This window comes from Narcine bancroftii, chromosome 1 (assembly GCF_036971445.1).
Source record: "Narcine bancroftii isolate sNarBan1 chromosome 1, sNarBan1.hap1, whole genome shotgun sequence".
NCBI classification, from domain to species: domain Eukaryota; kingdom Metazoa; phylum Chordata; class Chondrichthyes; order Torpediniformes; family Narcinidae; genus Narcine; species Narcine bancroftii.
Window position 1 is genome coordinate 274,440,388 of NC_091469.1, and position 72,089 is coordinate 274,512,476.

Consider the following 72,089-nt stretch of genomic DNA (forward strand, 5'->3'; position numbering starts at 1 on the left):
TAGAACGCTTCCACCAGCGTTGTCTCCGCTCCATCCTCAACATCCATTGGAGCGCTTACACCCCTAACGTCGAAGTACTCGAGATGGCAGAGGTCGACAGCATCGAGTCCACGCTGCTGAAAATCCAGCTGTGCTGGATGGGTCACGTCTCCAGAATGGAGGACCATCGCCTTCCCAACATCGTGTTATATGGCGAGCTCTCCACTGGCCACCGTGACAGAGGTGCACCAAAGAAAAGGTACAAGGACTGCCTAAAGAAATCTCTTGGTGCCTGCCACATTGACCACCGCCAGTGGGCTGATAACGCCTCAAACCGTGCATCTTGGCGCCTCACAGTTTGGCGGGCAGCAACCTCCTTTGAAGAAGACCGCAGAGCCCACCTCACTGACAAAAGGCAAAGGAGGAAAAACCCAACACCCAACCCCAACCAACCAATTTTCCCTTGCAACCGCTGCAATCGTGTCTGCCTGTCCCGCATCGGACTTGTCAGCCACAAACGAGCCTGCAGCTGACGTGGACTTTTTACCCCCTCCATAAATCTTCGTCCGCGAAGCCAAGCCAAAGAAGACATCCTACCAGTTGAGAGTTTAAAGCTGCTGTCTTGGCTCCCTTAAACTCCTGGATTTGGCCTTGAGTCTTCATTTTCTGTCCTTATCCTTTGAATCAGATGTCAATTCAACATGATAATTGACCTCAATTTGAAAGTCTCACTATTGCAGAGTACCTATGTCCACTTTTGCAACACTGCCTGTGCTTGTCTTTGCCTCAGCTCATTTGCAGTTGAAATCCTTTTCCATTTTTTGTCATTCCAGATTTATATTATCCACGATTCCCCTGTTTAACCCATGCCCTCTGCAAATCTTAATCAACCAAAACTCTGCTATGATAATTTCCTTAATATTTTCTTATGTTGCTCAGTGTTAGATTTTGTCTGCTAACTTTCCTGCCACGTACATAGGGAAATTTTACTACACTAAATGAAGATACATCTGCTGTGACTTGCAGTGGAATCAACTCTGGTACAAATGTGGCCTGAGTAACTCAGTTATGCATCACAGATTATATACGGTTATCTAATGTGTGGTTAGCGTTTGATTACCCATTTTCCCAAAAACAACACAGTCAAAAATGACAATGCATGAAACCGAATATTTATAGGATGTTACCTCATGTACAGCTAATGCTTACTGGAAAATTTACAGGTTGGATTAGGATCAATCAGATGGCAATGCTGATATTTTTGCTTGCATTACAACTTCAGAGCTCATGTCAGAGTTATCACACCCTTTCTATCACTCACTATTTGTGTAAAGAATTTTTTAACTATTGTTGCATTAGTTGTTAATTAATTTTTGGCTGCTTTTATTCTCCCAAACATGTTTGGTGTTTTCTGAAGTTCCTCAAAGTAACAAATGTTTGCAGAGGGTGTATAATTCTGTAACCCCAGCACTAAGGTTGGCACTAGCTTCTCTTTACTCTTTGAGATTTCACACAGACTTTCAGCAGAAGTGAAAGTAATCTGGTTCAGACCAACATAATAAGAAAACGGCTGGAGCAATCGTACAAATATGATTCAATCAGTAATAATAGCATTCAACTGTACTATTAAGAAATTTAAAAGCAGTTTATCTTCTTTGTTCAAAGAATCACATACCAGAAGTATCTTTTTCTGTAAAACTTTTCTACCACAAGCACCCAGCCATTAAAGCAGAAGACAAGTTTAACCATTCACAACATTGTTTCCCTGCTGAACCTTGCAACAAATTGAATAGTGCGACAACCATTCAAATGAGCAGGCAGTATAGTTTCAAACGGGAATTAATTAATTATTCCAAATATCATGATACCACAGTGATTTTTGGAGATTGTAACCATTATTTGTTAGACCATGTCAGAGAAAATATTAGTTCAATAAATGAACTTTCCAAGAGGTGGGAGAAAGCGAAGTGATTGAAAGGGGAAATCTGAAGCCGTTCAATTCATTTTCTTGAAAATTATGTGACAGGTAGTAACAATTAAATTGACTACAGATACCCTCTGGGACCTAATCTGTATTTAAAAACGTTGCTGCCAAAAAATCAATGAAATGAATTTTGAAGGCAAAATTATACAGGCTAACATGAACGCATGGCACTAATGGGGGATTAATTGCAAGGCAACTAAGTTGTATGTTTATCATCAAAGTTTTGTGCTATCTAAAATGGGTTTATGCAACTAGTTCTGAGCAGCATGTTCCTATGTTCCTGTCTCAAAGCTGATTTCCCAGGAGACAGGAATGACTCATGTTACATTCTTCATCCTTCTGTCTCCATTCCCTTCCCCCATCAAAGGGTTCCATGTGCAATGGGGGGAGGGTAAAATCTTCTGCTGGCATCTAAATCCACCAATGAAATCACTGAAGATAAGAAGAATGCTATCTTTGTCAAAGAGACAATATTTTTTGGAAAAACTCAAAATGATTTTTACCCAAAGATTTAGGAAGATCAGTTTACCCTTCAGTAGCATATGAAAAATTACATAAATAAATTATTCAATATTTTTTTCTCTAAACTACTCCTATTCTTTGTTTTCCCTCTTCTTTTGAGATGGTTCTTATTACACTTTCTAATATTATCAATGTTTGCAAAATGTTAAACTTTGTTTGATGAAATGCCTTGGAACTTCTCACCATATTATTTCAAAAAATAGGGAGCCATGGTTGATGTAGCGGTTAGCACAACGCTGTTACAGCGCCACTGATCGGAATCAGGGTTCCGTGCTGTCTGTAAGGAGTTTGTGCATTTTCCCCATGTCCATGTAGTTTCCTCTGGATACTCCAGTTTCCTCCCTCAGTTCAAAACATGCTGGGGGTTGTTGGTCAATTGGGTGTAATTGGACGGCACAGACTCGTGGGCCAGGAGGGCCTGTTACCATGCTGTATGTCTAAATTTAAATTTATGTTAGAGCTACCAGATAAATAAGGTTAATTCCTTTGCCCCTCCATTGCTCCCTCCTCTATCTCAGTCCAACTAATTTGTTTTATGAATTCCTCTTCTATAATGCAGTCCTGCAAGTTCTATAAATGCTGGCATTGACATTGTGTAAGTATCTCCAGAGAAAAAGGGTTGCCAGGGAAAGAGTGAGTTCCCTTAGGGACCAAAGGCATGATCCCTATGGGAGCCAGGGGTTATGGATGAGATCCTAAATGAAGACCTCTTACCTATATTTACCCAGGAAAGGGACATGGAATGTAGTGAGCTCACAGAGGGTAACATTGATAGTCTAGAGCAAGTCAGCATTAATAGGCAGAAGTTTCACGGAAAGAATGTGTTGAGAAGTTTTCAGAGCTATCCCAAGTTGGCAGGGGAGCAAGGGAGTTAATAGCTGGAACCCTGAAAGACAATTTGCATCTTCCTCTTCCCAATATTCTTATTGAGTTTTAAATATATGTATTCTCATACATAAGTAATAACAAAAATATATATCCAACAGAGTAAACGTATATTAACAAATGGCCATAAACAACCTATGAAAGAGACAATAAAAGAATATAAAACAAAAACTATTCTAATAATCTAACCCCATGAAAAGTTATGATGAAACATACATGTTCCATTAATGCATGAAAGAAAGGACAATCAAACCATAAAATGGGATCCAATAGTCTTATAAATTCTGAAAATAATGAAGGAAAGAACCCGATAATTTGCATCTTCCTTAGCCACCAGTGAGGTATCTTATTTATATCACTCCATTCCCTGCCTGTTCATGTGTCCGAATGGAGGAGTGATATACCCCCATTTGCAGGCAGATGGGATTGGTTTCAGTTGGCATCATTATTGACACAAATATTGCAGGCCTTATCCTGAGCTGTTCAGGCACAGAAGGAACAAATTTCAAGGTATGAGCCCCACCTAATTGTTCCAGTCGCCATGAAGTTTAAAAAAAAATCATCTACAACATGGTAGAAGCTGATTCCAACCACAGTACCTTTTGTCACCCAATTAAACTACCAACTCCATTCATTTTTGGAGGCTGGGAGGATCCCGGTGCATCTGTAGAAAACCCACATAGACCATGGGCAGAATGTACCAAAATCCTTACAGACTTTATTAGATTTGAACCCAGGTTGCTGGCACTGTAATAGCCTCATGCTAACAACTGCGGTAAAAGTTGGGTGCTAACAGCAGGAACCTCCTTGAATACCAATGCCTGGAGATAACATCACAACAGTCTGAACTTACACAGAGTTACCATTATCTTCTGATGAAACCATTGAAAATAATGGTATCTTCACATCTGATCCTTCTCTCATCACTTACCCTGCCTAATCTCGCCTGGTTTATACATGGCAGATGATGTATGAATGTGATCCTTGCCTTCTGTTCATTCCTTACCACAACCTAATTTCTTTCCTAAGAGCTGCAAGTGGAGGACCCAGAAAACAATGAAGATAAGGACACGCAGTCACATGGTTTCAGATCTGCAACAATCAGTTCAGATAATTATACTGCACAAATCTTAGAATGCCGATTTCAGGTAGAATTTGTGCAAGTTAAGTAACCAGCTGCAAGGGTATTGTCATCCAGGAGGGAACAAGGGGCTCAAAGGCAAGGCTGTACTTCAGAAGACTCATCTGGGCCAAGGCATGGAAGAACGATGGAGTAAAATTAAACAAAATGCTTGCTTCATCGAGGGACCTGCCAGAAAATGCAATGTTGAATGTCAAGGCCTGTCCAAAGTGTAGCACCAGCAGAGGAACAAAGCATTGCATAGATCATGCTTTTAAGCAGGGAAATACTAGTGGAGTCAAGCACCATTTAATATCTATACCATTGAACATCTGACAGTATTTAATGTCTGACAGTTTACGTTTCAGATTCTATTGCAGCAAAAGTGGAAGTTCATACTGTTGTCCAGCCTCTTGTCAGCATCAGTATTCAAGGAGGTTTCAATAAGAAGTTCAGTTGTCTTCCTCCAGTAAGTAACAAGTTGAGGCCCAATATTAGCTCTGTATAACAGGTGTGCCATTGTCTTTCAATGTGATGGCATCCATATCAGTCTGAAGCTGGGTGTTCTTTCACCAGAGCACTACAAGGCCATCAGCTCAGGCCGTCTGCAGTCTCCTTCACCAAAACCAATAGGCTACACCAGTTGTGCATCATCCTCCAGAGAGCATGGTGTAGCGTGACAGACTTCAAGATTGAACACATCTAACAAGTAAAGCTTGTATGCAGTTTGGCAAAAGTTAATTCATAAATCTGGTTTGGAATGTCATATTTTGAATCATCTTTCATTTTCGGATTGTGGCCAGGATAATACAGGTACATGATCCTTTATCCGGACATCTAAAATCCGGAAAGCTCCAAAATCCGGCAAGAGGGGACCGGCGGTCGGGGGAGGCGGTCGATGGGCCGGCGGTCAGGGGAGACGGCCGGAGTAGACTGCCAGGCGGCCGAGGAATGCGGTTGGGGGAGAATGTCGGCGGCCAAGGGACTGCGGTCGGGGGAGACGGCCAGGGTAGACTGCCGGGCGGCTGAGGAACGCGGTTGGAGGACACTGCTGGGTGGCCGAGGAACCGGTGGTTGGGGGAGACGGCTGAGGGACCGCAGTTGGGGGAGACGTCCGGGCGGCCGAGGGACTGTGGTCGGGGGGGCGGAAGGACTGCGGTTGGGGGAGACGTCCAGGTGGTGAGGGACCAGCGGTCGGGGGAGACGGCCGGGTGACTGGAAAGGGGTGGGTGTGGATATGGCAGCACAATTCGGGTGGGCTTTCCGAAATCCAGAAAAATCTGAAATTCAGAACAGACTGTCCCCCAAGGGTTCTGGATAAAGGATTGTGTACCCGTAATTTAATGATTAGCATCAGAAGGAAGCTGGTGAACTAGAATCTGGGTTTGAAATTACCTAACCAACATCACACTGATTAACTATTTCAAATACAACCCAGGGAAAGAAAGACTGTAGATTTCACCTTCCATCCTCTGCCTTCTCTTCTCCTTCCTTTCTGTCCTCAAACTCTTCTATTTTCTAATTTACTGTCCTGGTCAAAGTGACCTCTGCTTGTTCTCCAGGTCACACTTGAATATAGGGACTGCTACAGTAGTCATTTATGGAATAACTGGTTGGCAGAGAAGCCCTTTAAGTCACAGACGCTGTCTGTAAAGAGTTTGTACATTCTCTCCACGACTTGTCTGAGTTTTCTCCTAGTGCTCTGGTTTCCTCCAATCTTCCAAAACATTCGGAGCTGGTGGAATTGGGCTGCATGGGTTTCCTGGGCAGGAAGGACGCTCCACCGTATTGTATAATTAAAATTAAAACAAATCTCTTTGCGCACTTCTGAAAAGTTGAAACAAAAACAAAAACATATTGAATTATAGCAAAACTGCCATCTGCCCCTTATCATTGAGGGAACCTTTATTTAAAGGTGGGCCAGGGTGTGGGGAGAGTGGAGACTTCTTCATGTTGCTTGTTCATGTGTGGGTACAGTTGAGCAGACACAAGTGGCTGTGTCAGGTGGAGCATGAAGCTTACTCTCTTTCAGAAATGAAGCCAGCTGAAATTAGTCCAATTCCCTATAACAATGATTGCAGACCCAGGGAATGGTGCTCAAAGGTCTTTGTATTTTGCTTCTATATTTGATATTTCAGTGCATGTCCCTATCTCAGAGTGAACTCTTTGCATTGGCTCATCAGTCTCCCTTATCCCGCCAGCTGACTCGTTGACCCTGATTTTTTATGGACTCTCGATTCTCCTGCTGAAATGTGATAGTAAGTGAAAACACAGGAAGACGCAGCACTGGTGCTACTCCCTCGTCAAGTGAGCTGGAAAAGCACCATAAATACAACTTCAGTTGTAAATAACAAGGCAGTGATAGCAATTTGGAATAGACTAAGCCACAAGGGCTTTTGATGCACTTATTCAAGAATCCAGCACTATCTGTCTATACAACTGCGATTCTGTGGAAGACGGATACAGCATTGGCCAAGCCAACTTTGATCATTTAGCCCGCAACTTAACGTGTTTAGATTATTTTACTGGCTGTATTAACATCTAAAAAGGATTCCAATTAAAAGACTTCCTCGAAATCGATGTCCGTCACAAAATGATCAAATCCATGGGCTATTTTTAATGCAACATTGGATGCACAGCAATCTATCTCTTTGTAACGCTGCAGCTCTTCACTGAACGTCCGATGTGCTTTGGACAGTGGCGGGGCACGGCCTCTTTAAAAGTGATGAGTGTTGTTTTGTCGGAAGCAGTCCCTTGGCGACGCTTCAAAGCTGCGGCTTTAACACGAATTTCCGTGTATTGTCCGAACCGTGATGAGGAAAAGGAAACGTGTGATCTGGGGCTGAGCTCGCTATAAAAAAGACGGCGGCCTTGCCGAGCTGCTGTGTGTAACCAAGGGGGCCAGCGACACACAGGCGGACACGGCCAGCGACCCCCGAGCAAATGTCAGCGGCAATCGAGAGGAAATCGCTGGAGAATGCGGAGTAAGTAGCCCTTCTTATTTCAGTCCTGAGCCGGGATAAAGGCTGGGGCGGTCGGAGGGATCAGGGATGTTGCCATTTCTTCAAGCAAGAGTCCGTGACGCCGGGAGCCCAATGAAATAGTCGGACACTGGCTGGAAATGTCAATCAGCTACAAACCCTCACGAATGATTAAAAAAGAAGCGAAATGCAAAGCAGAAAAGGCACCCGCTGGAGGTGAAATGCATTTATTTTCATGTCATTGCTTCGTAACTTCATTTAGGTCTGCAACAGCCAAACCCCACCACCCCCACCGTTTGCAATTTCAGATTTGATCGATTAGACGTTGTTCTTTTATTTAATCCGGGCAGCTGTTAATAACTTTCAACCTGGAACCCTTCCCTTCTTGTAGTATTTCTAAAACTGCTGCAGAGTCCAGGTATACAAAGGAGGAGGAACGAAATTCTGCGGGGGTGACATCCCCACTGTCTCATCTCTTGGACCCATGACCCAATTATTAATATTCGGTAGCCACTGTGGGGGAAATCTGAGATCTCTTAAACTGAACTTCCCCCTTCAGAAAGGTGCAAGTGCATTGAACCATTTTAACTTTTACATTCCACACATTTTTCTGATAGATCCATTGCTGCAAACATACTGAGAGGTGAACGTTGAAGTAACCGAATTTCTGGAGTGTGTATACACATTTAAGGTAGTAAGGTGGCAAATGTTAAAATTTGATCTGCCTGTTACGTTCAAGCGGAATGCTACCATTGGAATTATTCATCCTGTTACCTGTGGTGGCGTTCTGTGAATTTTACTTTGTAAATCCAAAATGGTACTGGAGGGTGGTGACTTCAGATGAACCAACTGGACAGCGTGCTAAATTAAGATTTAAACATTTTTTACTTCAACCAACGGCCAAAAAGTCACACTTTATTTATTGCAAAACTGTTAAATAATGTGCACATCTCACAAGCCACAGAAATAAAAATTTCGAATGGCCTCAGTTTGGTTTGCTTAACTTTAAAAAAAATGGATGTGTTCCATCTTACCATTATTATAATTCTGTACAGGCAGTCGTAGTCCTAAATTATATCTTTCTTTTTGGCTTGGCTTCGCGGACGAAGATTTATGGAGGGGGTAAAAAAGTCCACGTCAGCTGCAGGCTCGTTTGTGGCTGACCAGTCCGATGCGGGACAGGCAGACACGATTGCAGCGGTTGCAAGGGAAAATTGGTTGGTTGGGGTTGGGTGTTGGGTTTTTCCTCCTTTGCCTTTTGTCAGTGAGGTGGGCTCTGCGGTCTTCTTCAAAGGAGGCTGCTGCCCGCCAAACTGTGAGGCGCCAAGATGCACGGTTTGAGGCGTTATCAGCCCACTGGCGGTGGTCAATGTGGCAGGCACCAAGAGATTTCTTTAGGCAGTCCTTGTACCTTTTCTTTGGTGCACCTCTGTCACGGTGGCCAGTGGAGAGCTCGCCATATAATACGATCTTGGGAAGGCGATGGTCCTCCATTCTGGAGACGTGACCCATCCAGCGCAGCTGGATCTTCAGCAGCGTGGACTCGATGCTGTCGACCTCTGCCATCTCGAGTACCTCGACGTTAGGGGTGTGAGCGCTCCAATGGATGTTGAGGATGGAGCGGAGACAACGCTGGTGGAAGCGTTCTAGGAGCCGTAGGTGGTGCCGGTAGAGGACCCATGATTCGGAACCGAACAGGAGTGTGGGTATGACAACGGCTCTGTATACGCTTATCTTTGTGAGGTTTTTCAGTTGGTTGTTTTTCCAGACTCTTTTGTGTAGTCTTCCAAAGGCGCTATTTGCCTTGGCGAGTCTGTTGTCTATCTCATTGTCGATCCTTGCATCTGATGAAATGGTGCAGCCTAAATTATATAATGTACACTTATTGGTCCTAAGGAAAATTGATGACTTTAACTGACTATCATTTTTAAATTTAAAAGAAGTCTGATCTAAAATTAAATGTTGTACATGGCCAGACACTTAAGCTGACATAAACGTAAAACTAGTACCTGAACTGCTACCAGTTATGGAAGGCCTTTTCAATGGGAAAGAGCTGAGATTGTAATGGACAAACTGTTGTGTAATGGAGTCAAGGACATTTCCATCAAAGTCTGAATCTTGATTGAGGAAGTGAGTAAGTGCTGACTGTTTCATTTTAGATAACTTCCCTCTTTTCTAGTTGATTAGTGGTATGTCCCCAGATGCTTGGATAATAAATAGTTGTCAATGCTGAGGCCATTGGCTGGATCCCCTGTATGCTCTTTGTGCAATAGATGAAAAATGCTATCCCAGTGGAGATGATGTCAAGCAAAGCTGTGCCAAGTCATCTTCAACCTGCTCCTAACTGAAATAAAGTTAATGAATAAGACAAGTGGAAAATTGTCAACTCTTATGTCCTCCAGAAACACCAAATTCAAATAGGGTGCACAAAATGCCTGCATGTTTGAGGGCATGCTCCAAATGATCTTAATTTCCTTCAGTGACCTAAGGACAGTCCTGCCATGAAAGATCTTCACAACCAAACACTTCACAATTGGTCCTGCTGCAGAACAATTGGGATTAGATCACTTCCCATTTCTCAGGAGTCATTTGTCAGTGGGGGTGAGCATCAATGATGAAATCCACCACCACCCAAATTCACTAGTACAGCCTTTAACTAGTGCAGCCTGCAGAAAACATCACAGGAGGATGCTACTTGACCCATTGGATCCATGTCAGCACCTAGCAGAGCAATCTCATCCTTCCCATTCCCCCTCTTCTAATTTTCCCTATATCCCAACAACCTACTGATTGATATGTGCTCAGAAACACCCCTTTCATTCTTGTGCCACATATTCTAATGAAATAATGTACACCAGCCAATTACCTGCTAACACATCTTGGAGATGTGCAAGGAAACTGGAGAATTCAGTGATGGGGATAAACTACAAACATCACACAAAATTCTTCCAAAGTCTTGACCAAGCCTCGGTCCCAATAACTGAGACAGTAGCATTAGTTACCGAGTCACTGTGCCAGCTCATAGTGTAGCAAAGAGAAAGGATCCTTCTCCTGTATGCAGTGGGCACATGAAAACACCAGAGAAGTTCTGCCAATATCTCTACTAGGATAACATTCCAACATCAAGGCTCTGATCACACTCCAATGGTTCTGACTGACCACGTAGTCTGAATTCCTAACTCCAGAATTCAAGACCATGCACTATATACTGAAGACCACAACGATTTATCTTCTTATCGTAGAACAGGCAAAAAAAAATGACCAATGTCCTCAACATCCTTTCATCATGGGATTCTGGCCAAAAATGGCTCAAAATGGTGAAGAAGCATTTGGGGAGACGCTGAACACCTTGGGAGCACGTGGAAGCCAAATATAGGTAGTCTCCGCACACCCAATCAACCCATCATCTGCTCGGACAAGCTCCACTTCCTCTGTGGCCAAACCTGCAGACCTTGCACAGGACTCTGAAAGAAAATCCACAAAATGTTAGTGGAGATATCCTCAACCCTGCAAGAGAAACTGGGCGAATGGAATACTTTTTAGGTTGCCCCATGCAGAGACCATACTTTCAAATCTATCATTAATAAGAGTCTTTCATAATATAGGTTTCAGTATGCAGAGCATTGATTCCTGTGTAACTTTTAAATTCAGAAACCTATTTTTTGTGAGGTTGATGGTTTCCCTAAAGGCCCCACACTGACAAAAGTTCTGCTGACCCTTGATGCTTTCCACAAGCTCCAGTCCAAAAGGCTATCTTTCTATAATGAGAAATTCACTAATCTTACTCTTACCAGCAGTGAAGTCTCTCTCAAACCAATTTGGCCGCAATTTCTTCCCTGAAGATAAAACTTTCAAGTTTGCCTTTCATCTGCTAATGGCAACCATTGCTAATACTAGAAATTCAATTATTTAGTGCCTTTGTCTGCAGATGCTGAGATTGTTGTAAAAACACACAGAAATGCTGGCGGAACTCAGCCGGTCTGGGAGCATCCATAGGAGGTAAAGACTTATTGCCAACATTTTGGGCCTGAGCCCTTCTTCAAGGTATAAGCAAAAAGCAGATGGGCATCTTAATTAAAGACAAGAGGGAAAGAGTTAAGAATGGGAGGAGGAAGAGTTCAAATAACCAAAAGGTGTTAATTTGATATGTTAAGAGGAAAGGTGAAAATTGATTTTGGTTTTGTGAAAGGAGACTGAGCGAAGAAAGAGAGACTACTAGAGGGAAGGAGACAGGGAAGAAGAATTTGGGGGGTGGGGGAGAGGGGCATGGGTGGTTCTTAATGGAAACCAGAGAAGTCAATGCCAGAAGATGAGGTGTTGTTCCTCCAACTTGTGTATTGTCTCAGTATATTCCTTTATTTGTTGAAGAAGGGAATGATTATGAGGTGGCAATATATATTTGCTGTTGGCTGTGGGAGATCAATGGAGGCCAGAAATTTTGGTCAATTACTGATGTATCTTCTGGACTTATGCAGTGTGATGCTTCTAGAAACTCGCCATTTCTAATAACTACACAGTGGAGCCACATAATTTACAACCATTGTTGGTTCACTTGGTTGCTTCGAATCTCTGTTCCGTTTTCTTTTCAAATGGGCTCTGTTAAAGCAGGAAACCACACTTAATGGGATTTGCACACTTGCAGTTGATCCAACATCAAATAATGTGATCATACAGTCTCAATGTTCTTTGAAATAACTGGTATGCCTTGTGAGCAAAATCAGATTTACCTGTTAACCTTTACTCATTTGCATAGTGAAGCAGGGTCCAGATCAATGCAACACAACTTCTGCAGAGTACTAAACTTGGGACTTTTTAAGTAGGGATTTCAGTGGAGGGAAGGAAAAGAATTGTTGCATTTTTAATAAAAAAATTACTATTGTGTGAGTGTGTGCATGTTCATGTGTGTGCATGTTCATGTGTGTGTGTGTGTGTGTGTGTGAGTGAGCATGTGAGTGTGTGTGTGAGAGAGAGAGAGAGAAAGCAGGGGACATTAAAAGCTAAGAGTATGGATCAAGTATGTCGGACTCTGGCTTTACCCTACCCTCAATTTAGTCTATGTGTCGTCTGAGTCCAGTGTGTTCGTTAAATGAAATAATAGAAGGTATTCGGTTCAACAATCAGTTTATTACACAGCACAAGAATAAAGCATAACAGAGCTCTGGTTCAGTCGTTAGTTCATAGGTCACCTGCACAGTGAGCTATTCCCCAAGACTGACCTCTACTGTCCAGTCTCTACAGTTTATGTAGTAGCTCAACCTTATCATACAGAACAAAAGTTGGCTTTCTTTGCTAGATTTCTTGCATAAGATTTATCACAAGTAATTTCCTGCTCTGCAGATATCTGGGGTGTAGAGCTCCCATCTTAATCCTCAAGGCCAGAATATCCTGTTTTGATCAGAAATCAATTCATACCTCAGATATTTCTAATTATTTCTTTGTTCTCATCTGGCCATATTCTTCTGTTCTTCTCAACACCTCCTTCTGTCTTAGCCTTCTTACTGAGTTAGTTTCCATTCTCTTTGTTTCTGACAGTCTCTGTCAGGATTCTCTTTGTTCTTGTCTGGCCATAGTCTCCTGTGCTAATCAACACCTCCTTTTGCCTACTAAATTGTTTCATACATATCCTCTCTTTTGTATTTGGGGAGCAGACAATTCTAAACCTACTGTAATCAGCCAACTTTGCTACATACTGTGGCTGCCCCTTACTTACATTACTCTTTCCCTTCACCATGAGGTAAATATTAAATTGTTACATAGTACTGGATTCATGTCTACAAAATGAATAGTACATAGGCATATTTTCTATGATTACTTAACCCCTTGGTTCCAACAGTCCCCCTTTTGGTCTCATGAAAATGAGACCAACCAAACCACCCGTTAACTTATGGGACCTCAGGAGTTTTGGCAAAGACTGGCATCCCCGACACCTTATTAAACTTAACCTCATAAACTTGGCCATTATGAACACACTTCAGTCCAGTGGGGGCCCCAACACAGTGTTCAGGAAAGGTAGTCCGGTTCGTTATGGGCCCCCCAGGCTGACCGGAAACACTTTGCACAGTTGTTTCCTTCTCCAGACCCTTCAAGGGCTGGGAGTAACAACACCCATAGTCCCCACATAGTGTCCATCACAGCCCCCTAAATTCTGTTGACTTCAATATAGAAATATCACTTCAAATACTGAAATACAGTCACCGTAATCCAATAGTCTCTTTAAAGGGACCCGTTCAAAAAGTTCTTAGTCCGTAGTTGCTTCACAGGTTCTCAGTCATCTCCGTTCGAATCTGTTCCAGTGTCTGTGTAGGTGGGTCTGTTGCTGTTCACTGACTCCAATGATACCACGTCTCTCCTTTCCCAGTAGTTGAACCGCGTGGGACGTTCTTTCCACCACTCTGTAGGGTCCTGTCCACCTGGGCTCCGACCACTTTCTCTTGATCACCTTTAGCAGAACCCACTCCGTGGCTGATGGTATTGGGGTTTCACCTTTCCATTCGGTACTTGTAACCTGTTGTGAAAAAGCTGATACCAGAGCCGTTAGTTTATCATAATAAAGCTTACATTTCATTGGACTTACCTCTTCCTTTGTGGTATGAATCCCGGCTCCAGGTCCCGGAAACTGGTACCCTGTTTTCAGTTCATACGGAGTAAATCCTGTCACATAACTTACTGAACTCCTTATTGACATCAATGCCAGGGGCAGCGCATCCACCCAATTTAATTTGGTCCGTGCCTGTACTTTCCCGATCTTACTTTTTATTGTTTGGTTCATTCTCTCCACTTTTCCTTGGGATTGTGGATGATACACCGTTCCAAAGGCATGTTTTAACCCCAACATTGCTTCTACCTCGTGTAAATCTTCATTCTTAAAATGACTTCTGTTAGAAACAGAATTTACCTTTAAAGAAATAGCTCGAGACAAAAATTGAGAACAAAGAACATTTATTAAAACAACAATGCAAAGTTGGGTGCTTCCTCTCACCTTGGGAATACACACACATACTGGGGATCACCCAACTTTTATACAGTCAATTTCAGTATCAGAGTGCCCTCCCCCTTACATTCTTCTGCCCCGTGGATGGGTTTGGCATAGGCAATCCTTCCTGCCTACGTGCAGTTTCAGTACACTTGGAGGACCAGGGGGTATCCTGTGGGTGTCCCATCATGTCATTGTCCTTGGTATGCAGAGTTGACTCATCCTATCTAGGGTTGGCTAATTTAATATGTTTAAAAGGTTAGCTAATTAGATATGTAGGACTTGGTACTTCTATCTAGGGCTAGGAGACCCTTATCTGATCCAGACTACCTCAACTTCCTACATTCTATTGTACCTTACCATTCTTTATCTTAGTCTTATGGTGGCTCTTGTCACAAAGAAGATTCTTATGTTAATCGTGCTGACTCTGCTTTCCTGCATCCTAATCCCCAGCTCATCCTGTTTCTACTGGTTACAGCCATTAACTGATGAATTTTAGTTTCTTCCATGTTCATAATTTTAGATCAATTTTCCCATCTCTCACACTTCCATTATCTGATCTGATCTTCCTAGGAAACCCATGTATAGGAATGTACTGGTTGATTAGGAACTTAATTACCGTCTTTGCATCTTCTCTTTTGGCAGGGATTGCCTCAGGCCAACCTGTGAACACTACTAAGAGGTATTGATATCCCCTTGCCCTCTCTATCATGTCCGTGTAATCAATTACAATTTCCTGCCCTGGTAACTTAGGCAACGGAAACTGTCCTTTGTGAGGTTTCACAGTCGCCTTGACATTATATGTCATACATACCTTACACTCTCTGATATGATTCTCCACCATCGCCGGCAGGAAGGGGTGCCACCAATGTACCAAATACCTTATCATCTGTTTCTTCCCACAGTGGGTTAACCCATGCGCCTCCTCCAGGAGGGGTTTCATGAGTCCAGATGGTAATACTGGCCTACTGTCCATTGATCTCCACAGTCCTTGATCTTTGGTTGCCCCCCTTTCTTTCCATACCATCATTTCCTGGGGTGATGCCTGCGCTTGTTCCTGAATTATTACTCCTACCTCACAAGGTGGTAATAAGTCATGTGCCATTCTATCTGCCTGCATCATAATAAACTGAGGGCTGTACCCTGCTACCCTTTTTGCGGCCGTGTCCGCTTCCTGATTTCCCCGAGCTACCATTGTATCTGTTTTATCATGGCCCTTACATTTAATAACTGCTAATGTCCTTGGTTTTAGGAGGGCCTTAGCCAATTTCCTAACATCCTTCTCGTGTTTAATTGGGGTCCTGCTGCTGTTAAAAACCCACTTCTAATCCATTGACTCAGCTCAACCTGTATTGTCCCTACTGCCGAATCTGTATATATATTTACCTCCTTTCCTTCTGCCCATTCTAATGCAGCTATCATTCCCTGTAGTTCGGCCAGTTGTGCTGACTCCTTTCCTCTCACTGTCCCTGTAATAATTTCTTCAAATCCTTCTGTGGTTCTCCGTACTACTGCATAGGCGACTTTTAATCCATCCGTGGGATGTCTGTTACAACAACCATCTGTAAATAAGGTTTCATCTGGTTCTCTCAAGGGTGAAGCCTGTAAATCAGGTCTTATTTTAATATCCCTTAGAACCCTCTTTTCACAACAGTGTGGTTCTCCCTCTCTCATATTGTCTGCCATATTAATGCCTTCATGGGTAAACGTAATATTTGGAGCATTCAGGATCTTTTCCAGTCTTGTCTGCCTCAGTGACGTTATTGTAAACGCTGTCGAGCTCACAAATGCTACAATACTGTGTGTTGTTAATACCGTCAGGGCATGTCCCATCACTATGTGTGCCACCTTTTGTAAAATCTTTGCTACCCCCGCTGCATATCTCATGCATGGTGGGTGTCTGTCTTCAGTCGGATCTAGTGTTATACTCACATACATGAGCACACATCTTCCACCCCCTTTTTTCTGAAAAAGGACACCAACAATCGTGTGAGCTTTTTCAGAAACATCCAAAAAGAAAGGGTGTCTATAATTTGGAATCGCCAAATCTATAGCGGTTGTAAGAGCTTGCTTAAGTAGAATAAAACTCATCTCAGCCTGTGCAGTCCAATCAAGTGTAGCTCCCAGATTCCTCATCCCCTGCTCATTCACCAAAGTTCGCAGTGGATGTGTCAATTCACCATACGATGGGATAAACTGCCTACTATAACCCATCAAGCCCAAAAATGAAAGCATTTCCTTAACTGTCTTAGGTTTTGGATGATGTAGTATCACTGTACGATGCACAGGGGACATCCCTGTACCTTTCACTGAGACCATTCTTCCTAAAAAGGAGACCACTTGTCTACAACATTGCAACTTTAAACGAGAGACTTTAAAACCTGCCTTGAACAGCTGCACTAGCAGGAGTTTTGTGGCCTCCAAACAGGAGACAGACTCAGGTGCTGCCAATAAGATATCATCTACGTACTGGATCAGAACTACCCCACATGGCAGTACTACACCCCCCAGCTGTTCTTTCAAAACCTGATTGAAAATCCCTGGGGATAAGATAAAGCCCTGCGGGAGTCGAGTATAACGTAACTTTATACCTCTATACGTAAAGGAAAACATATATCTAAACTGTTCTGCCAGCGGCAAACAAAAGAAAGCATTCACTAAATCAATACAAGAGAACCACTTGTGGTCTGGAGTTAAAGCAGACATGGCGGAATATGGGTTCGGTACTGGAACTGTGGGTGTTCGCACAATACCATTAATGCGCCTTAAGACATAGGCCATCCAATATTTGCCCGTGTCCTGTTTTGGAACAGGTAAGATGGGTGTATTCCAACCCACGTCTGCTGGTCCCACTGACCAAAGGTCCTCAGGGATAGAATCTAACATAGGGGCAGAGTCGGGATGATCCATCCTTTCTCTACCATGAAAGCGTTCAATCGGTCTATGCTCAAGGAGGACTCGATCATTTGAAGGGTACAAAATCCTGTACGCCTGACCAGATAGAGAGAACTGCACTGTTGGTAATTGAGTGTCTGACCAGTCCCTCAAGGACATCAAGTTCTGACACATCGGTCCCAAATCTTTTGCCTGGTGATTAGTGCCAATTGCAAGAATGACATGAGGAATGGCCTCACCGGCCATCACATACCACTCCAGCTGCTCAGATGTCAGTGCCACCGTAGCGGCCACTCCCTCCTTTCCTACCACTATGTAGTCCAAATTAATCTCCCATTGCATGCCCTCTACCTCTTCATAAAAGGCATGCTGATAAATTTCATCCCCATCTCTATCTATCGTAACATGGAGGGGGTCCGAGGGAGGGGTATATGGGTGTAACGTCTGGATCCACGGCTTCCATTGATTTTAAAGCTTTAGCAGCCCTCCCTTCTGTGGGTCCTCTGGTTCCAGCAGCCCCCAGTAAATGTCGGCCCATAGTCCCTCAGACATGGATCCTTCAGCGGCTGACACCAACATCTGAGAACTGGAACAAAGCGTAGTTAATGAACAGTTCATTGAATATCCATTTGGAAAGGTGACCTCTAATCCGCTAGGTCCGCAAAGGATCGATACTCCACAACTGACCAGCAGATCTCTGCCCAAAAGATTAGTAGGGCACATTGCCGACAGAATATATTGATGTGCAAAATCTGTCCTGCCACAGAAGTGACTAGTGGTGTAGAAAACAGCAGATTTTCTGGTGTACCCGAGAACCCTATCAACTGGACACTAGAGGATGACTTTTTAGATTGAAACTCAGCGCCAGTAAGTGTTGAAAATCTGGCACCCGTATCTACTGAAAATGATACTTCCATGTCCATCACTTTAATCTGCAGGAAGGGGTCTGCCAACCTAGTCTACTCTTGGGTGCTCGGGCCCCGTCACTGTGGGTAACATTGCTCCTCCTCCGTCAGCAATGGGAATTGTCTCGTCGGAGCTAGAGCCGCATGGGGTGCCTGATGTACTGGGGGTGGCACTGACGATCTCTGGGGCTGGACCCAAGGCTCATATTGTGATGGTCCATATCCCCTTCCCCCAGTGTCCCTGACACTAGGGGGCACTCTCTCTTCCAGTGTCCTGGTTGACCACATCCAAAACATACAGCTGGCTGCACTCGTGGAACACCCCGACCTCTCCCTCTTACTCGGAATCCCCCCATTGGACCTCCGGTCCTGCCCCCATAGGTGGGACCCGGTGCCCAATTTGGGACCGGGTGCCAATTCATATTATTCCCTTGTGGTGGCTCCGGTGGCTGCTGAATCATCTGGTTTGCACCCTTTGAGGGATTCTTTTTTCCCTCATTTGCCTTTTTCCTAGCCTCTTCCAATTGAAGCTTAAGGAGTTGCACTTGTGCAGACTCCATAATTTGTTTGTCCTCCTTTTGCTTAGCTCTATAACACTTCATGTGATGGGCCAAATGTTTTTCCCATTGCTCAGTCGAGCAACCAGGAATATCAGGGTTATTCTCTAATGCCTCCCTGACTACAGCTGGCAGCCCGCTCGTTACTGCAGACCTAAATAGTGTAATCTGCAAGGGTTCTCCTGCTTTATCCGTCCAACTCTCCTTACACTGACTCAAAAAGGTCGAGATCTCCTCATCCTCCTTAATGGAAAATGTCAGGGACTGCATGACACCGGGGCGAACGGGAAACTTATCCCGCATTTCACCTCCTAGTGCCGTAGCATGTTTGGCAAATGGTTCAGCATCAGGGCACCTAGTGGTTCCTGCGACCATTTCTACCTGCTGTATTTCCCACAACCCAAGCTGTAAAGGGGGTGGAGTGATCCTCTGACATTCCTACCGAGAAGGCATTCTCAAGTGTCTGTTCTTGCTCTCTCTCATTTGTTTTTTCCATTCGCATACTAGTTTCCCTTACTTTACATACATCGTTCTGTATTTCCTTCGTTAACTCCTTCATATCCTCCACCCTTTCCCGCATAACTCTCTTAAGTCTCTCCTTCGCCTCCTGGAGTTCGTGACCTGCTAATTCAGTGACATTCACTATTCCCTCATTTATCTGCATCACTGGCATCTGGGGAATCGGATAAGGTGGTGGCAACGTCTCTGGTAACTTTGGATCTAGCGGGGCTGATGGCTTAACCTCCCCTGTCATCTCCTCTCCCGTTTTCTCCTTTATGATAGGGGATGCCTTTTTAGTAGCATGCTGAAGGTTTGTTTCCACAGCCATGCAAGCCAATGTCATATGTAAATATGCTCTCCTCTGCTCCTTCGCTTTCTTCTGTTGTTTAAATTTTCTTCTATCCAAGATAGACCCTTGTCCCTCTTTCTCATGTTCCTGTACCTCCTTTTTCGCCTCCCTTTCAGCTTCTCCTAAGTGCAATGCAAGCCTGATTTTTGCTAATCCTAGCAGCACCTTCCCCTGACTCTTCAGCTCTTTCCATATCTGATCGTACCGTTTCATAGCCTTTACTTCCTCTCCCTTCGGTAGTCCGCCCATTAACTGACTCCTTGTTTTTTCCCACTGCTGGTTTACAGATGGAGGAATCCATTCACATCCCCCATACTCCTGACATTCCCCTAATTCTCCTTCCATCTTTCGTTCTTATCTTTTTCCTTCAGACCTCGTAATTCAATGAGTCTCTCACCTGATAGAATTTCGCCACCCGTCAATTTACCTTGAACCTTCACACTTTCCTACAAACACAAAAGGAAAACTTATCACAATACTAAAACAAGTAACTATTATACAATATTGAACAAGGAAAACTTAGCACACTACTAAAAAACATAACTATTATACAATTCTTTGGCTTGGCTTCGCGGACGAAGATTTATGGAGGGGGTAAAAAGTCCACGTCAGCTGCAGGCTCGTTTGTGGCTGACAAGTCCGATGCGGGACAGGCAGACACGATTGCAGCGGTTGCAGGGGAAAATTGGTTGGTTGGGGTTGGGTGTTGGGTTTTTCCTCCTTTGCCTTAAGGAAAACAGCACACTACTAAAAAACGTCACTATTATACAATATTGAACAAGGAAAACTTAGCACACTACTAAAAATGTAACTATTATACAATATTGAACAAGGAAAACAGCACACTACTAAAAAACGTAACTATTATACAATATTGAACAAGGAAAACTTAGCACACTACTAAAAACTGTAACTATTATACAGTATGTTCACTAAATCTATTTGGCCAAGAACTCTAACTTTTATATCTATGTCTCTACTAGGGGACTCAAACCCCTGTTTCTCTAGGGGGCCTCTAACCCCCGTTTTCTCCAGGGGACTCTAACCCCTGTCTTTTTTTAGGGGGGCCTCTAACCCCCGTTTTCTCCAGGAGACTCTAACCCCTGGGTTTTTCAGGGGACTCTAACCCCTGTTTCGCCAGGGGACTCTAACCCCTGGTTTTTTAAGCTTTATTCCTTAGCTTCTACTTGGACTTTCGCAGAGTAGTGACAACACACAATTTTATCATTGCCAAAAGCAGACCTTCGTTTAAACAGGCGTCTGCTTACCTCCTTTTGTTGAGTGGCCACTTGTTATCACCACACCACAATTAACCGTTGTTTCATCTCTTTCTGTTCCGTCACTTCTCCATCTTCATCACGTCGGGGTCATCAAATTGTCGGACTCTGGCTTTACCCTACCCTCAATTTAGTCTATGTGTCGTCTGAGTCCAGCGTGTTCGTTAAATGAAGTGATAGAAGAAGGTATTCGGTTCAACAATCAGTTTATTGCACAGCACAAGAATAAAGCTTAACAGAGCTCTGGTTCAGTCGTTAGTTCATAGGTCACCTGCACAGTGAACTATTCCCCAAGACTGACCTCTACTGTCCAGTCTCTACAGTTTATATAGTAGTTCAACCTTATCATACAGAACAAAAGTTAGCTTTCTTTGCTAGATTTCTTGCATAAGATTTATCACAAGTAATTTCCTGCTCTGCAGATATCTGGGGTGTAGAGCTCCCATCTTAATGTTTTGATCAGAAATCAATTCATACCCCAGATATTTCTAATTATTTCTTTGTTCTCATCTGGCCATATTCTTCTGTTCTACTCAACACCTCCTTCTGTCTTAGCCTTCTTACTGAGTTAGTTTCCATTCTCTTTGTTTCTGACAGTCTCTGTCAGGATTCTCTGTTCTTGTCTGGCCATCGTCTCCTGTGCTATTCAACACCTCCTTTTGCCTTAACATTCCTACTAAATTGTTTCATACATATCCTCTCTTTTGTATTTGGGGAGCAGACAATTCTAAACCTACTGTAATCAGCCAACTTTGCTACATACTGTGGCTGCCCCTTACTTACATTACTCTTTCCCTTCACCATGAGGTAAATATTAAATTGTTACATAGTACTGGATTCATGTATACAAAATAAATAGTACATAGGCATATTTTCTATGATTACTTAACCCCTTGGTTCCAACAAGAAACACGATTTTTAAACATGACAATAAAAAGTGGAAGCAAGGAGGGGGTTTGCTGGCTGTGTTCAATGCAAGGGGTGTTGCTGGTTGGAGGGTTCCTGGTGGGTACTTTTGATTTTAATCTCTAGTTAGTGGGTCCAGGAGATGTCAGCTGGAGGAGTTTGATCTCCAGACTTTGGAAGATTAGAGCCTGTGCCTATGGTCCATCTGTGGCTAGCCCATTTCAGAAGGTGGTCACCCCACACTTCAGGAAGGACTTGGCAACTGCCAGACAGCCAACAAAGCAGGTAGGTAATGATGAGGATCCCTGAGAGGACCTTTAGACTTTGAATACTGAAGAAGATTCTCCTGCGGAGGGCAATCAGAGCAAAAGTCATGGCACTCTAAAATGGTTCAGCTGCAGAAGGAGGGAGGAGGAGAAAGGTTAAGACAAGCTACTGTATCGAAGGAAAAGATGCATTTTTGCATTTGCAGGATGTTATGTTGCCTTTCTGGATACAACTGAGCAGTTGCATAAATGAGGGGAAGGCCAAATATCCAGAAGTTATGGTCAATGACAGAGATAGATAAAGAGTTGTGGTCCTAAGGGAATAGCAAAGGGGAAAAAGATAAAGGAATCAGACTGTGCTTAGTGGCATATATCTAAATGCAAAAATAAAGGATGGAGTGAAGATTTTTAGCTTGGATTATACTAATTAATCTTGGCTGAAATAGACCAGAACCACCCACTTGAAGGCCAATCTGTTCCAGTAATGGGAGGTATTCACGATGAGATACAAAGAAATCATGGTAAAAACATCTTCCTCCAAAAAGGGGTAAGCTGCCAAATCCAGTCCCTGGTTGACAAAGTGCAGAGAGGGTAAACAGCACCAGCGACTCAAGTTCAAATCTAGCACTGACTGTAAGTTTATACGTCTCCCAATTCCTCTGTGTGCTCCGATTTCCTCCCACTCTCCAAAACATATAGACTTGTAGTTTACTTGTAATTGGGAGGCATGGGTTTAAATGGCCAGAATGATCTTCTACCGTGTTGTAAATACTTGTTTTTCATTTAAAATGTAAAGATATGGCAGAAAAAAGGGAAGTTATCAGTCACTTTGAAGGCTTACAACCTCAGGAAACCAGAAGAATATAGAAACTGCAGTGGTGAAATTAAAATGGACATTAGCAAAGCAAAGAGGCAATCATAAATACAGGCAATAAAGTACGAGATAATCCCGATATTTGGAAGTACATAAAAGGTGAAAAGACTCTAAAGGAAAGAGTAAAGTCTTTGGTCCGAAGAGATATGTATGAGCAGGGGTCCTGATGAATGCTAGAATAATTATCACAAAACATGGGTTGATAGTGTGAAGTGTTTTATTGATAAAACTGGTCAGAGAAAGTTATTAAGGGATTTAGCATCATTGAAAGTGGATAAATCTCCAGGCTGAGACAGAATATATCCCTTTCTAAAAAAAATACCAAAGGAGAATGCGACCATCACTTTTCAACTCTGCCCAGCTATAGGAATGACGCAGAGGATAAGAGGACCTGAAAGGTAGAATTGTTCAAGAAGAAAGAGATCAATCAACTAATTACATACCTATTTGTTTAACATCTGTAATGGAAAATTATTGAAGGGAGAATATAAACTCTCATTTCAAAGGACACAAATTCATCAGGAACAGCTCGCTTGGATTTAACTCAGAATGGAGCTTTTGAGGAGGTAACGAGGAAAGTTGATGTGGGCAGAATCTGGTCTTGATAAAATCTTGATGGGTTTTACAAGATTCCACATAGTAAATTGGTTAAAGAACGAAAAGCTTATTTTTTAAAAAAACTTTAAATTTAGACATACAACATGGAAACAAGCTATTTCGCCTCATGAGCCCGTGCCACCCAATTTACACCCCATTAACCTGCACCCTGGGTACCTTTTGAATGGTGGGAGGAACCTGGAGCCCCCAGAGAAAACCTGCGCAAACACAGGGAGAACATAAAAACTCCTTACAGACAGCGCAGGATTCAAACTCCCGTCCGGTCCTCAATGCTGGTGATGTAAAGGTGTTGCGGTAACTGCTACACCAACCAGGTCACCCATATTGGATGAAAGGTAGGGATAGCATGAAGCTACAGAAGTCTGGGTGGGGTTCCACAAGGTTCAGTACATGGTGTTTTGATTTTTTTTGCTACAATTATAAACAACTTAGACTTGTATGTCAGGGGCATGGAGGAACTTTGCAGATGATATCGACTGGTTGAATGGTTGATGGTGAGAAGGAAAACTTCAGACTGCTGGATGGTCTTGTTAGATGGAGAGGAAAGTAATAAATGGAATTCAATCCAAAGATGTGATGCAATGTATTTGGAGAGATGTAGCAAGGCCACAGAATACACAATAAATGGGAGGATATTGAGAAGTATGGAGAAATAACTTCCTCTTGATCAATCAGCATTCTGTTTTCTCTTTTGTAAGAATGGCAAAATGGCACAATGTTACTGCTATTGCCTCACAGTTCCAGCAACCCAGGTTTGATTTGGGTCTCAGATGCTGTATGGTAGAGTTTGCTCGCTCTCTGCTGAATGCTTCCGTTTCATCCCACATCTCGAAGGTAGGAGAATTGGTTATTGTAATTAGCAGAGTTAATTAGCAGAAAAATCAAAGGAGAGTTGATGGGCATATGACAAAGAGAGAGAGAGAGGGGTGGGGTAAAGGGAAATAATGGGGAAATAAAGAGGAGGAATGGGACTGATGGAATTGGTCCGCTGGCAGCTGGCATTGCTGAATCGTCTGAATGTTGTAAAATGTCCATAATACCAGAGTGTGAGGCTGTTTCCCCTAATAGCTACATTTTGCCAGACGTGAACTATTTATAATCTCTATTGCTGAAATTTTTGTAATTGCATCAAAAATATTCTCAGGAGTTTCATTACCTCTTTTTGGTGTCTGGAGGATGGTGTTATTTGTACCATGGGTTGTTTGCTCTCACCAAATTAGAACACTGGGTTATTTGTATTTCTTCCACTTATCAAATTTAAGCAATTGGTGCTGTAATCTGACCTCTTGATGCAACAAGTCACCAACCAGTGTTGGAACAGTGGTGACACTGTAGCCTCTTTCACACTTGCCATTGATCCCAGGAATCGAATGCCAATTGGTCTTTAAAGTGGCAAGTGTGAAAGCAAAATCTGCTCTACGCCGATGTCAGATGATGTCATCCCTCGCTGGGGATTGCCGGCCTCGACCCTTAGTACAATCCCCAACATTTGCAGATGCCAGTGTTGAGATCAGGCAAATGTGAAATGAGCAATCACTTCTCTCTTTTGCGTGCTGCGTCATGCAGGCACTTCCGATCAAAGGTAGAACAGACCAAACGCCGGGATAGACCCTTGCAAGTGTGAAAGCGTTCAGTGTTCCAGTTAGGAGTGGTCTAGCGTGAAAGGCCAAACCCCCATTCCTATCCTGGGACACTGAACAGCTGATTTAGTGGGATACAAGTGTGAAAGGGGCTTGTAGTACAGCAATAGGCACATGCTGAAGGCAGTTATGAATATTGTGTAATAGCATCTCTGTATTTGAAACACCATATCAAGCAACTACCATGCTAAATAGTACATTTCCAGTCTTGCATTACTCCAAGGTGGATAATGTAGGGTAACAGACAATGTTCATACTAAAGTGATAAAGCTCTTTTGCTCCTCAATCAAATAAATTATGGATTTAATTAGAATAATGCTTTTTGTTGTTAAATTTCATGGATGTTTGAGCTGACGCCATTAATGACAGAAACAAAAATGGTTGTGGTTGTTCAACATCTGGAAGGAATATTCCAAGCTTATACAGTTGCTTCATCGCAGCACACTGAAGTAGGAATTTACATTTACATTTCTACCATCACTTCCAAAAGCAGGAGTAGCCATTTTACTGTTTTGAAGCGTAGCTCCCTAAAGCAGCAAAATAAATGCAGTTTCAGCTATTGTTTGGCTGAGAGACGATTGCTGCCTTGGATTTCAGCAGAACTTACTGGTCTTTTAAATTTAAATTTAGACATATGGACATCCAGCACAGTAACAAGCCCTTCTAGCCCACAAGCCCGTGCCGCCCAAATAATCCCAATTAACCTACAACCCTAGTGCATTTTTAGGTGGGAGGAAACCAGAGCACCTGGAGAATGTACACATTCCTTACAGACAGCACTGGATTGAAACCCGGGTCACTGGCGCTGTAACAGGGAAATTGTCCGGCTAACCCCATATTGCATGGCAGTTTGAAAGGGCCTAATGTTAATGCTATCTGGCTGGAGAGTGTCCAGATGGAAAATAAGGTGTTCCTCCAATCTGTGATGATCTGGGTGGGATAGTACATAAGGCCATGGACAGACATGTGAGTCTGGGAGAGTGACTTGGAATTGAAATGGTTGGCTACTGGGAGGTCGCTGTTGTTGTAGACAGAGAGGAGATGCTCAGTGAAGGGATCTCCCAATCTGCGACCAGTCTCTCCGATTTAGAGAACACCACAAAGGGAACACTGGATGCAGCAAATAAGTACTGTGGGTATACATACAAGTGAAGTGTTGCTTCACATGAAAGGCCTGTTTGGGATCCCAGACCATGGTGAAGGAGGTGGTGTGGGCACAAGTGTTGTACCTCCTGCAGGCACAGGGGAAGGTGCCGGGGGCGGGGGTTGGGGGGCGGTGCAGGTGGCTATGGGTGGAGAGGGATGAATGAACAAGGAAATCACAAAGGGAGCAGATCCTGCAGAAGGCCGAGAGGGGAGGAGATGGAAAAATATGTCTGGTGGCGGGATCCTGTAGTAAGTGCCGGAACTTCCAGCAGATGTGTTGTATGTGGAGGGTGGTAGGTGAGGATGACGGGGATTCTATGTTTGTTGCATATGGAGGCAGACGGGGCTAAGTTAGATGAGCGGGAAATGGAAGAGATGCAGGTGAGGGCTGAGTGGTGGTGGGGAAGCTACGTTTGTGGAAGAAGGCAGACTTTTTGGAAGATCTGGACTGGAAGATCTCATCTTGGAAACGGGTGCGGCAGAGATGGAGAAATTGAGTGAAGAGGATAGAGAGTGTGAGGTGTAGTCCAGGTAGTTGGGGGAGTTAGAGGGTTTGTAGTATATGTCAGTGGAAAGCTTGTCCCCTGAGATGGTGTGGACACTGTTTAACCTTGCTGAGTTTCTCCAGAATTGTGTTTAAACTTGACTGTTGGAATTACAACATGCTGTGTATTACTGAAAACCTAGGTTGGAGATCCCCCTACTGATCTTATTGAACACAGTTATACCACTTCAAAACTAATTCCTATTCTGTCTATGGGCCAATCCTTTTGTGATCATTAGGAGTATGGTGAAATACTGCACCAATAAGTAATTAATGCACATAAAACATGGATGAGGCCAAATTTGGAGTATAGTGGGCAATTTTAGTTATGTAACTACAGGAAACCTATCAATAACATTGAAAGTGCAGAGGAGATTTACTTGGATGTTGTCGGGTCTTGAGGAACTGAGTTACAGGGAAAGGTTAAACAGGTTAGGACTTTATTCCCTGGAGAGATGGGAGATTTGATAAAGGTGCACAAAATTATGATGGGTGTAGATAAAGTAAATGCAAGGAGACTTTTTGCACTGAGATTAGGTGAGATCCAAACCAGGGGACATGGATTGAAAGGGGAGAAGTTTAGTGGGAACATTAAGCAGAATTTTTTGACACAGGAAGTGGTGGGAGTGTGGAACAACAGCCATCTGAAATGATGAATGTGGGCTAAATTTTAACATTTAAGAAACATTTGGACAGGTACATGGATTGGAGAAATATGGAGGGCTCTGGACAGATTTGGAATATGTGCAGGAAAAGTTTTAGAGACAGACTAGAAGGGCCAAAGGGCATGTGCTGTAATGTTTTGTGGTTCTAATAGCTCTGTAGAATCAAAGAAAATTTACAACATTGGAAGAGATTACTTGGTCCATCGTGCACCTGGTAGTCAAGAAAATGGATTTCAATGCATCAAAGCACACCTCCCAGATATGCTAGACCCATTTCAATTCACCTATAGAAAAATCCGTTACACTGACAATATCATAGCCTTGTCTCTTTACTCTATCCTGACCCACCTGAAGAATGACGCCTCATACGCCAGGTTGCTGTTCATCGACTTCAGCTTGGTGTTTAATACGATCATTCCCCAAAGGCTGGTGGAGAAGCTGTCCTCACTGGACTCAACACCACTCTCTGTAATAGGATTCTGGACTTCCTAACAGAAAGACCACAGTCTGTCTGGGTCGGTAGCAGAATGTAGAGCACTGTCACACTGAGAACAGGGCTGTGCGCTCAACCCGCTCCTGTTCATGCTATTGACCAACGATTGCTTCACCAGATCCAGCTCCAACAGTGTCATCAAGTTTACAGTAGTTGGCCTCAAAAGCAACAATGATGAGTCACTCTACAAGGTGGAAAATCTCATGACATGGTACAAGAGTAACAACCCGAGTCTCAATATGGACCAGATGAAGGAGATGATCGTGGACTTCAGGAGGACTAGGAATGACTACCCTCCACTACACATTATCAATTCTGCAGTGGAGAAAGTGGAGAGCATTAAATTCCTTGGACTCCACTTAACTAGTAACCTATCTTGGACACTCAACCTCTCCTGACTTGTCAGGAAGGTTCAACAATAACTGCACCTCCTGAGAAGTCTGAAGCGGCAAGGTCTACCAGCCACCATCATGTCTATTGAGTGCATCATGAGATAATATTTATTTACTTGTATTTATGAATACTGGTCCTGCATATGTATTGTTTGTCTGTATGTGTGTTATGTCTGGTTGTGTTTTGCACTGAGGACCGGAGAACGCTATTTCATCGGGTTGTACTTGCGTAATTGGGTAATAATAAACTTGACGTGACTTTTTTTTTTCTTGATTCTCAATAACTTTATTCATAGCTATATTTTAGGTTTCAAGAGCTACCCAACCTAATTCTACTTTCCACACTTGCTCCATAGGCTTGCAGGCCATGACTCCTCGTGTAAACCTCTGGACACTTTTGAAATGAGGTGAGGGTTTTTGCTTCCATCGCCCTTCCAGAGCTCAAACACCCACTGGTTGATTTTTGTCTTCATTTAATCTTCAATCTACCAATCATTTTAAACCTGTGGCTCTAGGTTTTTAAACCCCTCAATTTGGGGAAATGGGAGCTTCCTATTTTCCGATTCTTAGCCACTAATAATTTTATACCACATTTAAGTCTCTTCTCAGTGTCTCCTATTCCAAAGAGAACCGCGTCCATGGGTATAATTTTCCAATTCTGCAAACATTTTAAAGATCTCTTTCACTCCTCTTCAGTGTGGACATAGTACAGAAGCTCTGGTTTAGCAAGTGTTGCACACAGTTCTGCCAAAACCTCTGCTCTTATATTTGTACCTCAAAGGAAATCATCCTGCATGCCTCTTGAAAATGTTACTGACCTGTCATTTTTAAAAGGATTTGTGAGCATGCGTTCAAAGGTCTCTTGTGTGCATTATATATACACTTCACTCCATTCAAATCCACCTGTAACATTACTAAACTCCATGTCCTTCTGGAGTCAAAAACCTTTTGCTCTTCCCCAAGGCTAATTTCTATGTTATCTGCCAGCCTCTCTACTATGCCCTTATGTCCGATTTATTAATATATACCAACACTGAGTCTAGAGAAAACAGCCAAATTTGAATCCAATTTGGCCCTCTCCCCTGGATGTGTCTATTTTTTGACCAAGCTGCATGATGAAATTTTCTCAAAAGTCTTCCTGAAATACACAATGATCCTCAGTCAACTTATTCAAATGTGACTTTCCCTTCACAAATCCTTCATTAGAATGTGGATGGTTGGACATGGCGGGTTCCACAAAAAAACGCATGCAACCCTTTCTGTATCGCAGTGATGAGTATGGGATGATCACATACACAGTATTTAACTTGTACCGTAAAACCCCTGGTATCCGTCACTTTCAGGGATTGGTAGTTGCCGAATAAGTGCATTTTCCGGTGGCTTGAGACTTTCTCTTACAATCCCTAACTAATATGCCAGCATTAAGAATAAACAGTTTAAGTGGTCAACTTTATTTGTCGATCGTACTATGCATTGCATGGTAAAGACGAGATAAAATTTCTCCAGGACCACAGAGAAGATTTACATAAATAGAAGTTAAAATATTAAGACATATACAATAAAAGTTCATGGTACATTATCCACATATGTTCTGGGAATTCAGGATGGCTTGGGGGAAAAGACTGTTGCCCAATCTGGACGTAAGGGCCCGAGTGCTACGGACCTCCCACCAGATGGCAGAAGGGAGAAAAGTTTACATGAGGGATGTGTGAAGTCCTTCCCAATGCTATTGCTTTCTGTGTGTATCATGTGCTGTAGACGTCCATCGTATTAGGAAGAGAGCCCCCAATGATCTTTCCTGCTGACTTCACTATCTTCTGCAGGTTCTTATGGTCTGAGACGGTACAGCTTCCAAACCAGGCGGTGATGCAATTGGTCAGAATGCTCTGACCAATGTAGAATGTAGTGAGGATGGAGGGTGGGAGATGAACTTTCCTCAGCCTTTGCAGGATGTAAAGGCACCGCTGGGCTTTCTTGGGTATGGAGTTGGTATTAAGGGACCAGGTGAGATTCTCCACCAAGCACACACCAAAGAACTTGATACTCTTGACAACCTCAACAGTAGAGCCATCAATGGTCAGTGGAGAGTGAATCCCCCCCGGGCCCTCCTGAAGTTGACAACCATCTCCATTGTTTTATTAATGTTCAGAAACAGGTTTTTTTTTTAAATTTTTTATTTTTCACACCATAAATCACATTAACCATGATACACACTTTTTCCTTTTCACACATATACAGTGCCATTTTCTCCACCCCCCCCCCTCCCATCCCACCCTCCCTACCTCCCCCCTCCCGTCCATTTAAAGTACAAAATCTAGGATACATTAAACCAGTCAAACAATGTTGTCATTCAATAAAAATACACAAGAAATTCCACTGAGCCCATTCTTTTAATTCCTTCTCCTTCCGTTAATTTAGGTAGTGATTGTTCCCGGTAGGTTTTCGCTATTGTGTTTCATGTAAGGCTCCCATATTTGTTCAAATATTTCAATATTATTTCTTAAACTATATGTTATTTTTTCTAATGGAATACATTTATTCATTTCTATATACCATTGTTGTATTTTCAAATTATCTTCCAATTTCCAGGTTGACATAATACATTTTTTTGCTACGGCTAGAGCTATCTTAACAAATCTTTTTTGTGCATCCTCCAAATCAATTCCAAATTCTTTGTTTTTTATGTTACTTAGGAGGAAGATCTCTGGATTCTTTGGTATATTGTTTTCTGTTATTTTATTTAATATCTGATTTAGATCTGCCCAAAAATTTTCTACTTTCTCACATGTCCAGATTGCATGATTGTTGTTCCCATTTCTTTTTTACATCGAAAACATCTATCAGATACTGTTGGGTCCCATTTATTTAACTTTTGAGGTGTAAGGTATAGCCTGTGTATCCAGTTATATTGTATCATACGTAACCTCGTATTTATTGTATTTCTCATCGTTCCAGAACATAACTTCTCCCATGTTTCCTTTTTTATCTTTATATTTAAATCTTGTTCCCATTTTTGTTTAGTTTTACCATTTGTTTCCTCATTCTCCATTTCTTGCAGTTTAATATACATATTTGTTATAAATCTTTTGATTATCATTGTATCTGTAATCACATATTCAAGGTTACTTCCCTCTGGCAAACTCAAACTGCTTCCTATTTATCCTTCAAGTAGGATCTCAATTGGTAATATGCCAGCGCTGTATCTTGAGTTATATTGTATTTATCTTTCATTTGTTCAAAGGATAATAATCTATTTCCTGAAAAACAATTTTCTATTCTTTTAATCCCTTTTTTCTCCCATTCTCTAAAGGAAAGGTTATCTATTGTAAAAGGGAGTAACTTGTTTTGCGTCAATATTAGTTTTGGTAATTGATAATTTGTTTTATTTCTTTCTACATGAATCTTCTTCCAATTGACATTTATCACATATAGGATCGATATGAAAATAAAAACGATGGAGTTTATCTTTAGACATATGAGCTCTATGAACAACTTTAAACTGTATCAGTGAATGTTTTGCATATAGAGAAGAGGAGTTTACCAGTCGCAGAATTTTATTCCAATTTTCATTGGAAATATGAAGGTTGAGTTCTCTTTCCCAATCATTTTTAAACTTTCCAAAAATCCCAGAATTTATTTTTGTAATTATATTATATAATTTAGATATCACACCTTTTGGAGGGAATTTTGAATATAGTATATCCTCTAAAACAGTCGTAGTCTCCCGATTGGGAAAAGAGGGTAAAGTCGAAACTAAGAAACTCCTAATCTGCAAATATCGAAAGAAATGAGATCTAGGTAAATCATATTTCATGGATAATTGTTCAAATGACAAAAGAGTTATCCAAGAATAAATCTGAAAAGCATGTTACACCTTTAACTTTCCAGAGTCAATTGGAAATAGCTTCCCTTACACATATGTTTTGGTCCTGTCCCTCTTTACAGAATTATTGGAAGGAAATTTTTTCCATTATATCTACCGTTTTGAATATTGATTTACAACCACATCCCATTACTGCAATTTTTGGATTACCTATGATAGATTTGACTTATTTATCTCTTCCTGTGGATCGTATGATTGCTTTTCTTACACTAATGGCTAGAAGATCTATACTATTGAATTGGAAAGAGGTTAATCCTCCCACTGTTTTCCAATGGTTTACCCAAACTATATTATGTTTAAATTTAGAGAAAATTAGAAACTCTGTCTATGAATCCCCTTCTAAGTTTGAGTTAACCTGGCGACCATTTATTCAATATTTTCATTTGTGGTGAGTTGATCTAGCTCTGTTTTCTTTTTATGATTATGTATGATAATTGGGCTGTTAGATGAGATCAGAGTGATCGGCGTGATTTAGCTATATCGGTAGGTTTTTTTTTAAAGTTTTTAATTCAGATTTGTTTTTTCTTCCTTTTTGGGTTTTTTTTTCTCTTTTTTTATATATTTTTATTAATTATATCATTTTTTTTAGAGATAGTTCATACTCTAAACTGATCTAAAAAATTTTTTTATGATATATTTTTATTCTGCAATATTATTGTTTAATATCTCTGTATTAACTCATTATTTACTATGTATTTTTCATATCTCTTTGAACTGTATGTGTTTATAAATTATAATAATAATAAAAAGATTGGAAAAGAAAGAATCTTCCAAATATTGAGTAGATGATGTAATACTGGAGAACTTCTTTGTTGTACCAATTTTTCATCCCATTTATATAATATGTGTTCAGGTATCTTTTCCCCTATTTTATCTAATTCTCATCTGGTCCAATCTGGCTTTTCCCTTGTTTGATAAAAATCTGATAGGTATCTTAATTGTGCGGCTCTATAATAATTTTTAAAGTTTGGCAGTTGTAAGCCTCCTTGTTTATACCATTCTGTTAATTTATCTAGTGCTATCCTCGGTTTCCCCCCTTTCCATAAAAATTTCCTTATTATTTTCTTTAACTCCTTGAAGAATTTCTGTCAGTTGTATTGGCAATGCCTGAAATAGGTGTAATATCCTTGGAAAAATGTTCATTTTAATACAGTTTATCCTTCCTATTAGTGTTAGTGGTAAATCTTTCCAATGCTCTAAATTGTCCTGTAATTTTTTCATTAGTGGATAATAATTGAGTTTATATAGTTGGCCGAGATTTTTATGTTCAGATACAGGTTGATGGCTCTGCACCAGTCCGTTAGCGACTGCACCTCATCTCTGTAGGCTGACCCCTCATTCTTACTGAGAAGGCCCACCATGGTTCTGTTGTCAGCGAACTTGATGATGTGGTTTGAGCTGTGTTTAGCTGCACAGTCATGAATCAGTAGAGTGAATGGCAGTGGACTCAGCAGGCAGCCCTGGGGGGCTCTGTGCTCAGTGTGATGGTCTTGGAATTGCCATTACTGATCCGGTCTGTTTGAGTCTCCATGACAGGAAGCCAAAAATCCAATTGCAGAGGAAGGTGCTTAGACTTTTAAAGACAACAATACTGTACTTATACTGAACAAACGTTACTTGCATGAATATATAAACCTTAAAGCATTTTACTTTATTTACATTCTTTGAAAACATTTAACTGTCACTGCATCTGCAGGTTCCTCCCCTCCACAAAGTCACCTGAAAGATGAACAATAACATTATAGATAATTAACCTCCATTCTCCCCCAAGTTTACAGTTTCTAACCAGAGCGACCTTACTAAGTAGGGATAAGGAGACACTTTAAGAGAGTCACCCCAACGGTGAGTGGCATCAATTAGCTGTTCACCCTGGGTGACGCCATTGCTGTTTCACACAACTTTATTCAAATACCAGCAAGAAAAAGAAGTCAAATTGAGGTAGTGTCTGTGCTTCATTGTTCATTTGGGATTCTGATGGCAGAGGGGAAGAAGCTGTCCTTGTGCCGCTGAGTGCTTGCTTTCAGGCTCCTGATAGTAGTAGAGTGAAGAGGGCATGGCCTGGGTGGTGGAGGTCCTTGAGGATAGAGGCTGCTTTTTTAAGACACCGCCTCTTGTAGTTGTCCTCAATGGAGATAAGTCTGGTATTTGTGATATCACAGGCTGTGTTAACAACACTCTGGATTTTTTTTTTGCTGAGAGTTGGCGTCTCCATATCAGGCAGTGATGCAACCAGCTAGAATGCTCTCCAAGGTACACCTGTAGAAGTTTTCAAGAGTCTTCGAAGACATACAAAATTTACTCAAACTCCTCACAAAGTATAGCCAACTGGCCAGCCTTCTTTGTGATTGCATTGACATGGAGATATCCTCGGGGGAGGAGTCACGTGATGGAGTAGTGGCCGGACGGTGAACTCCAGCCCTCTCCAGAAAAGTCGGGAAAAACAAGAGAAAATACAAAGGCACAGAAATACAAGTTAAAGAAAAGTGAGTATAAAGGTGGAAAGAAGATGGAGACAAAAGGAGAAAAATCAAAATCAACGGAAAGAAGAGAGGAAGAGAAGACAACGGAGGAAAAAGGTGAAGGCCTTACCTGTCCGAAGAGGCCCGCTGTGGAGAGAAGACCCCACTACCTCAGGTCGGTAGAAAGAGAACTACAACAATGGCTCACAGAGCCGAGTAAAAGTGCGCAACCGCGCATGCGTGAGGAGTCGCGCATGCGCGATGCGCATGAAAAAAAACACACTGACGGGAGGGGGGACCAGCTGGGGAGTCGATCTCCACAGCCGGCAACGACAGCTGCAGAACACCTGCAGCAAGAAGAGACCACAGAAGACAATGGAAACAAGAAAGAAGAGGAGGAAAGGGCAGCAAAGAAACAACAGATGGTCAACCTAGAGGAAGAAGAAGAGGAAGAATACAGTGAAATAGATAAAGGGAAAGGCAAGGTAAAGGATATACTTGCTCTTGTTAGAGGATACATGGAGTCATTTAAAGAATGGCAAACACAGGAATTCAATGATTTAAGAAGAAGAATAAACAACACAGAAAAGAAAATAAATAAAATGGATATGACCTTAACAGAAATGGGGAAAAAAATGGACAAGATGGAAGAACGGGCAGTAGCAGCAGAAATGGAGGTAGAAGACTTAAAAAAGAAATTGGAGGAATCTAATAAAAAAACTAAAGAGACACAAGAATTACTAGCCCAAAAAATAGATATAATGGAAAATTATAACAGAAGAAATAACAAAAAGATAGTGGGCCTTAAGGAAGATGTAGAAGGCAAGAATATGAGGGAGTTTATAAAAGAATGGATCCCTAAGGCCCTAGGATGTCCAGAACTACAGCAAGAAATGGAAATAGAAAGGGCACATAGAGCATTGGCCCCTAAACCACAACCACAACAAAAACCAAGATCTATTGTAGTAAAATTCCTAAGATATACTACAAGAGAAAAGGTACTGGAGAAGACAATGGAAAAAGTAAGAGAGGGCAACAAACCACTGGAGTATAAAGGGCAAAAAATCTTCATTTATCCAGATATAAGCTTTGAACTCCTAAAGAAGAGAAAAGAGTTCAATGCAGCAAAAGCGATTTTATGGAAGAAAGGATATAAATTTACACTGAAGCATCCTGCGGTATTGAAAATATTTATTCCAGGACAACAAAACAGACTATTCTCGGATCCAGAAGAAGCACGAAAATTTGCAGAACAATTACAAAAATAGACTGAGGGATGAAGACGGGTAATGAGAGCAAAAATCATCACGATTGATATGTATGTGGGTAAAGACAAAATAGACTGAGGGATGAAGACGGGTAAGGAGGGTAAAAATGACCACGATTGATATGTATGCGGGTAAAGAGGTATAAGAGTGAATAGAGACAATGAACATATGTGAAAGTATCTGTAATTAGAGGAAAACATAGAGAGTATAGACAAGAATTAATAAGGGAAGGTAATGGAATAGAGAGAATAAGGAGGGAATTAAAAGAGTGACCTTTGTGACATATAAAAAGCGAAATCTTTTCTGGGGGGGGGCTGGGTGGGGGAAAAGAGCGGTCACTGCAAAATCAGTTGACGCTTGCGAGTGGATTCGCAAATCCAAATGGAGAGGGGAGATGTGGTTGTCCGACAAGGGATAAAGGGCAACTCAGGAGGGGAAGGGGAGATTGGGGATAAAGAAGATAGAAATAGGAGAATAAGGAAAATGTTGGATGTTGTAGGAATGTTGTCTGGTAAAGAGTTGAAAATAAGAAAACAGAAATGGAAAAGGAGGAAAGGTAATGATGGAAAAACGGAAAGAGAAGATAAACAAAATATAAAATGGCTACGCTGAACTATATGACTCTAAATATTAATGGAATACATAACCAAATTAAAAGGAAGAAACTACTAAATTTACTGAAAAAGGAAAAAATAGATATAGCATTTGTCCAAGAAACACACTTAACTGAATTGGAGCACAAGAAATTAAAGAGAGATTGGGTAGGACATGTAACAGCAGCATCGTATAATTCAAAAGCAAGAGGAGTGGCTATATTAATTAGCAAAAATGTGCCATTTAAAATAGAAGAGGAAATAATAGATCCAGCAGGGAGATATGTTATGATAAAATGTCAGATATATTCAGAGCTTTGGAATCTACTTAATATATATTCACCTAACGAAGAAGATCAAAAGTTTATGCAAGATATCTTTTTGAAGGTAGCTAATACGCAAGGGAACATACTAATAGGAGGGGATTTCAACCTGAATTTGGATCCAAATATGGATAAAACGGGGAAAAAAATTAACAGGAAGAACAAAGTAACCAAATTTATAATTAAATCAATGCAAGAAATGAAACTTGTGGACATATGGAGGAAACAAAACCCAAAAGAAAAGGAATACTCATACTACTCGACTAGACATAAAACATACTCAAGGATAGACCTATTCCTGTTATCAGCCCACATTCAAGGGAGAGTTAGGAAAACGGAATATAAAGCTAGACTATTATCGGACCACTCACCCCTGTTATTGGCAATAGAGCTAGAGGACATCCCTCCAAGAATGTATAGATGGAGATTAAACCCCATGCTACTTAAAAGACAGGATTTTAGAGAATTTATTGAAAAACAATTAAAAATGTACTTTGAAGTAAATACGGAATCAGTGGAAGATAAGTTTATACTATGGGACGCAATGAAAGCATTCATTAGAGGGCAAATAATAAGTTATGCAACCAAGATGAAGAAGGACTATAATCAGGAAACAGAGCAGTTGGAAAGGGAAATAATAAACATAGAAAAAAAATTAGCAATAAAGGAAGATACAACCAAAAGAAGAGAATTGGCGGATAAAAAAATAAAATATGAAACATTACAAACATATAAGGTGGAGAAGAATATAATGAAGACAAAACAGAAATATTATGAACTAGGGGAAAAAACACACAAAATCCTAGCATGGCAGCTTAAGACAGAGCAAACTAAGAAAATGGTATTGGCAACAAGGAAAAAAGACAAACAAATTACATATAATCCAAAAGAAATTAAGGAAAACTTCAGAGAATTCTATGAACAATTATACCGAACCGAAAACGAAGGGAAAGAAGGGAAAATAGATGAATTTTTGACTAAAATTGAACTACCAAAACTACAAATAGAGGAACAAAATAAATTAACAGAACCATTTGGAACAGTAGAAATACAAGAGATAATAAAAAATTTACCAAATAATAAGACACCAGGAGAGGATGGACTCCCAATAGAATTCTACAAAACATTTAAAGACCTAATAATACCGCCCCTCCTGGATGTAATCAACCAGATTGATGAGACACAAAACTTACCAGATTCATGTAAAACAGCAATAATTACAGTGATACTAAAACAAGGGAAAGATCCACTCTCACCAGCGTCATATAGATCAATATCTCTGCTAAACACAGATTATAAGATAATAGCTAAACTATTAGCGAACAGATTAGCAGAACAGGTACCGAAAATGGTAAATTTAGACCAAACTGGATTTATCAAAAAAAGACGCACAACAGACAATATTTGTAAATTTATTAACTTAATTCATGCAGTAGAAGGAAATAAAGCACCGGCAGTAGCAGTTGCTTTAGACGCAGAGAAGGCCTTCGACAGAGTAGAATGGAATTACTTGTTCAAAGTATTGCAAAAATTCAGTTTACCGGAGAAGTATATTAATTGGATTAAAGCATTATATAAGGGACCGTTAGCGAAAGTGACAGTAAATGGACATGTATCAAAGCAATTTAACTTAAGCAGGTCAACGCGGCAGGGATGCCCACTATCACCATTATTGTTTGCGCTAGCTATAGAACCACTAGCAGAATCGATAAGAAGAGATAATAATATAAAAGGAATAAAAATAAAAGACAGGGAATATAAAATCAGTCTGTTTGCGGATGATGTGATAGTGTACTTAACAGAACCAGAACTATCAATAAAAGAACTATATAAGAAATTGAAGGAATATGGAGAAGTGTCGGGATACAAGATAAACGTAAATAAAAGTGAAGCAATGCCTATGAATAACGCGGATTTCTCAAAATTTAAGGAGGAATCCCCATTCAGATGGCAAACGCAGGCAATAAGATACCTAGGTGTGCAAATAAACAAAAATCTAGGCCAATTATATAAACTCAATTACAATCCACTAATGAAAAAATTACAGGACGATTTAGAGCATTGGAAAGATTTACCACTAACACTAATAGGAAGGATAAACTGTATTAAAATGAACATTTTTCCAAGGATACTATACTTATTTCAGGCATTGCCAATACAACTGACAGAAAAATTCTTCAAAGAGTTAAAGAAAATAATAAGGAGATTTTTATGGAGAGGGGGGAAACCGAGGATAGCACTAGATAAATTAACAGAATGGTATAAACAAGGAGGCTTACAATTGCCAAACTTCAAAAATTATTATAGAGCCGCACAATTAAGGTACCTATCAGATTTTTATCAAACAAGGGAAAAACCAGACTGGACGAGACTAGAATTAGATAAAATAGGGGAAAAGATACCTGAACACATATTATATAAATGGGACGAAAAATTGGTACAACATAGAACTTCTCCAGTATTACACCATCTCCTCAATATATGGAAGAAGATTCATGTAGAAAGAAATAAAATAAATTACCAAATACCAAAACTAATATTGACGCAAAATAAGCTACTCCCTTTTACAATAGACAACCTTGCCTTTAGAAAATGGGAAAAAAAAGGGATTAAAAGAATAGAAAATTGTTTTTCAGGAAGTAGATTCTTATCCTTTGAACAAATGAGAGATAAGTACAATATAACTGGAGATACAGCGCTGGCATATTACCAACTGAGATCCTACTTGAAAGATAAATTAGGAAGCAACTTGAGTTTACCAGAGGGAAGTAACCTTGAATATGTGATTACAGATACAATGTTAATCAAAAGATTTATAAAAAATATGTATATTAAACTGCAAGAAAAGGAGAATGAGGAAACAAATGGTAAAACTAAACAAAAATGGGAACAAGATTTAAATATAAAGATAAAAAAGGAAACATGGGAGAAGTTATGCTCTGGAACGATGAGAAATACAATAAATACGAGGCTGCGTATGATACAATATAATTGGTTACACAGACTATACATTACACCGCAAAAGTTAAATAAATGGGACCCAACAGTATCTGATAGATGTTTTCGATGTAAAAAAGAAAGGGGAACAACAATTCATGCAATCTGGACATGTGAGAGAGTAGAAAAATTTTGGGATGATCTCAATCAGATATTAAATAAAATAACAGAAAACAATATACCAAAGAATCCAGAGATCTTTCTCCTAAGTAACATAAAAAATAAAGAATTTGGAATTGACTTGGAGGATGCACAAAAAAGATTTGTTAAGATAGCCCTAGCCGTAGCAAAAAAATGTATTATGTCAACCTGGAAATTGGAAGATAATTTGAAAATACAACAATGGTATATAGAAATGAATAAATGTATTCCATTAGAAAAAATAACATATAGTTTAAGAAATAATATTGAAATATTCGAACAAGTATGGGAGCCTTACATTAAATACAATAGCGAAAACCTACCGGGAACAAACATTACCTAAGTTGATGGAAGGAGAAGAAAAGAAAAGAATGGACTCAGTAGAATTTCTGGTGTATTTTTGTTGAACGACAACATTGTCTAACTGAATTAATGCAACCTAGATTGTATACCTAAAATGGATGAGAGGGGGGGGGTGGGGGGGTGGCTTGGGAGGAGGGAGGGGGGAGGGAGAAAAAGTCACTGTAAATGTGTGGAAAAGAAAAAGTGTATATCATGGCTATTGTGATTTATGGTGTGAAAAATAAAAAATTAAAAAAAAAAAAAAGAGAGAGATATCCTCGGGGATGCTGACACCCAGGAATTTGAAGTTCTTAAAAAACTGGCCAGCCTTCTTTGTGATTGCATTGACATGGAGATATCCTCGGGGATGTTGACACCCAGGAATTTGAAGTTCTTAATCTTCTCCACTGCTGACCCCTCAATGAGGACTAGTTCATGGTCTCCTGATTTCTTCCACAATCATCTCCTTGGTTTTGCTAATGTTGAGTGCAAGTTTGTTGTTGTGACACCACTCATCTAGTTGATGTATCTCACTCCTGTTTGCTTCCTGATTGACGTCTGTGATTCTCCTGATGATTGTGGCGCCATTGGCAAATTTGTAGATAGGATTTGAAATGAGTCTAGCCTCATGGTCATGGGTGTACAGTGAGTAGAGCAGTGGGCTTAGCATGCATCCTGGAGATGCTCCTGTGTTGATCGTCAGTGGGGAGGAGATGTTATTTCCCATTTTTACTGAGGAAGAGTATGAATTGCCATTTGTACCGATGAGGGTCAAGAATCAAATTGCAGAAAGTCACCAAAGGCCAAGCAGATCTGGGTGCTTGTTGGAAAGTTCTAATGATGATGCATTCCAGCAATTTAACAGTCCATTCTTTTGAGACAAATAAAATTCTCAGAAGAAATGTCTTATCACCTAAGTTATACTTGGCTCTGTGAGACTGCTTGTGTAGAGTACCATGCCCCCTGTTGGTTGCATGTCAGAATTCATGAGGAAGGGAATAATCACCCTTGTCTAAAGTAGAAGGGAGCGATCAGAAGCTGGCAGCCCATTCACTGTTAAATTTGGATGATAGATTGTCAAATATTTCTGCAGATTGGCTTGGTTGAAGTTCCCTATGATGATCAGGAAGGCATCGGACTGTTCTATCACATAGCTGTTGATTGCAGCTCTGCCCCTCCAGTGCCAGCATGATGTTAGCCTGGGGCAGAGTGTACACGGTGACCAGGATGATGGCCAAGAATTCCCTTGGCAGGTCGAATGGAAGACCCTTGATCACCAGATGTTCCAGGACAGGGGAGCAGGACCAGGTCATTAATGTTTTGTCCTAGTAGTAGTAGAATCCAGGAGTGATCTTTTCTCATAAACCCCAAGCTTCAATGAATCCATCTTGCACACTCAGGGTTTTGGGATTTGTCAATGCAAGTATTTGGCTGTGAACCTCTTGCTCCGGAAGAGGAATAAGTTTTGAAGAGGTCAAAGGACAGCAGCAGTAGATGTGTGTCACGCATGGTCATTTCGTTCCCCAGGAACAGCTCATTCAACACAGTGTCCCACATGATGCAGCTACTTAGGGACAGCCTTGACAATGACCGCTGCAGTTCTTTCCACAAAGAAAATATGACAAACAAACCTCTGAATAAAAAGTGAAAATATAGGATGTAGCATTTAGATTGTGGTGGGCAGATGCTGTGGAACATGAGGAGGAAAGAAATTCAGGTGATGCTGATAATATTGGAAGATAGTAGGTTGAAGCGGAACATGAATTGCAATGCGAGCTTATTGGTTTTGAATTCTGATTGCTTACCTCCAACATCCCAGTTATGCATAGTATGGCACAACTTCAATGCACCTCATCCAAACAGTCTTTCGACCGCACACAGTAAATTTCTGATAATCCAGCACCCATCATAGTGGGGATGCTGGGCTGGCAGATTGGATCTTTCCTGCATCAATACCTCATACATTTTCATTTCACTTTATTTCACACTGTATATTATGAATTTTCCAACATTAAAGGGATATGGAGATAGAATCTGTGAGGTTCAGCATGTCTTTTACCACTCATGCTCTGATCTGACTGAACTCCAGCCACACACTCCACTGCCCGCTCTTTTGGCTCATTCTGAGCCTGAAATGTTGGCGATATCCATTTGCTTCCTATATACACTGTATGACCTGATGCGTTCGCACCCTACTCGCATTCTGGATCCCTGATTGAGTGAGTGAGTCAGCTACAAACTGTCAGGATGCCCAAATAATCAGATGCTGGATTATTGGAGTTTTACTCTCTAAGCCTTGAAGTCATTTAATTTCATCACCACCAGAATTGTCCTCTTTTCTCAAACATATTCAGCAAATGTTGGTAATCAGAGGCCCTATCTCATTGTCACCTCCTTAACCTGAGTGTCAACTTCTTCCTCAACCTCAGCTGATTAGTCGACCCAAGACTATTCAGACCAAATGTATAATTTCCCTGTATCTTACTGACGACTTCAAGAGCCTCTCAATGCTTTGCTCAAATTTTAATATAGGTTGTCTCTAACCTCAGTTTCTCCTTTACAGAGAACCTGTGGACGAGGTTCTACAGATGCCTCCTTCATTATTAACCTGTGGGGGCTGTCAGCAGAATATCGGAGATCGTTACTTCCTGAAAGCCATCGATCAGTATTGGCATGAAGACTGTCTGAGCTGCGACTTGTGTGGCTGTAGACTGGGAGAAGTGGGACGGAGACTGTACTACAAACTTGGTAGAAAGCTTTGCCGCAGGGATTATCTCAGGTATTATAGCTTTCTTTGAATTTTCATTCTGAATATACTGAGACTCATATGTTAGTAGCAAAGGGACATTTCATTTCCTTCATCACTGAATACAAAATACAGGTGTAATTCTATTGCCCTCAAAGCTTTCTTGTGGTGCTAATTCTTTTTTTTAAATTGTAGACATACAGCACGGTAACAGGCCTTTTGGCCCATGAGTCTGTGCCTCCCAATTACACCCAATTGACCTACATTTTTGAAGGTGGGAGAAAACCAGAGCACCTAGAGGAAACCCTCGCAGACATGGGGAGAACGTACCAACTCCTTACAGATAGCATTGGATTCGAACCCTGGTCCCGAACACTGGTGCTGTAACAGCGTTGCGCTAATTACTAAGCTAACTGTGCCGAGAAAGCCAAAGAAACAGCTTTAAGAATCATAGCAGCACACCCCAATGTCCAATGATAAGAGTGCTTAGACCAGGGGGTTACACGTGGTATTTTCTTGTTTCAGATATGGATTAAATGTTTTTCACATATGATCTTATTCAATCTCATTAAAAGTAGGCTGCAAGTTGAAGCTAAATGCAAATCATTATGGTGTTTTTCATGGTAATTAATTAACAACACTACAGTGGTACCCAAATTCAGTTACTTAATTGCGTTATAATGTAAAACTACACAGCATTTCCACCATAATGTCTTATCTTCCCAGAAATGAGTAAAACAACAATGAATTAATATGCTATATTCTTCAGAGGTTGACCAAAATATGCTGTCAAAGCATTAACATTCTGATGAACCTTGTAGCTTTTGCTAAACCTAATTTGGAAGCTGTGTCATTATTTTCAATCACCCCTCTTCACAGCCACAAGTAGGGCAGTTTTCATGCATTAAAGATTTATGGTTTGAGCATTTTTGATTTGGATTGATTGATAATTATGGTTTGCACCCTCAGGGAAACAAACTTACTTTAGTCGATCAATCAGTTTTTATTTAGGTTCTATCTTTTCCAATGCAAATTTTTTTTTTTTTTTAAATTGATTTCCCACCCCCTATTCAGTAGAATTATTAAGCCATGCTGGATGTTCACACTGATTTACAAGTTCCATATACAACTACCTGTATCGAGAGAGCAGATCCACAAGAAATGCTGCATAAAATAAAGTCCTGTACATGAAGGATAACTCTTTCTCTACTTGTCAAACATAGTTGAAGTTTAAAAATGTACACCGTAAGTCATTGAAAAGAATGGGAGAGAAAAAGCAAGAAATAACATTAGGCTACATGAGAGGATGGATTTTGAGTAATGGTGGCCTGTCTGAGAGGGGAGAATAATTGTCCAAAGGATGGAATTCTCCCTCTGACAGGGTAACGGAGAAGCAAACCCTGATCATATTTCAAAAACTGGATGAGTATTTTAAGTGCCATGAATGGGGAGCCGGTTAGTGAAATTAGCCTAAGTCAAATTTCTGCCTATCAGGGACAAATTGTTAGCAGATTTTCTGAGTGACCCAAGGCTTGGATACTCCTGAGGCAACAAAACTGTACTCAGTTGTGTGAATTCTTCAGCAATCAGGAACAGATTCCTTGGTTTAACATGGGACTCTTCCAGTCTGTATGTAACAATACAGTGGTGCCATAACCCTGTCAAACGGTACTAATAGGTAGAGATTTAATTTGTATTCTTCGCCATACCTCTGTGCTTTTGACTAACTTTTCTATCCATCCTCTTTAGGTTATTTGGTCAAGATGGACTTTGTTCTGCTTGTGACAAGCGAATCCGAGCTTATGAAATGACCATGCGTGTAAAAGATAAGGTATATCACCTGGAATGCTTTAAGTGTGCTGCTTGTCAAAAGCATTTCTGTGTGGGAGATAGATACCTGCTCATCAACTCAGACATTGTCTGTGAACAGGATATTTATGAATGGACTAAACTCAATGGGATGATCTAGACTCACTCCAGATATCCTGCAACACCAAGTTTTGTAAGCACTGTGTATATGTGAATTTATGCTTTTGTAAGAGCGTGTAAATGTTAAAAACTTGTACAGATATTTTATTAATACAAGCTGTGAAGGTATACACGATTTACTGTGAGCTATTAACTTCTACCTGTTCATTAAAGAGTGAAATGTAATAGCATTTTAGTGGTCTTTAAAAAAAGTTTATATAATTAAATTGAAGATTTTTTTTAGTTTGATTATTAACAGAATTACTGAGTTACAAACCTCATCACAGTCTTCAATACAAGACATGGACATAAGGATTGAAAACCACATGAGAACTGAGCCTGTTCCCCGAATATCAATCCAGCATACAATGTGTTATGACATTGCTGAAGGTCAACAGGGTCAAGGAGAACTCGTCTTCCTGCCATCAATGTCAGTACTCTTCCTCATCCCAAAGAAGGTTGGTTATTGTTGTTGATGACCAATTAATGGAATTAAATGAGTTCATGGGGAGAAGATTCTCAATCTTACTTCATTAATGAACCTCCTTCATTATAAATTCAGGATTAATGTTTTTTTTTACTGTTGATGTCATTATGCTTAGCTCTATACACAGATTTTCTGTTAATAGAAGTAACAGGCAACATAGCTTGGTAAGCATCCAGACTTGGGAGAACAAGAGTCTGGTAACATCATAAAAAGCATGCAGTAGGTCCAACCATTGATGTCAAATTATTAGTGGTACAACTGTATTATTCCAAAGTTGCCAGAAGCTTAACTGAATCAGTGACATCAATGCAAAGTTATCTCAGCAAGACCAAGTCAGATACTGCAATCTGCTGAGATCTTAAGGTTAAAGTCAAGAATTTGCCTGCATTTGAGGCAGTAGGCAACAGGAAAGAATCTGACAAATTCGTCATCCATGCAACTAGATTCAACCATCACCTCATCCATTAAAAAAAAACCTGGCAATTAAAAGCCATGTGTTTACTTAATGTACAAATTCAAAACTTCGGAAACGACAGTCATGCTTTTTTTTGGTATCGTTCCATTGCCATTCGAGAGAAAGATACTCAGCTGTAACTACTTTTTCAACCTCTTGGTTGCATTAGTGTTGTTGATCTCGGTTCTTCAATTTTCAATCACGGATGTTATAATTTGAAGACTGGATGAGAATTGTAAATACTCAGTGTCATCAAATTCTGTTGCCTACACATGCAGATTTAATCACAGCAAATAAGTCTTCCTTCTTCCCCTCCTGAAGCAATTGTTAGAAAAAGAAGCATTTGCTTAAACTCAGGATACTCAGAAGAAATTCTCAACCAAAGAAATATTTTTGTAGTCCAATTGTTGGAAAAATGGCACCAAGTGTTTTTCACAGTAAACCTTTATTATTGAAGTAATGACCTGATTATTTTATGATTCCGAATAAGAAATAATATTAATCAAGCTACAGTGAAAAGCACATCAGATTTTCTTCAAGAAAAATGCAATGAAAATTTTTGAGACCTTAGGGCTTTGATTTAAAAGGAGATTAAAGAATGCATTTCCTTTGGGACAGTGTTTATGAAAACAGTAGACCAATAAAAACACAAGAACTATCGATGCCGGAAACTTAAAACCCCTGGGATCCAAGCACCTATGATGATCGGAAGATGCCAGTTGCTTGAGATTGCTTATTGTGCGATTGGCAAGCTAACCATGAGGGGCACCAATTGTAAATTTTTGTATTTTTTTACCTATTTATTTTCTGCAATTTGTTTTTTTTTTGCCGACTGCTTAAGGCTGCCAGTTGCTTGAATTCCAGTTAATAGGGATTTTACTGTAAAAGGAAGCTGGAGAAACTCAGGAGGTTGTCTGTAGAGAAAATGTACGGGAATTGTACGTTAACTGGGATATTTGAGCGGAATGGGCTTGTGGCCCAAAAGGACCTGTTACCCTGCTATATATTTAAATTTAAATTTAAAAATGGTCAGTCAATTTTTGGGTCAGTTTGGCTTTTCAATCTCAATAAGAGGCCTCAACAGAAAATGGTGATGGATACAAATGACATAAAAGAGTTAGCATGTTGTAGGGAGGACGTAAACACCTCGGAAAGAGAAATAGATAGGTTAAGTAGGCAGACAAGAAATTGGCAATTGGAAGATCGATTGGGGAAAAGGTGGCATTCACTTTGGCAGAAAGAATGAAAATGAAGTAAGATGACAAAATGATGTTATATAGCACAATACACAAAAGGTTGGAAAGCAAATAGTTATTCTTGGAATGTTTTTTATTGCGAGAGTTGGTGTATAAAAGTCTTGTAACAACTTCAAAAATGTAACCAATGCTTCGCTGTTTGGCTCTCCATATTTAAGGAAGGTGCATGTTCTGCATTCAAGGCAGAGCAGAGAGGGTTCACGAGGTTGATTCCTGGGATGACAGGTTTGACACATCAAGAAAGGTTGGGCAGATTGTACCTACACTCTGGAGGTTAGATGAATGAGAGATAATCTTATTGAAACACAAGATTGAAGGGATTGACATGCTGACAGTATTGCTAATCTAGAGCAGAGTGGCTTGGTTTTAGAATAATAGGTCTCCCATGTAAAGTGAATATTAGGAGAAACTACTCTCAGATTTCACAACTCATTGGAATTCCCTACCCCAGGAACAGAGAGAAGATATTCTTGGCAGATTCTGACTGATATCCAAACTAGAATGGAGTCATCATGTATGGGAAATGTACAAGAAAGTAAAGTTGTGGCCACACCTGGATCTAAGGGGATGGTGAAAAAGGCTTCAGGGGCCAATTAACCTATTCCTCTCTTGCTTTTTTTTAATCTTGAGAAAATGGAAGTACTTTTATTTATGGAGATGCAACAGAGTAGCAGAGTATTTCCAAGCAAAAGTCCAGGATGAACTTTTAAGAAATGAAATGATGCAATGGTAAGGATTGCTGCTTCCCATGTTCAACCCTGACCTTCAGTGCTGTCTGTCTGGGGTTTGCACATTCTCCCTGTGACCATGTGGGGTTTCCTCTGGGTACCCTGATTTTCTGCCACATGACAGTGACATGCTGGATGTTATGAACAAGTGTAGGTAGGAGTATCTAGGTGAGTTTATAGGCATGTGAAAGAGGACAATAGACAATAGGAGCTGGAGTAGGCCCGTCGAGCCAGCACCGCCATTTTACAGATCATGGCTGATCACTACCATCAGTACCCCTTTCCAGCCTTATCCCCATAACCCTTAACTCCTTTGCCCACTTCAAGTTATTTTACATTGTCTTTGAAATGGTGTATTCTTAATGCTGGCGTATTAGGCAATGGAAGAGTGAGTTTCAGAGGACTAGAAAATTTGCATCTCTGACATTCACAATTCCCATAGGTGCTGGATAATGAGGATTTTGCTGCAACTGAATTTTTGTCTGCCATAAGACAAACACAAATTCACCACTGTTGGAACCAAGGGGTTGTAATCATGGAAAATATGATGCCTATGTATTCATTAATCCATTACTATGTAACAATTTACTATTTACTTCAATTATACTGTTTAAGGGAAATATTAATGCAACTAAGTAAAAGCCACAGTTGGCCGATTTTGCTGCCTCCAAAAACAAAATGGATAAACCAGACAGGTTGAAGTTGGAGGAACCATAGGGACAGTGATTTATTCTGAAACAGGCTAGGGACAGGAAGATAAGTGGATTGCAAGGATAAGTGATAAGAGTACCATGACTGAGAATGTCAGAGACAAACAAAATGGATAAACCAATTTAGTAAGAATACTAAGTCATACGAGTTAAAGCAACTGGGAAAATGGGATTGATGAGAATGCTCTGGAAGCCAGCATGAATTTAAAATTTCAAAGTTTGAAGTTATTGTCAGAGTACATGCATGACATCACATACAACTGAGATTCTTTTTCCTGCGGATGAGGCAGAATTACAATTTATTGCACTTATATCATTGCAAAAAACTACTTAAGAAGATATGTATACATGTAAACAGATTAAAAAAATAGAGGTGATTAGCTTCCTTCAATAAAGCAATGAAAAATGAAACAATACTTAAAAAAAAATATTTGCCTAGAATCAAAGCCACTTGACACTTGATACTTCCCGTACATTTTCTCTACAGAAAACTTGACACTTGTTCAAATTCCAAACTTCTGACATCAGACTCATACCATTACTTACATCATTATAAGATTCACAATTGACTGTTAAATGGAGGATGTGGAAATCTGTTCAGTTACAGTGCCAAGGAATTTCTGACCACTGCCAACTACACATGATGAAGCAGCAATATAACTAATTGGCCTCAGCTCTACCATGACAGCTGGAAAGGAGCAATGGAAGTCTGTAGTCATATTGTTTAATGTTTCTGTGCATTCATCAATCACACATCAGGAGCCAAGTTATAAAGGGGTTCTACATAATGGAATGCTGCTTCAGATGCCAGTTACAACATTTCCTGTAGACCACAAGAGGCAAGAAGTGACTGCATAAAATGCTGAATATCAATGCCAAGAACTTCCTCATTGAAATAAGAAAACTAAGCCCATGCTGTTTATTCACGTTATTGCTGCTTCACACAGTATTTCATCTGCACTGAATACTTCAATTCTGCTGCTAATTAGATGGGAGCAATCATTAATGCTGCAATATTTGCTGCTTATATTGTAATTGCCATCAAGCTTTCAAATCCAGTCCCCAAACTTCAGTGTGTTTGTGATTTGTAGGAATAATATCTTTTCAAGGGGGAGAATGCCCTCCAATTCAACCTTCAATCCCTTGAAAAGAATTGGAGAGGAGGCATGGCACTGCAGCAAGAATCAAGAACGATACACAGAGCTGAAAGTAAATAAAAACTTTCTTGAACATTGACTTTTTCACGTTTTGACCTGAGAATATCTGATGATGGTTCTGTGCCTTCCTGCAGTTTTCTTGGGTGTGTACTGGTGCTAAGTGTCATCTTACAGGTGGATCTCAATGACTGGGCAGCAGTATAGCACGCTATACCAGCAAGCTACATGCTCCTTCACAACAACCATTGCATTAAGCCCTGTCACACGGGTGCAATGTTTTTCATTTGTAAGATGCTGCTTGTCTTGAGGATTCAATCAACAGACAACATTTGGCCTTGAAGGATTGCACAGGCAATGAGGATTTTGAGGTAATCTTCAAAGGGAGAGCTATTGGTTCTCAAGGATGATGCTTCGTAAACTCTTCCCAGTCAAAGATCTGTTATGATAGCCTGCAAGAATAAACCTCGTATTTGGTTGTGGATGCTTTCAGTTTCCCTTACATAATCTGAGAGATGGAAGATGAACTTTTATGGGTCCTACGCAAAGGTCAGGTCAAAGTGAGATTGACAATGCAGAGGCGAGCAGTCACCCATACACCATCCAGTTTGCAATGTATGAGCTGGTGAACACTGGGTAATCAAAAATGTGGAAAAGCTGCACCTCAGCTGGAGATGCAGCACTTACTTCCACTGCCACCATCTGCAAAATTTGCCAACAGGAAGGCCATCATTACAGGTGAACAGGTGCTGAAAGGTGAACAAGTGCTGAACAGGTGCCACATGAGGAGGCAGGGGTCCAAAAGGGTTACCCCTTGCATTCCCTGAGCTGCACACAAGCAACAGGCAACATGTTCTCCCCTGACATCATCCCCCATCCCCTAGCCAAAACATCACAGGAGAATCATGGGGGAAAGAGTGGGGGCAGGAGGGAAGAGAAGGAGGAAAAGCAAGGGGAGGGGGGAGTGGGGAAAGGGGAAGGAGGGAGCCAGGGGGACAAGGGAGGGGGAAGGAGGTGGGTAGGGAGGGCAGGAGGGAAAGGGAAGGAGAGGGGAAAGGGAGCAGGGGAAGGGAAGTGGGCAAAGGGGCAGGAGGCAAGGGAGCAGACAAAGGGGTACGGGAGGATGGAGAGAGAGGGGTGGGGGAAGGTGGAGGGGGGATGGGGAGGGGAGGCAGCAAACTATCAGCCCCTCGTGGACTCCTCCCCAGAGTCCTCCATAACAATGGAGTCAGTACATGCGGGGACCTCTACCGCCTATTTAATCCCCCGTGGCGCGACATTTCAGGCCACGAGGTCCTTCAAAGTGTGGTTACATTTTGTTTAAGACGAAACTGTTGCCTCATGCCAAATACTTGCGGACTGAGCACCGTGGCTTTGGACACTGAACGAGTGCTCAACAAGCTATTTATCAGAGACTTTGTCTGATGGAAGTGTCCTGATTTCTGGCAGATACAGAAAACTGGCCCAATAACATCGCGAGTGAAGTCCCGTGGAAACTGCCGGCGGGTGTGAGCTACTTCCCACCCGTTCACCCACCTACCCACTCCCCACCGGGCAGCCACTCCTCACTACCGGGCAGCTGCTCCCTTCCCGCTCACCCACCCACTCCACGCCGGGCAGCTGCTCCCCACCCCTCACCCACCGGCCAGCCACTCCCTACTCGCCGGGCAGTTTCTCCACGGCCAGCCCGGGAATCCCCAGCCCCATTGCGGAGAGAAACTTGGGGGATTTCCTGCCGCCACTCGGCACTGCCGGCAAGTGAAAGATCGGGCTATTTATGGGCATCGCTTCGAGCAGGACCTGCCCCTTCCGTGGCCGCGCTCCCCCGCAAGGCTGGACCACGCCGCTGCTCCGCTGAAGATGCGAACACTTGAACTGAGATACCGGCTGCTGCAAAACCTCGCGGGGATAATCGGTTCGGTCGCGTTGATCTACTCGGTGTGCAGCCCGGACTGGTATGAGGGCAAAGGGCTGTGGCACACGGCGGATCTCTCCAAGCTCGGCCACGGGCTCAGCGCAGGTAAGTGCCCTCATCTGACATCGGAGCAGAGCCTGCACCTTGTTCCTCTGCTCTCTCCAATGGGGAGAGAGGGAGCAAGAGGTCACCGTGCGGGAAGCAGCCGCTCGTCCCATCGTAACTGGCCCTGCTCCTTGAAAGGGCCGTCCTGCCACTCTCTCTCTCTCTCGAATGAAGGGCTAAATCTCCATAATTTACACTCTCAGAAAGATTAGCTGGACATCAGTTGTCACCAGCATTCAATGTCCAGTTTGTTCACTGTTTTGAACGCAGCATCTACTAATATGAGTTTAAAGTTAATGACAGGGTCGATGTCATTTGAAGGAACCATTGGTGAAGGCCAATGTCACTTAGCCACTCCCTACGCTGCTCTCAGACCACCCCAACATGGTTCTTAACCCTGCTTCAGGGCTGAAATGGCAGCCTCTGCAAAATCAACACAATCGACTAGATTGTCAAACATGCACCTGCTTCCAAGGTGTGGGATCTCCATCTCCAGGCACGTCCCCCTTGCAGTCTGCCCTCCGTCTGCCCAAGCTCTGCAGCAGATCCGGCCCATCGAATACCTCGCGTCCCCGATCTACCGCAGCAATGAACTCCCCTCACTCAAGGAGAATAATATCGGAAACCGATAACGGCAGGTGCTGGAATCTTGAGAACAAAAGGAAGCTGGAGCGTCTCACAGGCCCGTTTGAGAAATGGTCAATCAAGTGTATTACCATCTGACTGCACAAGTACAACCCGACGAAATAGCGTTTTCTGGCGGTGCAAAAGACACACAACCAGATCTAAGACACATACAGGCAAACAAAACACTTGCAGGACAATTATTTAACTATGCCAATAAATATCGTTCATGAGTATGAGCGTCTCTGATGGTGAATGCCCGTGGGAAGGAGCTGGTGCTGCCGGCTCTGATCCTCCTGTATCTCTTCCCCGCCGGGAGCAGCTGAAAGATGCTGTGTGCCGGGTGGAAGGGGTCCTCAATGATTTTGCCCTCTTCAGAGGAAGATCCCAGAGGATTACATCGATGGGGGTGGGGGGAAGGATATGTTTCCCTTAGGGTCCCTATATGGGGGATGATGTTGGGACTGATCCCAAGGTGTTGCCTGACCTCTGTTCCTCCAGCTTCATGAAAACAGAAAATCCTGAAAACACGTAGATCATGAAGTATCTGGAGAGCAAGTTTCAGCTCAAGCAGCCTTCCCGGAAATAACAAGGCATTTTCTCAAGTTTTTATACTTGCCCATTTTAGCTAAAGGGTCTTCCATCTCAAAAGTAAAATATTCTTTTCCAATTTCCACCTGATCTGTTTAAATATTTCCAAAGTTATTAAAGTTTTGAAAATGTAGTTTAAGTGGCCTCATACTGCACCATTCAGAAATAAATGCTGACTGATTTTTGCAAGCTGCCACAATTATTAAATGTTACTTTCCAAATTAAAAAATAAATACTCATTATTTGGAGGTAAGCAAGAAGTCTCCAGATGCTGGGGTCAAGTGCAGGTCACAAAAGTACAAGAGAATCTCAGCAGGTCAGGCAGCACCCATGGAAAGGAATCGGCAGTCAGCATTTCAGACCTGAGCACATGTGGGATTTGAGATGGTTCAACATTTTGAATGTCGAAAGATGTAGAAAAGATGCTTCCCTTGGTGGGAGAGTCTACAAGGGGGCACAATTTCAGGATTAAATACATGGGTTAAGAGTGAAAGGGGAAAGGTTTAGGGGGAACTTCTTCACACAGAGAGTGGTGGGAGTGTGGAATGAGCTGCCAGCTGAGGTGGTGAATGTGGGGGCTCAATTTTAACATTTAAGAAGAATTTGGACAGGTACATGGATGGGAGAGGTATGGAGAGCTATGGACTGGGTGCAGGTCAGGGGGGCTGGGCAAAAAAAATTCGGCACAAAGGAGAAGGGCTGAAGGGGCTTATGGTTCTAAGGATGCCTGCTAAGAACAAAGATGCATAGGAATCTCTTCAGCCAGATGGTGGTGAATCTGTGGAATTTGTTGCGGAGGCCTGGTCAATATTTAAGGCAAAGATTGATAGGTTCTTGAGTAACCAGGGCATCAAAGGTTATGGGGAAAAGAAGGAACGAGTGGGGAAATGGATCGACTCATGATTGAATAATGGGGAGAACTCGATGGGCTGAATAGTCTATTTCTGCTCCTATGTCAGTGGTTCTCAACCCTTTTTTATCCACTCACATACCACTTTAAGTAATCCCTTACTAACCACAGAACACATATAGCATAAGGGATTACTTAAGGTGATATATGAGTGGAAAACAAAGGTTGAGAACCATTGATGTCATATAGTCTAACCCTAACCCTTAAGAATGTGGACTTCAAAAAGCCAGATAGGACTAGATTAGAATTAGATAAAATAGGGGAAAAGATACCTGAACACATATTATATAAATGGGATGAAAAATTGGTACAACATGGAAGTTCTCCAGTATTACATCATCTACTCAATATTTGGACAAAGATTTTTTTTAAAAATTTTTTATTTTTCACACCATAAATCATATTAACCATGGTACACACTTTTTCCTTTTCACACATATACAGTGCCATTTTCTCCCCCCACCCCTCCTCCCAACCCACCCTCCCTACCTCCCCCCTTCTCGTCCATTTAAGGTATACAATCTAGGATACATTAAACCAGTCAGACAATGTTGTCATTCAATAAAAATACACCAGAAATTCTACTGAGTCAATTCTTTTCATTTACTTTTCCTTCCATTAACTAGGTAATGATTGTCCCTGGTAGGTTTTCGCTATTGTATTTAATGTAAGGCTCCCATATTTGTTCGAATATTTCAATATTATTTCTTAAACTATATGTTATTTTTTCTAATGGAATACATTTATTCATTTCTATATACCATTGTTGTATTTTCAAATTATCTTCCGATTTCCAGGTTGACATAATACATTTTTTTGCTACGGCTAGAGCTATCTTAACAAATCTTTTTTGTGCATCCTCCAAATCAATTCCAAATTCTTAGTTTTTTTATGTTACTTAGGAGGAAGATCTCTGGATTCTTTGGTATATTGTTTTCTGTAATTTTATTTAATATCTGATTTAGATCTTCCCAAAATTTTTTTACTTTCTCACATGTCCAGATTGCATGAATTGTTGTTCCCATTTCTTTTTTACATCGAAAACATCTATCAGATACTGTTGGGTCCCATTTATTTAACTTTTGAGGTGTAATGTATAGCCTGTGTATCCAGTTATATTGTATCATACGTAACCTCATATTTATTGTATTTCTCATCGTTCCGGAACATAACTTCTCCCATGTTTCCATTTTTAACTTTATATTTAAATCTTGTTCCCATTTTTGTTTAGTTTTACCATTTGTTTCCTCATTCTCCTTTTGTTGCAGTTTAATATACATATTTGTTATAAATCTTTTGATTATCACTGTATCTGTAATCACATATTCAAGGTTACTTTCCTCTGGCAAACTCAAACTACTTCCTAATTTATCCTTCAAGTAGGATCTCAATTGGTAATATGCCAGCACTGTATCTTGAGTTATATTGTACTTATCTTTCATTTGTTCAAAGGATAAGAATCTATTTCCTGAAAACAATTTTCTATTCTTTTAATCCCTTTTTTTTCCCCATTCTCTAAAGGAAAGGTTATCTATTGTAAAAGGGAGTAACTTATTTTGCGTCAATATTAGTTTTGGTAATTGATAATTTGTTTTATTTCTTTCTACATGAATCTTCTTCCAAATATTGAGGAGATGATGTAATACTGGAGAACTTCTATGTTGTACCAATTTTTCATCCCATTTATATAATATGTGTTCAGGTATCTTTTCCCCTATTTTATCTAATTCTAATCTCGTCCAATCTGGCTTTTCCCTTCTTTGATAAAAATCTGATAGGTATCTTAATTGTGCGGCTCTATAATAATTTTTAAAGTTTGGCAGTTGTAAGCCTCCTTGTTTATACCATTCTGTTAATTTATCTAGTGCTATCCTTGGTTTCCCCCCTCTCCATAAAAATTTCCTTATTATTTTCTTTAACTCCTTGAAGCAATGCCTGAAATAAGTATAATATCCTTGGAAAAATGTTCATTTTAATACAGTTTATCCTTCCTATTAGTGTTAGTGGTAAATCTTTCCAATGCTCTAAATCGTCCTGTAATTTTTTCATTAGTGGATAATAATTGAGTTTAAATAGTTGGCCGAGATTTTTGTTTATTTGTACACCTAGGTATCTTATTGCTTGCATTTGCCATCTAAATGGTGATTCCTTCTTAAATTTTGAGAAATCCGCATTATTCATAGGCATTGCTTCACTTTTATTTACGTTTATCTTGTAACCCGACACTTCTCCATATTCCTTCAGTTTCTTATATAATTCTTTTATTGATAGTTCTGGTTCTGTTAAGTACACTATAACATCATCCGCAAATAAAATGATTTTATATTCCTTGTCTTTTATTTTTATTCCTTTTATATTATTATCTATTCTTATCAATTCTGCTAGTGGTTCTATAGCTAACGCAAACAATAAAGGTGATAGTGGGCATCCCTGCCGTGTTGACCTGCTTAAGTTAAATTGCTTTGATACATGTCCATTTACTGTCACTTTCGCTAACGGTCCCTTATATAATGCTTTAATCCAATTAATATACTTCTCCGGTAAACTGAATTTTTGCAATACTTTGAACAAATAATTCCATTCTACTCTGTCAAAGGCCTTCTCTGCGTCTAAAGCAACTGCTACTGTAGGTGCTTTATTCCCTTCTACTGCATGAATTAAGTTAATAAATTTACAAATATTGTCTGTGTGCGTCTTTTTTTGAAAAATCCAGTTTGGTCTAAATTTACCATTTTCGGTACATACTCTGCTAATCTGTTTGCTAATAGTTTAGCTATTATCTTATAATCTGTGTTAAGTAAAGATATTGGTCTATATGACACTGGTGAGAGTGGATCTTTCCCTTGCTTTAGTATTACTGTAATTATTGCTGTTTTACATGAATCTGGTAAGCTTTGTGTTTTATCAATCTGGTTGATTACTTCCAGGAGGGGCGGAATTAATAAGTCTTTAAATGTTTTGTAGAATTCTATGGGGAGTCCATCCTCTCCTGGTGTCTTATTATTTGGTAATTTTTTTATTATCTCTTGTATTTCTACTATTCCAAATGGCTCTGTTAATTTATTTTGTTCCTCTATTTGTAGTTTTGGTAGTTCAATTTTAGTCAGAAATTCATCTATTTTCCCTTCTTTCCCTTCGTTTTCAGTTCAGTATAATTGTTCATAGAATTCTCTAAAGTTTTCCTTAATTTCTTTTGGATTATATGTAATTTGTTTGTCTTTTTTCCTTGATGCCAATACCATTTTCTTAGCTTGTTCTGTCTTAAGCTGCCATGCTAGGATTTTGTGCGTTTTTTCACCTAGTTCATAATATTTCTGTTTTGTCTTCATTATGTTCATCTCCACCTTATATGTTTGTAGTGTTTCATATTTTATTTTTTTTATCCGCCAATTCTCTTCTTTTAGTTGTATCTTCCTTCATTGCTAATTCTTTTTCTATATTTACTATTTCCCTTTCCAACTGCTCTGTTTCCTGATTATAGTCCTTCTTCATCTTGGTTACATAACTTATTATTTGCCCTCTAATGAATGCTTTCATTGCATCCCATAGTATAAACTTATCTTCCACTGATTCCGTACTTATTTCAAAATACATTTTTATTTGTTTTTCAATAAATTCTCTAAAATCCTGCCTTTTAAGTAACATGGGGTTTAATCTCCATCTATACATTCTTGGAGGGATGTCCTCTAACTTTACTGTCAATATTAAGGGTGAATGGTCCGATAGTATTCTAGCTTTATATTCTGTTTTTCTTACTCTATCTTGCATACTAGCTGATTACAAAAATAGGTCTATTCTTGAGTATGTTTTATGTCTAGCCGAGTAATATGAATATTCCTTTTCTTTTGGGTGTTGTTTCCTCCATATATCCAAAAGTTGCATTTCTTCCATTGATTTAATTATAAATTTGGTTACTTTGTTCTTTCTGTTAATTTTTTTTCCCAGTTTTGTCCATATTTGAATCCAAATTCAGGTTGAAATCCCCTCCTATTAATATGTTCCCTTGCGTATCTGCTACCTTCAAAAAGATATCTTGCATAAACTTTTGATCTTCTTCGTTAGGTGAATATACATTGAGTAGACTCCAAAACTCCGAATATATCTGACATTTTATCATTACATATCTCCCTGCTGGATCTATTATTTCCTCTTCTATTTTAAATGGCACATTTTTACTAATTAATATAGCTACTCCTCTTGCTTTTGAATTATACGATGCTGCTGTTACGTGTCCTACCCAATCTCTCTTTAATTTCTTGTGCTCCGGGGGGGAGTCACGTGATGGAGTAGTGGCCGGACGGTGAACTCCAGCCCTCTCCAGAAAAGTCGGGAAAAACAAGAGAAAATACAAAGGCACAGAAATACAAGTTAAAGAAAAGTGAGTATAAAGGTGGAAAGAGGATGGAGACAAAAGAAGAAAAATCAAAATCAACGGTAAGAAGAGAGGAAGAGAAGACAACGGAGGAAAAAGGTGAAGGCCTTACCTGTCCGAAGAGGCCCGCTGTGGAGAGAGGAGCCCACTACCTCAGGTCGGTGGAAAAAGAACTACATCAATGGCTCACAGAGCCGAGTAAAAGTGCGCAACCGCGCATGCGCGAGGAGTCGCGCATGCGCGATGCGCATGAAAAAAAACACACCGACGGGAGGGGGGACCAGCTGGGGAGTCGATCTCCACAGCCGGCAACGACAGCTGCAGAACACCTGCAGCAAGAAGAGACCACAGAAAACAATGAAAACAAGAAAGAAGAGAAGGAAAGGGCAACAAAGAAACAACAGATGGCCAACCCAGAGGAAGAAGAAGAGGAAGAATACAGTGAAATAGATAAAGGGAAAGGCAAGGTAAAGGATATACTTGCTCTTGTTAGAGGATACATGGAGTCATTTAAAGAATGGCAAACACAGGAATTCAATGATTTAAGAAGAAGAATAAACAACACAGAAGAGAAAGTGAATAAAATAGATATGACCTTAACAGAAATGGGGAAAAAAATGGACAAGATGGAAGAACGGGCAATAGCAGCAGAAATGGAGGTAGAAAACTTAAAAAAGAAATTGGAGGAATCTAATAAAAAAACTAAAGAGACACAAGAACTACTAGCTCAAAAAATAGATATAATGGAAAATTATAACAGAAGAAATAACATAAAGATAGTGGACCTTAAGGAAGATGAAGAAGGCAAGAATATGAGGGAGTTTATAAAAGAGTGGATCCCTAAGACCCTAGGATGTCCAGAACTACAGCAAGAAATGGAAATAGAAAGGGCACATAGAGCATTGGCCCCTAAACCACAACCACAACAAAAACCAAGATCTATTGTAGTAAAATTCCTAAGATATACTACAAGAGAAAAGGTACTGGAGAAGACAATGGAAAAAGTAAGAGAGGGCAACAAACCACTGGAGTATAAAGGGCGAAAAATCTTCATTTATCCAGATATAAGCTTGGAACTCCTAAAGAAGAGAAAAGAGTTCAATACAGCAAAAGCGATTTTATGGAAGAAAGGATATAAATTTACACTGAAGCATCCTGCGGTATTGAAAATATTTATTCCAGGAAAACAAAACAGACTGTTCTCGGATCCAGAAGAAGCACGAAAATTTGCAGAACAATTACAAAAATAGACTGAGGGATGAAGACGGGTAATGAGGGTAAAAATGACCACGATTGATATGTATGCGGGTAAAGAGGTATAAGAGTGAATAGAGACAATGGGCATACGTGAAAGTATCTGTAATTAGAGGAAAACATAGATAGTATAGACAAGAATTAATAAGGGAAGGTAATGGAATAGAGAGAATAAGGAGGGAATTAAAAGAGTGACCTTTGTGACATATGAAAAGTGAAATCTTTTCTGGGGGGGGCTGAGTGGGGGAAAAGAGCGGTCACTGCAAAATCAGTTGACACTTGCGAGTGGATTCGCAAATCCAAATGGAGAGGGGATATGTGGTTGTCCGACAAGGGATAAAGGACAACTCAGGAGGGGAAGGGGAGATTGGGGATAAAGAAGATAGAAATAGGAGAATAAGGAAAATGTTGGATGTTGTAGGAATGTTGTCTGGTAAAGAGTTGAAAATAAGAAAACAGAAATGGAAAAGGAGGAAAGGTAATGATGGAAAAACGGAAAGAGAAGATAAACAAAATATAAAATGGCTACGCTGAACTATATGACTTTAAATATTAATGGAATACATAACCAAATTAAAAGGAAGAAACTACTAAATTTACTGAAAAAGGAAAAAATAGATATAGCATTTGTCCAAGAAACACACTTAACTGAATTGGAGCACAAGAAATTAAAGAGAGATTGGGTAGGACATGTAACAGCAGCATCGTATAATTCAAAAGCAAGAGGAGTGGCTATATTAATTAGCAAAAATGTGCCATTTAAAATAGAAGAGGAAATAATAGATCCAGCAGGGAGATATGTTATGATAAAATGTCAGATATATTCGGAGCTTTGGAATCTACTTAATATATATTCACCTAACGAAGAAGATCAAAAGTTTATGCAAGATATCTTTTTGAAGGTAGCTAATACGCAAGGGAACATACTAATAGGAGGGGATTTCAATCTGAATTTGGATCCAAATATGGATAAAACGGGGAAAAAAATTAACAGGAAGAACAAAGTAACCAAATTTATAATTAAATCAATGCAAGAAATGAAACTTGTGGACATATGGAGGAAACAAAACCCAAAAGAAAAGGAATACTCATACTACTCGACTAGACATAAAACATACTCAAGAATAGACCTATTTTTGTTATCAGCTAGTATGCAGGATAGAGTAAGAAAAACAGAATATAAAGCGAGAATGCTATCGGACCATTCACCCTAAATACTGACAGTAAAGCTAGAGGACATCCCTCCAAGAATGTATAGATGGAGATTAAACCCCATGCTACTTAAAAGACAGGATTTTAGAGAATTTATTGAAAAACAATTAAAAATGTACTTTGAAGTAAATACGGAATCAGTGGAAGATAAGTTTATACTATGGGACGCAATGAAAGCATTCATTAGAGGACAAATAATAAGTTATGCAACCAAGATGAAGAAGGACTATAATCAGGAAACAGAGCAGTTGGAAAGGGAAATAGTAAACATAGAAAAAAAATTAGCAATAAAGGAAGATACAACCAAAAGAAGAGAATTGGCGGATAAAAAAATAAAATATGAAACATTACAAACATATAAGGTGGAGAAGAATATAATGAAGACAAAACAGAAATATTATGAACTAGGTGAAAAAACACACAAAATCTTAGCATGGCAGCTTAAGACAGAGCAAACTAAGAAAATGGTATTGGCAACAAGGAAAAAAGACAAACAAATTACATATAATCCAAAAGAAATTAAGGAAAACTTCAGAGAATTCTATGAACAATTATACCGAACTGAAAACGAAGGGAAAGAAGGGAAAATAGATGAATTTTTGACTAAAATTGAACTAACAAAACTACAAATAGAGGAACAAAATAAATTAACAGAACCATTTGGAACAGTAGAAATACAAGAGATAATAAAAAAATTACCAAATAATAAGACACCAGGAGAGGATGGACTCCCAATAGAATTCTACAAAACATTTAAAGATCTATTAATACCGCCCGTCCTGGATGTAATCAACCAGATTGATGAGACACAAAACTTACCAGATTCATGTAAAACAGCAATAATTACAGTGATACTAAAACAAGGGAAAGATCCACTCTCACCAGCGTCATATAGACCAATATCTCTGCTAAACACAGATTATAAGATAATAGCTAAACTATTAGCAAACAGATTAGCAGAACAGGTACCGAAAATGGTAAATTTAGACCAAACTGGATTTATCAAAAAAAGACGCACAACAGACAATATTTGTAAATTTATTAACTTAATTCATGCAGTGGAAGGAAATAAAGCACCTGCAGTAGCAGTTGCTTTAGACGCAGAGAAGGCCTTCGACAGAGTAGAATGGAATTACTTGTTCAAAGTATTGCAAAAATTCAGTTTACCGGAGAAGTATATTAATTGGATTAAAGCATTATATAAGGGACCGTTAGCGAAAGTGACAGTAAATGGACATGTATCAAAGCAATTTAACTTAAGCAGGTCAACGCGGCAGGGATGCCCACTATCACCATTATTGTTTGCGCTAGCTATAGAACCACTAGCAGAATCGATAAGAATAGATAATAATATAAAAGGAATAAAAATAAAAGACAGGGAATATAAAATCAGTCTATTTGCGGATGATGTGATAGTGTACTTAACAGAACCAGAACTATCAATAAAAGAACTATATAGGAAATTGAAGGAATATGGAGAAGTGTCGGGATACAAGATAAACGTAAATAAAAGTGAAGCAATGCCTATGAATAACGCGGATTTCTCAAAATTTAAGAAGGAATCCCCATTCAGATGGCAAATGCAGGCAATAAGATACCTAGGTGTACAAATAAACAAAAATCTAGGCCAATTATAAAAACTCAATTACAATCCACTAATGAAAAAATTACAGGAAGATTTAGAGCATTGGAAAGAGCTACCACTAACACTGATAGGAAGGATAAACTGTATTAAAATGAACATTTTTCCAAGGATACTATACTTATTTCAAGCATTGCCAATACAACTGACAGAAAAATTCTTCAAAGAGTTAAAGAAAATAATAAGGAGATTTTTATGGAGAGGGGGGAAACCGAGGATAGCACTAGATAAATTAACAGAATGGTATAAACAAGGAGGCTTACAATTGCCAAACTTCAAAAATTATTATAGAGCCGCACAATTAAGGTACCTATCAGATTTTTATCAAACAAGGGAAAAACCAGACTGGACGAGATTAGAATTAGATAAAATAGGGGAAAAGATACCTGAACACATATTATATAAATGGGACGAAAAATTGGTACAACATAGAAGTTCTCCAGTATTACACCATCTCCTCAATATATGGAAGAAGTTTCATGTAGAAAGAAATAAAACAAATTATCAATTACCAAAGCTAATATTGACGCAAGATAAGCTACTCCCTTTTACAATAGACAACCTTTCCTTTAGAAAATGGGAAAAAAAAGGGATTAAAAGAATAGAAAATTGTTTTTCAGGAAGTAGATTCTTATCCTTTGAACAAATGAGAGATAAGTACAATATAACTGGAGATACAGCGCTGGCATATTACCAACTGAGATCCTACTTGAAAGATAAATTAGGAAGCAATTTGAGTTTACCAGAGGGAAGTAACCTTGAATATGTGATTACAGATACAATGTTAATCAAAAGATTTATAACAAATATGTATATCAAACTGCAAGAAAAGGAGAATGAGGAAACAAATGGTAAAACTAAACAAAAATGGGAACAAGATTTAAATATAAAGATAAAAAAGGAAACATGGGAGAAATTATGTTCTGGAACGATGAGAAATACAATAAATACGAGGCTGCGTATGATACAATATAATTGGTTACACAGACTATACATTACACCGCAAAAGTTAAATAAATGGGACCCAACAGTGTCTGATAGATGTTTTCGATGTAAAAAAGAAAGGGGAACAACAATTCATGCAATCTGGACATGTGAGAGAGTAGAAAAATTTTGGGATGATCTCAATCAGATATTAAATAAAATAACAGAAAACAATATACCAAAGAATCCAGAGATCTTTCTCCTAAGTAACATAAAAAATAAAGAATTTGGAATTGACTTGGAAGATGCACAAAAAAGATTTGTTAAGATAGCCCTAGCCGTAGCAAAAAAAATGTATTATGTCAACCTGGAAATTGGAAGATAATTTGAAAATACAACAATGGTGTATAGAAATGAATAAATGTATTCCATTAGAAAAAATAACATATAGTTTAAGAAATAATATTGAAATATTCGAACAAGTATGGGAGCCTTACATTAAATACAATAGCGAAAACCTACCGGGGACAAACATTACCTAAGTTGATGGAAGGAGAAGGAAAGAAAAGAATGGACTCTGTAGAATTTCTGGTGTATTTTTGTTGAATGACAACATTGTCTGACTGAATTAATGCAACCTAGATTGTATACCTAAAATGGATGAGAGGGGGGGGTGGGGGGGTGGCTTGGGAGGAGGGAGGGGGGGGAAGAAAAAGTCACTGTAAATGTGTGAAAAAGAAAAAGTGTATATCATGGCTATTGTGATTTATGGTGTGAAAAATAAAAAAAAAAAAAAAAAAAATTCTTGTGCTCCAATTCAGTTAAGTGTGTTTCTTGCACAAATGTTATATCAATTTTTTTCTTTTTTCAGTAAATTTAGCAGTTTCTTCCTTTTAATTTGGTTATGTATTCCATTAATATTTAAAGTCATATAGTTCAACGTAGCCATTTTATACTTTGTTTATCTTCCCTTTCCGTTTCTCCATCATTACCTTCCTTCCTTATCCATTTCTGTTTTCTTGTTTTAAACCCTTTATAAGACAACATTCCTAAAACATCAAACATTTTCCTTATTCTCCTATTTAAAACTTCTTTAGCCCCAATCCCCCCTTCCCCTCCTGAGTTGTCCTTTATCCCTTGTCGGACAACCACATCTCCCCTCTCCATTTGGATTTGCGAATTCACTCGCAAGCGTCAGCTGATTTTGCAGTGACCGCAACTCCTCCCCACCCAGACCCCCCCCAGAAAAGATTTCACTTTTCATATGTAACAAAGGTCACTCTTTTAGTTCCCTCCTTATTCCCTCTATTCCATTTCCTTCCCTTATTAATTCTTGTCTATACCATCTATATTTTCCTCTAAATACGGTTACATTCATGTATGCACACTATACATATACACACATATACCTCTTTACCCACATACATATAAATCGTGGTCATTTTTACTCTTATTACATATCTTCATCTCTCTGTTTGTTTTGTAGTTGTTCTGCAAATTTCCTTGCTTCCTCTGGATCCGAGAATAGTTTTTTTCCATAAGATCTTTTTCGCTGTATTGAACTCCTTCCTCTTCTTCAGGAGTTCAAAACTTATGTGTCTTTTTAGTTCGCAGTCTTTTGTACTCTCGTTACACGTCTTCATCTCTCAGTCTATTTTGTAATTGTTCTGCAAATTTTCGTGCTTCCTCTGGATCCGAGAATAGTCTGTTTTGCTGTCCTGGAATAAATATTTTCAATTCCGCTGGATGCTTTAGTATAAATTTATACTCTTTCTTCCATAAAATCGCCTTTGCTGTATTGAACTCCTTTCTCTTCTTCAGGAGTTCAAAACTTATATCTGGATAAATGAAGATTTTTCGCCCTTTGTACTCCAGTGGCTTGTTGTTCTCTCTTACTTTTTCCATTGTTTTCTCCAGTACCTTTTCTCTTGTAGTATATCTTAGGAATTTTACTAAAATAGATCTTGACTTTTGTTGTGGTTGTGGTTTAAAGGCCAATGCTCTATGTGCCCTTTCTATTTCCATTTCTTGCTGTAGTTCTGGACATCCTAGGATCCTAGGGATCCAATCTTTTATAAACTCTCTCATATTCTTGCCTTCTTCATCTTCCTTAAGGCCCACTATCTTTATGTTATTTCTTCTGTTATAATTTTCCATTATATCTATTTTCTGAGCTAACAGCTCTTGTGTCTCTTTAACTTTTTTATTAGATTCCTCTAATTTCTTTTTTAAGTCCTCTACCTCCATTTCTACTGCTGCTTCTCGTTCTTGCACCTTGTCCATTCTTTTTCCCATTTCTGATAAGGTCATATCTATTTTATTCATTTTCTCCTCTGTATTGTTTATTCTTCTTCATAAATCATTAAATTCTTGCGCTTGCCATTCTTTAAATGACTCCATGTATTCTTTAATAAGAGAAAGTATATCCTTTGTTTTGCCTTTCTTTTCTTCTTCTATTTCACTGTACTCTTCCTCTTCTTCTTCCTCTGGGTTGGCCATCTGTTGTTTCTTTGTTGTCCTTTTCTTCTCTTCTTTCTTGTTTTCGTTGTCTTCTATGTTCTCCTCTTGCTGCTGCTGTTCTGCAGCTGTCATTGCCGGCTGTGGAGATCGACTCCCCAGCTGGTCGCCCCTCCTGTCGGTGTGTTTTTTTGCATGCACATCACGCATGCATGACTCCTCGCGCATGCGCGGTTGCGCACTTTTACTCGGCTCAGCGAGCCATTTTTATAGTCCACTTTCTACCGACCTGAGGGAGCGGGTTTCTCTCTCCACCGCGGGCCTCTTCGAACAGGTAAGGCCTTCTCCTTCTTCTTCCGTTGTCTTCTCTTCCTCTCTTCTTACCGTTGATTTCGATTTTTCTTTTTTCATCGCCATCTTCTTTCCACCTTTATACTCACTTTTCTTTAATTTTTATTGTTGTGCCTTTGTGTTTTCCTTTGTTTTTTCCGACTTTTCTGGAGAGGGCTGGAGTTCACCGTCCGGCCACTACTCCATCACGTGACTCCTCCTTATTTGGAAGAAGATTCATGTAGAAAGAAATAAAACAAATTGTCAATTACCAAAACTAATATTGACGCAAAACAAGTTACTCCCTTTTACAATAGATAACCTTTCCTTTAGAGAATGGGAGAAAAAAGGGATCAAAAGAATAGAAAATTGTTTTTCAGGAAATAGATTATTATCCTTTGAACAAATGAAAGATAAATACAATATAACTCAAGATACAGTGCTGGCATATTACCAATTGAGATCCTACTTGAAGGACAAATTAGGAAGCAGTCTGAGTTTACCAGAGGGAAGTAACTTTGAATATGTGATTACAGATACAATGATAATCAAAAGATTTATAACAAATATGTATATTAAACTGCAAGAAAAGGAGAATGAGGAAACAAATGGTAAAACTAAACAAAAATGGGAACAAGATTTAAATATAAAGATAAAAATGGAAACATGGGAGAAGTTATGTTCTGGAACGATGAGAAATACAATAAATACGAGGTTACGTATGATACAATATAACTGGATACACAGGCTATACATTGCACCTCAAAAGTTAAATAAATGGGACCCAACAGTATCTGATAGATGTTTTCGATGTAAAAAAGAAATGGGAACAACAATTCATGCAATTGGACATGTGAGAAAGTAGAAATATTTTGGGAAGATCTAAACCAAATATTAAATAAAATTACAGAAAGCAATATACCAAAGAATCCAGAGATCTTCCTCCTAAGTAACATAAAAAAACTAAGAATTTGGAATTGATTTGGAGGATGCACAAAAAAGATTTGTTAAGATAGCTCTAGCCGTAGCAAAAAAATGTATTATGTCAACCTGGAAATCGGAAGATAATTTGAAAATACAACAATGGTATATAGAAATGAATAAATGTATTCCATTAGAAAAAATAGCATATAGTTTAAGAAATAATATTGAAATATTTGAACAAATATGGGAGCCTTACATGAAACACAATAGCAAAAACCTTCCGGGGACATTCACTACCTAAATTAACGAAAGGGGAAGGAAATGAAAAGAATTGACTCAGTGGAATTTCTTGTTTATTTTTATTGAATGACAACATTGTTTGACTGGTTTAATGTATCCTAGATTTTGTACTTTAAATGGACGGGAGGGGGGAGGTAGGGAGGGTGGGATGGGAGGCGGGGGGGGGAGAAAATGGCACTGTACATATTTGAAAAGGAAAAAGTATGTATGTATCATGGTTAATGTGGTTTATAGTGTGAAAAATAAAAAATTTAAAAAAAAAAGAATGTGGACTGCTGCAGAGCTTTTGGAGAAGGCATCCCACGCCAAGATTTGAATCCAGCCACCGTGAAAGCACAGCGAGATGCTTTAAATGTGATGATGTGTGGCCTGGAGTGGAGTTTGCAAGTGGTCCAAAGCATTGCTGTTTATCATGGTAGAAGTTGGCAATGTGGGAGAGTATTGCATAGCTCAGTAATATCAATGTATTTTGTTGCTGGCACTCGCTGCCACCATCATGCACTTATGGTGATAGGAATAAATGCTTAGATAATTCCATCATTTTCCTGCTTGTGTGCATTTTAGTTGGTAGAAAAGTTTTATGACAACAGGAAATGAGTCACTGGCCAAAGGATATGCAGATCATGATCTGCTTTTTAAATATTTTTGATGAGATAGTATAGTAGTAGGCCCTTCCGGCCCATGAAACCCATGTTGCCCAATTAACCTACCAACCCTGTATGTTTTGGTGGTTGGGAGAAAAGCAATGCACCTGGAGAAAACCTACACAATGTTTGGAGAACATACAAACTCCTTGCAGACAGCAGTGGATAGGAACCCAAGACGCTGGTGTTGTAATATCATTACACTAACCGTGCCATCGCCACTGTGTTTGTGCGGATGGTTCAGTAGAGTTTCTGACCCATGGTGAGCTGCCAGAAATATTAATGGGAGGAGATGCAGTGATTGTAATGCCATTGAGTTACAGGCTAAATGGTCAGAGCATCTTGTTTTGGAAATTATTATTGCTGGCATTTTTGTGGAACAAATTGTTGTATCATTTGTTAAATGTTACCTAGATGCTGTGATTACTTCACTTGATGAAGATTCGTAATTGATATTAACCATTGTGCGAACATTCCCACCTCAAACCATATGATGGGTAATGAATGAAGATGGTTAGATGTTGAAAACAATCCTGAGGAACTTTGGTACAGAGATATTAGAGTGAGTCCAGTTCAATCCTGTACAGATTGCATTTTTTTTCTTGTAATTTCTTGGCCTCCTCATTTAAAAAAAAAAGATGTACTGATGCTGGAGAGGGCTCAAAGGAGATTCACTGGGATGATTCAAGGAATGAAAGGAGGAGCGTTTGACAGCTCTGTATTAATTGGAATTTAGGATTAATTGGGATCTCATTGGAAACATTTAAAATGTTGAAAAGCATGGACACAGTAGATGTAGAAAGGTTGTTTCCCATGGTGGGAGAGCCTAGGATATGGGGGCACAACTTCAGGCCTCTTAGAACATAGATGCATAGGAATTTCTTCAGTCAGAGGGTGATAAATCTGTGGAATTTGTTGCCACAGCCGATTGTGGAGACCAAGTCATTGGGTGTATTTAAGACAGAGGTCGATAGGTTCTTAATTAGCTGGGGCATCAAAGGTTACAAAGAGAAGGCCAAGCAGTGGGGCTGAATGGGGAAATGGATCAGCTCACGATTAAATGGCAGAGCAGATTCAATTGGCTGAATAGCCTATTTCTGCTCCTATGTCCTATGGGGTTTTTGCCTGTGCTCTGGTTTCTTCCCACTTTTTTTAAAAGACATAACAGTATAGTAACAGGCCACTTTGGCCCACGAGTCCATGCCGCCCAATTTACACCCAATTAACCTACAAACCTCGGTATGTTTCAAATGGTGGGAGGAAACCAGAGTCCTTGGGGAAAACCCACACAGACACAGGGAGAATGTGCAAACTCCTTACCCACAGCATGGGATTCGAACCCTGGACCTGATTGCTGGCACAGTAAAGGCGCTTCATGAACCACTATGCCAACTGTGCCATAGTGAGAGGAAACTTGAGCACCATAAATATTAACCTTCATATAGGCATATGACAGAAAAAGCCAAAAGGGAGTTGATAACCATGTAGGAAAGAATAATATACAAAACTGCAGAGGAATAAGGAGTGGGGCATAGGACTGATGGGATTGCTGTGCTGGGAGCTAGCATGGACTCCTTGGCCAGAACAGTCTTTTGTGTGGTAATAAGTAAATAACTCCTGCAAGCAATGTCATAGAGCTGGATGAATGACCTCCAACAACTTCTGCCATCTTTTGTGTGAGGAGCGACTCCAATCATTGAAGTCTTTTTCCAGTGATGTCCATTGACTTCCATTTTTCCAGTACTTGTTGATGCACACTTGGAACTGCTCTGACATCACCTCAGAAACTGGGTTTACTATTCTATTTGGACCAAAGCTGTGAGGAGGTATGTTCTGAAAAGTCCCGGCAATATCCAAACTGGGCATTGGGTGCACACTACAGGTGAAATCACTGGCAATGGTACCTTCAGTTACTTTTGTCTTACCTGGAACTAAGCTGCAATTGTTGGTGTTCATCCCACAATTTAGACATCACCAAATCAGTCTGACCTAATTTCCAAAATACTTTCGCCTGTGCCTGTCTTAGAAAAACTCTTCCCCAAGTTGGTGAGATTGCACTTAACATTCTGTTTGCAGTTCTGATAATCCTGCGAGAGGAAAGGGTGCAGAAAGTTTCACAAGGATGTCACCAGTACTGGAGGCACGAGTTATGAGAAGACACTTGTTTGGCTGGGCATAGTAGGCTTTGTGGAACTACATAAACTCATTTCCCTAAGGTAGAAGCATAGCTTTTTAAACACAAAGGATACAGGTGTACAGGATGAGCTACCGGAGGAGGTGGTAGCAGGGGGTACAATCACAGTGTTTAAAAGATAGATGGAACTTATTGAGAACGACATAGGACAAACACTGGTAGATGGGACTTGCCCAGGTAGGTCATTTGGTCAGCATGCTCAATTAGAACTAAAGGACCAGTTTCCATGCTGTAACTCTATCATTCTCTGACTCTCTCTGATGTGTATCAACACTTTCAAACGTTCAACTGAATTCATCTCCACCTCCATCCCAGTCTTCAACAGATGCTGGTCAAATCTTACCATTGTTAGTTTGTGCTTTGCAGACTCAAACTTCTCCACTCCATCCTCAGTCCTCTTAATAGACACTTTAATGAGCTGCTTCTGTTTTGACAAGTGCAATAAAATTATATTTTAGGCAAAATTACAAGGCAAATATTAAATATATGATGACACATTCAATATTATTCTTTGGCTTGGCTTCGCGGATGAAGATTTATGGAGGGGTATGTCCACGTCTGCTGCAGGCTCGTTGGTGACTGACAAGTCCGATGCGGGACAGGCAGGCACGGTTGCAGCGGTGACAAGGGAAAATTGGTTGGTTGGGGGTTGGGTGTTGGGTTTTTCCTCCTTTGTCTTTTGTCAGTGAGGTGGGCTCTGTGGTCTTCTTCAAAGGAGGTTGCTGCCCGTCGAACTGTGAGGCGTCAAGATGCACGGTTGGAGGCGCTATCAGCCCACTGGCAGTGGTCAATGTGGCAGGCACCAAGAGATTTCTTTGGGCAGTCCTTGTACCTCTTCTTTGGTGCACCTCTGTCTCAGTGGCCAGTGGAGAGCTCGCCATAGAACACGATCTTGGGAAGGCAATGGTCCTCTATTCTGGAGACGTGACCCACCCAGTGCAATTGGGTCTTCAGCAGCGTGAATTCGATGCTTGCGAACTCTGCCAGCTCGAGTACTTCGATGTTGGTGATGAAGTCACTCCAATGAATGTTGAGGATGGAGCAGAGACAGTGCTGATGGAAGCATTCTAGGAGCCGTAGGTGATGCCGGTAGAGGACCCATGATTCGGAGCCGAACAGGGGCCTGGGTATGACAATGGCTCTGTACTTGCTGATCTTTGTGTGTTTCTTCAGGTGGTTGTTTTTCCAGACTCTTTTGTGTCGTCTTCCAAAGGCGCTATTTGCCTTGGCGAGTCTGTTGTCTATCTCTTTGGCGATCCTTGCATCAGATGAAATGGTGCAGCCGAGGTAGGTAAACTGGTTGACCGTTTTGAGTTCTGTGTGCCCGATGGAGATGTGGGGGTGTTGGTAGTCATGGTAAGGAGCTGGCTGATGGAGGACCTAAGTTTTCTTCAGGCTGACTTCCAGGCCAAACATTTTGGCAGTTTCCGCAAAACAGGACATCATGCACTGGAGAGCTGGCTCTGAATGGGCAACTAAAACGGCATCGTCTGCAAAGAGTAGTTAACGGACAAGTTGCTCTTGTGTCTTGGTGTGAGCTTTCAGGCGCCTCAGATTGAAGAGACTGCCATCCGTGATGTAAACGCCGTCTTCATTGTTGAGGTCTTTCATGGCTTGTTTCAGCAACATGCTGAAGAAGATAGTAAAGAGGGTTGGTGCGAGGATGCAGCCTTGCTTCACGCCGTTGTCAATGGAGAAGGGTTCGGAGAG

General features: G+C 40.2%; 1 protein-coding gene across 5 annotated transcripts; it reads left to right on the plus strand.

The window, feature by feature from the left end:
- The first annotated feature begins 7,186 nt into the window (after positions 1–7,186).
- lmo2 (LIM domain only 2 (rhombotin-like 1)) lies at positions 7,187–45,378 on the plus strand. 5 transcript variants are annotated; one of them, XM_069899479.1, is made up of 4 exons: positions 7,187–7,474; positions 28,829–28,879; positions 43,042–43,257; positions 44,974–45,378. In XM_069899479.1, exons 1-4 carry the CDS (start codon positions 7,434–7,436, stop codon positions 45,191–45,193), a joined length of 528 nt encoding a protein of 175 aa, XP_069755580.1. In that variant the 5' UTR covers positions 7,187–7,433; the 3' UTR covers positions 45,194–45,378. The 5 variants fall into 5 exon arrangements, with proteins under 5 accessions (XP_069755580.1, XP_069755598.1, XP_069755588.1 ...); XM_069899487.1 differs by lacking the exon at positions 7,187–7,474 and adding an exon at positions 11,423–11,470; XM_069899493.1 differs by lacking the exon at positions 7,187–7,474 and adding an exon at positions 24,334–24,426.
- The last annotated feature ends 26,711 nt before the right edge of the window (positions 45,379–72,089 follow it).

What these genes read in the sequence shown, in the direction of transcription:
- lmo2 (XM_069899479.1), top strand. Translation starts at nt 7,434, where the DNA reads ATGTCAGCGGCAATCGAGAGGAAATCGCTGGAGAATGCGGA. An exon ending in AAATCGCTGGAGAATGCGGA is followed by an intron (nt 7,475 to 28,828) that starts GTAAGTAGCCCT and finishes CTTGCTCCATAG; the next exon opens with GCTTGCAGGCCATGACTCCT. An exon ending in CTGGACACTTTTGAAATGAG is followed by an intron (nt 28,880 to 43,041) that starts GTGAGGGTTTTT and finishes TCTCCTTTACAG; the next exon opens with AGAACCTGTGGACGAGGTTC.